Consider the following 72,089-nt stretch of genomic DNA (forward strand, 5'->3'; position numbering starts at 1 on the left):
AAAAGGACAATGAAATGACCAGGTATGGTGGAAGGACAAAGGCTGGTCATGGAGTGGGCATGGGTGGTTGCTTGTGTCATACACTAAAGCAAAGTCAACACTCCACCCAAAATATCCTACCCACTAATCTTGGCTAAGATTTACACTCATAAACGTGATTAATTATGAATTTAGGGGTCTTATATGTTAAAATATAATTTTGGGTGAAAATCCCGCGTTAAAATTATGTAAAACGGGCCTAAAATGAAGTCGCAGTCGAAAACCGGGTGAAAATGGCGAACCTGCGAGGCTTCTCGGTACTAGGCCGAGCTTCGGTCCCTGATGCTGCTGGGCCCGAAGGCGAACTGGACGAAATGGAGCGAATGCGAAAGGAGGGTTCGGTCCAAGAGGACCTTCGGGTTCGGTCCTATGCGAGGTTCGGGTTCGGCTCTTCCAGCTTCGGGTTCGGTTCAAGCACTTCGGTTCTTAGCAAGTTCGGTCCCTATAGGGGACCTTTGGTCCTAAGAGGGTTCGCTTCCTAAAGGGAGGCTTCGGTCTATTAAGGCTGTTTTACCAAATATTACCCCGTTTCAAGCGGTTTTTGACCCGTTTAAGTGTCGGGATGACCCGAAAGATTATAAAAAGTTAAAAGAGATTTTGAGAGAGATTTGGGAGAGATTTCTCATACCTGGAGAGATTTGGGAGAGATTTGAGAGATATCTCGTTTGCGACCTTTTTAAGTGTTTGGCTTCGTAACGCAAGGTTTGTACATCTTGTTAAGTCTCGTTATGAATGTTATACACTCTCGAGGGGTATGGAATAATGTTTTATCGAGTAGTTTCATCACTTGCCCTGATTAGGGTTTAGAATTTCCGAACACATGAAAACTCTAAGTGATACTTTGTATTAAGATTGTGAGTTGTTCAATAAGAAACATAATGGAAACCCTAATATACAAGGGTTAGATGAGTTGACCGGTTTGACTTGTTGACTTTAGTTGACTTTGACTTGGCCAAAATTGACGGTGGTCACAATAATGAAGAAACAAATAATCATGAAGAGACTATTCAACAAACTGAAAATGAAAATTTGTTGGATAAAGTTGTTGTCAACATTGTGGACAATGTCCTTGGAATTGGAATTTCAAGTTTAAATAGTCAAGAAGATGAAATCTGGAATCACCCTGAAATGAAAACTATTTTCGATAATATTGATATAGGTAAATTTTGTCTTACTTTTATTTTAAAAAAATATATAAAAATATTAATACACAATAACAATTTTGCTTATTAAATTTTGACCAGGGTCACCAATGAGTACAGGTAAAACTAATACTCTTGCAGAAAAGGAAAAATCAGAAGGTGTACATGAACAAGGAACAAAAGTTGAAAAAACAAAGGGAGATGATACAGGTAAATGAATGATTTAAAATATATTACAATGTTTATATTGATTTTTTTAATAACATTGTTTATTCATAAGTGAATAATACACTATATAAATGAATAAAAAATAAAAAATATTCATATATGATGTATATGTTTCAGGCAAGGAAAACTCTGAAGATAGAAATAAAGGAGGAACAGAAGCTAAGAACACGAAAGATGGAGGTGAAGATAAACATACAGAAACTGAGAAAGGAAATGCAGAAGATAAAGGTAAATAGTTGAATCACTAATAAATGAATATAATAAGTTTTATTATTCACAAATAAATAACGCAATATAAAAAAAAAAAATTAATATTTCTTATTCATAAATAATGATATGCATTACTTATTCATAAATGAATACATTACTTATTCACATATGAATTACTTAATCAAAGTTCTTTATCTTTTAGGAAAGAAAAAGTCAGAAAATGAAAACAAGAATGGAGAAAAAGCTGACAAGACAAAAGGAAATAAAGGAGGTAACAATTTGGATAAACATTTCAAAATATAAACTCAAATATTATAATTAACTTACAACTATTTATATGATAAATCTCCTGGCATGCAGATACTCATCCAAGCTTTAGTCTAGGTCTCAGTCAAGATTCAGATCAAACTTCAAGTAAAAAATCTAATGAATCTTCACCAAAAAAACCACTTACAAAGAAACAAATCAAAGACGACCATCAGAAGGTTGTTATCAGATTAGCAAAGAAAAATGTTCTTAATCCAAATCCAATCTCTATATCAATTCCTACAGAAGTAGGACCATCAAAGCATGATCTGGATCAACCAAGAGAGAAGAAGCTTGTTGATGCTTTCAAATCACCTTTCAAATGCAGAATAACAGACACAAAACCCAAACTGACACATCAGGAGAGTATTGTCTGTGAATGGTTGTTCAACTTACAAGGCAATACATCGTAAGTAACTTTATTTTATATACATTCATATATGATTATTATATAGATAATAATCTATGACATTTTGATTATATATTTGCAGAGATGTGGTTGTCCAGACAAAATATGGTCAGATAACAGAAAGAGCAGTTATGGAAAGTCTATATGCAAACACAGAGATTTTTGGAGAAGTTTTAGACACTTGGTCTGATTTACTTAACCACCAAGAACTAGAAAGGGATTTTGAAAATTCACCATACAGACTCTTCTTGAAAGTTGGAGTTTCTGTAAGTTTATGTTCCAACCTTAATTCCTTCCTTATTGATAAATGAATACACCAATATGATGTATTCATTTATGAATATTATATTTTTTACAGCTAAAATTCACATATGATTATACAAATATGATGTATTCTTTAACATAATTATATATATTCAACTGGAATTCACATATGATTATATAGGTTACAGACTGCTTATCTAACTTCAACATTGTCTGATGAAAGAAAGTATGAAAAATTCAAGGAGAACTTTCATGACAGTACCAATGGGTACAAAAAAAGCTTGAACATAAAAGATATTGACATGGTATGTTAATTAAAGTTGTTTTTTTATATATATTTTATCAACAAAATACTTACCATTATATACATAAAAGCAGGTATTCTTTCCAGTTGTTAGAAGTGCTCACATTTTTGTGATTGTCTTCAACTTAAAGAAACCATCAATTGAAATTCTAGACAATAGTGCAGTTGAGGGGGATTATGAAGGGAAATACGGAGTAATATTGAAACCTTTGGTGTGTACCCAATTCACAACAACATAAAAGAACCAAATTATTACATATATAACTTTTATTTTATTTAATGATCAGAAAAATTTGTTTGTGAGATACTTTAAAGAAATAAACCATCCAAGAGCAAATGCAATCTCAAAAGAAAGTATCAAACCCCAACGACTTCAAATGTCATGGAGAACAGTTAAAAACAAAGTTGATTGTGGGGTCTTTGCAATGAGACATATGGAGACCTATATGGGACAACCAGTCTCAAAGTGGAAACCAGGTCTTCATAAAGAAAGTGCAGTTCAACAAACTACTTTAGAGAAGCTCAGGCAAAGATATGCACACATAATGCTAACTTCTGAAATTAACATGTTGAAGGCTAAGGTGTTGGATCTTACTGAAAAATATCAAAAAGTTGAATTCAAAGTGTGTACTAATCATGCATACAAGGCTATGCAAACAATTCAAAAAAGGTTAAAAGAATATTGATGATTGCTTGTGAAGATGAAAGAATGTTGAAGTGTGATGCTATAGAACAGTTTGTGTTGAAGATGAATGGATTTGAAGTACATGTATGATGATTCTGCGAAACAAGTTTTAAATGGTTTGTTAAATGTTATTGAACATCGTTTTAATATTTTGTGAAATGCTTATGAACAGCCTTTATTATCTTGTGTTGAATGATTATGTAATAGAAACAACTTCGCTTATTCCTGTCAGTTTTTTATATTTAAATATTTTCAAAGTTTATTTATGTTTATTCATAAATGAATACGAATATGATATATTCATTTATGATTAAATTAGGAGTAATATGTCAGTATAACAAAGTTCATATATGAATATAACAAATTTCAAATATGAAAATAACTAACTTATTAGTAGAAACAAGTTTGCTTATTTATGTCATTTTTTTATATTCAAATATTTTCAAACTTTATTTTTATTTATTAATAAATGAATACGAATATGATATATTCATTTATGAATAAGTTCAAAGTAATATGTTAGTATAACAAAGTTCAGATATTAACATAAAAAAGTTCAGATATGAATATTACTTATTTATTAGTATAACAAATTTCACATATTTGTATTCATTTATAAATAATTTACAATATCAATATAACTTATTTTATAGTAATTTACAAAACAAATATCAACATATCAATTTACCATATCAATATAAATGTGTATTATTCATACATGAATATTATTGTTTATTGTTTTTATCTGCATATACTCATAAATGAATAAAACCAAAAAACATAAAAAAAAAAAAAAAAAAAAAAAAAAAAAAAAAAACTAAAAAAAACTAAAAAATCCCTAACTGTCTTTTGCTGATTTAACGGCTCCAACTCTTTCTGGACAAGTACGTAAATTGTGTGGAACTCGTTTTCCACATCCTGAACACATTCTATGTACTTTTTTAGAATTTTCATATGCTACTTCACATGCACTTGGAATTCTTTTCTTGATTCCAGAACCTTTATTGCTTTGAACTTCAGGAACATGAATATTAATCTCTTCTGGAATAGGAATAGTAACACCCAAAAGCTTGCATACGACTTCACCATCTGTCTTGCTTTTCAATCCAGGAGAAATATAATCACTCTCAGATTCCTTCAACAACATTTGTTGTTTCTCAGCAAACAAAGGCAATCTCTTTTTGTCATCTCTTACAATATCCAAACATGATTCAAAACTATAATATGAATCATTGACTAGCTTTACATTCTCACAATCACCTGAAACGGATTAAACAGAACTAAAACGATAATTTCTTGATATCACATCCTTTCTCCATCTCTTCAAAATGTACCTTTCAGGAATTTCTTTAACACCACATCTCATCATTATTGTAAAAGCATGTCTGCATAAAACACTCATACGCTTAAAATGTTCACAATTGCAATTTATTTCTTTCTCTTCAGCTTTTATTTCAACCTGATACAAAAACAAAATTTACACATTTACATTCATATAAGAATACTCATATCAACACTCATATATTCATATAATATTCATATATTCATATATGAATATTGATATTCATAGAGTAAATTACTGAAATCGTCCCTGTGGTTTGGTCAAAATTGTACGTTTGGTCCTTAACTTTTTTTTTGCACTCGGATCGTCCCTGTGGTTTGATTTTGTTGCATTTTTCGTCCCTGTGGTTTGATTTTGTTGCATTTTTCGTCCCTTACATACATAAAGTTAGGGACCAAACATGCAACTTTTACCAAACCATAGGGACGAAAAACACAACAAAATCAAACCACAGGGACGACCCGAGTGCAAAAAAAAAGTTAGGGACCAAACGTGCAATTTTGACCAAACCACAGGGACGATTTCAGTAATTTACTCGTATTCATATATGAATATTGATATTCATATATGAATATTCTCATATTTATATATGAATATTATTACATTTTTCATAAAAAAAAACTAGTAAAATTACCTTAAATTCATTTTTAAAATCACTTTTACTGTTGTTGTGCTGCACAATGTACACTTCCCAACCATCTTCAATACCAACATATGAGTATGTACAGAAAAAACATGCTTTATATATTTCTTTTTGCACCTCAAAAAATAATATACTTGTATAAACCTTTGATGCTTGCAGTTCTATTTCTCGAGGTGTTTGCATTTTATATGATGCTTTCTTTGATGCCTTATCAAGCTCTCGTTGAGTATTCCTTTGCTTTTGAATGACAGTGTCGTAATTCATCATGAAATTCAAAAGTAAGTTCCCACTTTCTGAGTATGTATTAAAGAATGAATTCATACTCTCTGACCTCGATGTAGTCTTCATCAAACCACACATTGGAATATCACTAAAATATCCAGGTATCCATGAATCATGTATTGTAAACATGTCTTTAAACCATCTTGTGTCTTCAAGATTGAATTCCTTCATAAGCAAACCCCACTTCACCTCAAAAACATCAGGTTTCATATTAATGTCCCAAACAAGCTTCGAAAACCTTTTTCTAAAGTATGCGTTCGTAAATAAATCATCTGATATCTGTATTAAAACAAAAATATTCATAAATGAATCAATAATAATAAGTAAAATAACAATCAATATTCATAAATGAATATACTAATAAGTAATATATTTGAAATATATTAAAATAATACCTTTTTTTCAACTTTTTCATTATATGCCACATACATAATCGGTGCTTTGAATTACGAAACACATTCTCAACAGCTTGTTTTATTGCAGCATCTTGATCGGTTAAAACAAGTGTTGGTTCTTTCCCATGAGTTTTAAGAAATGCTTTAAGCAACCAAGAGTAAGACTCAATGCTTTCATTGCTTAGCAACCCAGATCCAACACTAACCGATTTTTTATGATGGTCAATAGTAGTAAAAGGAACAAAAACCATTCGATACCTAACACACAAAAAAATTGTTCATTAAAGTCAATTTTTGATGTATTAATAAGTGAATATAAAAATATTCATATATATGAATAAGCTATAAACAAAAGTAGATAAAATAACTTACTTGTTTGTTAAAAAAAAGTCGCATCAAACGAGATAACATCACCAAATTCAGCATAATATGCCTTCTCCATTTCATCAGCCCAAAACATACAGTCCAAAACATCATCTTGACAATTAAACTCAAATGAGTAATTTAGATAGTGAGCTCGACGGTCATTCATTGTGTTTACTATCATTTGGGCATCTTTATAACCTATAACCCTGTTGATATCTCTCCTTAAATTTTTATAGTCAACTACTTTGGGCTTTACAAACTCATACCCACCTCTCAAACGTGCCCTCAACTTATGAGCCATAGTTGGACCTATTTTTGATGTGGAAGCACGCACAATAAACTCTTTTTCTGAATATGACATTTGTCTCACTTTTTTTAAATCGCTTCTCTTCTCAAGTGGATGGTTGTGAAGTTCATCAAACTGAAAAACTTTATAATCTGGAGTTCCATACACAGATTCAAATATAATCTTTGCTTGACAACCAATAGCTCTTGAATTTGAATTTCGTTTCCTCCTAACACCACTTGTACCTAATATGTCACAAGATTTCTTTTTCTGTTTACCACCACGATTACATATAACATGTTTCTTCTTTATAATCTTGTTATCAAACCTGGACTGTGTGCTCAGTCTAACATCAAAACCACCAATTTCAGCATACTTAGAATACATTTTGATAGCCAACTTTAATGATTTGAAGATTAAACCCTTAAATGGAATAAGTTGAACAGGTACATCTGGCTTATAGACATGTTCTCCAATTATATCATCACAATATTACGCATCATGTATTGAACTTGAAGATTCACCACCTAAAATAATAATGCATGAATAAAACAATAATATATATGAATACATGAAACTCATATAAATAAAACAAAAAACATTCATATATGAATACAACATTCATATATGAATACATAAAATTCATGAGGATTCAAAATATATAAAATAAAACATAACTTATTCATATATGAATAAAACGAAAAAAATAATAAATTCGAAATTACAATTATCACACGTTTATTCATATATGAATAAGACAACAATTTATTCATATTAACATATTCATATGTAAATAAATGATAATCAACAAAATTAAAAACAACAAAATAATTCAATAACTGATACGTTCAAAATATGAGTTCTCAACATCTTCTTATTCACTCTCGCTCATAGAAGAATACAAATCACCATCAATAACACTAGAATTCGACATAATACACCAAATGATCTATATAAATAAACAAAAACAATCTTAATATCGAATATATCTCACAAAAAAAGTCGTAAAGATGAAAACCTGGTTAATTTCGAATATATCTCACCTCAACGTACAGAATATCTGAAAGAAACTTAAATCATATATGATCAGATGATGTAATTAAGCAATCTCTCTCAGTACAGAGCGTAAAAACTACAACGATATATCCGATTAAAAATTAAATCAACTCCGATTGGAAATAAATATCTCAAACTACTTAACAAAAATCCGATGAAATAACTCAAATACATATTCGAAACTTGATAATCTTGATAATGAACTCCGATGAAACAACTCCAAAACGAAGATAATAAGCGTAATTCCAAACAAATTATAAAAAGCAATAATCTTGATAATGAACTCCGATCTATCCGATTCAAACGATATACATACCTGATCAAATCGGAAACTGAATACGAAGTAGAAAACTGAAACACAGATGCGAAACTTCACGATTAATGGAATGAATACGTATAATTGCTAACGAGCTATATAAAGAAAATAATCTTGATAATGAATTCCTCATATCCGATTCAAACGAGCTAAAGATATCATCAAATTGGAAACTGATAACAACGAACAGTAAGTTCTATGTAAAAAAGTTGTTAATTTACAAAGATACCCTTAATGAAAATGGACACGCGCATTTTTTTTAATTTGAACATGTTAGATAAATGATTGGCTGAGAATGTTTCCCCCATTCTCAACTTTTTTATTTTCTCAATTGAACTTACCTATATATATATATATATATATATATATATATATATATATATATATATATATATATATATATATATATATATATATATATATATATATATATATATATATATATATATATATTGGCTAACGCACCATACTGCTTTGAAGAAACAGCATTAACAAGAAGTTCGACGCCTATTTTTACTCCAGGGTTAACAAAATCATCTAAAGAAGTATTTTCTCCGGTTTCCCATTCCCCTTGGTGGCTTTCAACAAATATTCAACGGTATCGAGATGCATATTGTCAAAAGCTTTATCCAAAGGTGTTTCACATTTATTGTCTTCTGTTACCAACAACTCTCTGTTTCTTATAATCAAGAACTTTGCTGCTTCTGTGTTGCCGACTATTGCAGCAATGTGAAGGGCTGTGCTTCCATTCTTATTTTTCATTTCAAGTAAATGTTCAACTTTGATTAACCGTAACATTTCACTGACCATACGGTTCTTACCTATTCCGACAGCTATATGAAGTGGCATGTTACCATCACTGTTGATTTCTTGTGTTAGTACGTGTTTATTGCCAAATAGTATTACGTGCAGATCCCACACACTCCCGTCCATAATAACTTCGCATAACTGCTTCTTGATCTTTTCATCACCTTTGGTTTCTGTTCCTTCACCTTTTATATTTGTTATTGTTGGAATTCTCTCTTGGCCATTTCCATTTTCCTCAACTGGAACCACGTCGTCTTGAGTTTCTGTTTCTTTTGTTACTGTTTTTGTTGGAACCTCATCCTTGTCTTCAGTTTGCTTTTCTTCTGAAACCACATCTATGCCTTCTGCTTCTTTTTCTTTGGGAACTGCATCTTTGTCTTTACTTGCTTCTAGTTTCGTTCGAGCTGAATCTGCACATCCTTCTGAGATTGTGATTAAATGAGGAAATCAGTGTGTAACGATAGCAAACTTTTGTATTCATCTTCACAAAGGTTTATAAACGTATGCATTTATCTGGAGCAGACAAATTTTATTAGTGTCTAGATATTAGAAAAAAAAATTTGAAATTTTTCGCACTGCGTCTGAAAAAATAGGTGTTGCCGGTGCTACGGGCACCATAGTAAATCCTGTATGATCCTTAAATCTGATAACTAGCTTGGAATATGTTGTCTAAGCTTTAGCTGGACAGTATGGTTATAATCTTATAGAACTGATCCAACAAAAGTCCATTGAGATATTAATATAGACACAAACATTTGAATCTACTTATACAAATGCATACAATTACAATCACACAGATGACGATTGTTGCTCCCAAAATGGCCTATAAAAATCCAAAATTTATGGACATGTATGTACTTCATCCAACTATGTCAAAAATGGTTATAAATAGGGTTAAACTCCATGCATGGACTCAAAGTTGTTAAATTCATCAGATCTGGAGCATCAAACCACCTTGGGATCCCAATGATCAATAAATTTGCAAACATTATTGAATCCATCCACTCCAAACACTAAAGAATAAACATCTGTCCTGACGACATCTATTCCAACGACAGTTGTCGTCGGTAAAAATTTTGTTGGGCCGACGACATCTCGTCGGTATAGTGTTATGTTTACTTTGACCAAATAGCATTGACCTGGGACTATATTCCAACGACTTGTCGTCTCCATAGGTGCAGCGGGAATGAAAAACATTTTGGCGGTAGACTGAAAACCTATGCCGACGACATGTCGTCGGTGTAGGTTATGAATTTTTAAATTTTGATTTATTTATTTTCCTTGGTGCAAGAATTACTAACGATGTCATTTGGTGGAGAGCTATCCCGACGACATGTCGTCGGTATATGTTACGAATTTTTTGATTTTGATTTATTTATTTTCCTTGGTGCAAGAACTAATAATGATATCGTTTGGTGGAGAGCTATCCCGACGACATGTCGTTGCGATAAAAAATGGTGATCCGTGTGACAGCTCTATACCGACGACATTTCGTCGGTATAGGTTGTCCCGAAGACATGTCGTCGGCATAGCTGAAACATCCCAAAAATACGGTCCGAAATTTCGTTTTAAATCATTAATAAAAACCATAATTATCAAACATTTCATTCATAAACAAAATCGTTATATCAAATCAGAGTATCATCTCAAAACATAATCTTTTAATCAGAGTAAACATCCCAGGCTAAAACTTCTTGGTGTGTGCCATGTAGTCATCCCGAGCTCCTCCCTCCGCTACCAGAAGTACCTGAAACCAAAACTGAAAACTGTAAGCACGAAGCTTAGTGAGTTCCCCATACTACCACATACCATACACATAATCACGTACTGCAAACATTGGGCCTAGCCCGCCACATCGGCCCATCGGGCCCCGCCCGACATTGGACGAATCTGGCATCAGGCCCCGCCTGGCATCGAGCCCCGCTCCGTATACATATCTGTTTCTACTAGGTCCCTCCTGTCTCCGGGCCCCGCCCGCTTCAGACATAAGATAATAACATATAATCAAACTAATACATAACGAACAATCGATATACTATAACTGCTAGTCTCAAGGGCCTGCCTATCTTGGGCCGCGCCCCTACTCTGCTACTATTGAGATATGGAACCTCGTCCACACTCAACTAGTGATGAGATATGGTCCCCCGCCCACACTCATCTCTCTACCAGGCACATACAAGTATCAAAAAGACAGCAAGTATTACTAAACATACACTACTGCCTCGGGTACCACCCGGCATCGGACCGAAATCCAAAACATATAAACTACATCGGGCTAACCCCGACATTAGATCTAAATCCGGTATACACTAACATACATAAACGGGCTGGCATTGGTGCCTTAGACCCGTTCCTACTGGAGAAAACTCGCCTCGCAAGCTGACTATAGAATCCTGCGAATAACCCCTCGCTGCTAGCTGGCAGATCCCCGAACTGCTAATCCCTCGACTCCCCGAGCTATCAATACCAAAATATCACTTAGTCCAAATCAATAATCATCGTTAGGACAAAATGATCATTTTACCCCTAGTCCAACTTGGTCCATATCTAAGGCTCAAACCAAGTTCTAAAAATGGCCCAACACTAGGTAGGCTTCCCAAGCCCACTAGTGGCCCACTAATGGCCCAATTTGCTAAATTGGGCCCAAACCATTTAATGGGCCTTACCCAAAGCCCAAACATCTTTTTGGCCCACATTATCTGACTTATGATGGCCCACTAAGGCCCAAAGAACCAAAATCCTTTGCATAGCCCAAACTGAGGCCCAAAACAAGCCAAACCCATGTCTACTGAGTACGTTGGGCGTACTCCTATGTACGCTAAGCGTACTAGCCAAATGGTGCGTACGCTGGGCTTACCTGCATGTACGCTCAGCGTACTCCCCTGTTAAGTCATTTTCCCATAAAGTGTTTAATACTCAAATCCAGAAGCTACAATCATAGATCCAAGTCCTTTTCAACGAGTTAATCCATAAAGTCACTGACTTTGTGACTTTGTGACTTTGCATAACCCAAACAAGTCCAAAATCCAAAAAATGATATTCTACTTCCATGAAAGTGGTCTCAACTCTTGCATGAACCCATTAAGACCACCAAGATGACAACTTTCTGTCCTAGGGAGACATTTAGCACCAAGGGTGGCAACCCTTAGCCTACAAATCAGATTTGGACTATAAAGCTTCAAACTTTGGACCAAAATGACTTCAAAACTAAACCACACTATATCTAAGCACTCTTAGGTAACGTTATAAACTTTATACCTCCAAGTGATCTGAAATAGAACCCCAAATTCGGATCTACCACTTCCCCTTTGATCTACCACCTTGCTATACTCTTCACTTGCTTGAAAATGGCTTCATAATCACCAAAATGTTCTCTAATGACCTTCAAAGCTCCAAGAACACTCAAGGGAGGGTTAGGGTTTCGAGGAGGCTGTCTAAAGATGAGAAGGAGGCTGGTCCTTGAGAGTATAATGTTCTTTATATAGTGGCATACCCTAAAAATTAGAGTTTGGGGACTCTGAGCGTACGCTGTGCGTACTTCTCGTACGCCGGGCGTACGCCCCTCCGCACCCGCGATCACTTAACCCTTCTATGCTGGTCGTACCCCAACTTACGTTGGACGTACTCTTGCGCTGACCACCTTGCATGCATGGTCCATTCTTGCCATCTTTCTCCATTAAGGACCAATATTGCCAATAACTTCAAAGTGCTATAATTCCTTTATTCTAAGCTTGTTTCCGACGAACTTTATACCCACGAAAAGGTGGCGAGCAGCCCTACGCTCCTAACTACACACCCAAGCCTTAAAACATTTAGAATAAAACCTGAGACCCATAAAAGACCGAATCAGTTATACCCTGAGCCTTCGAAACCACAACCGAAGTACTTTTCAAAACGGGGTGTTACAACAGGGGTTGAAAATGTCATCTGTATAGACATCGTTCCTTGTTGTTAAACATCAAGAACATGAAGGGTAAGCCAGTAAAACTAGATCTCGAAGAAACCAACCAACAAGATCTGAAAAAGGGAACTTACAAAGGTTCGGATGGTGATCCCAATGGTAATATGGAGTTTCTTGCTTGACCCTTACACTAAAAACTTATTCTTCTTCTTCTTCCCTCAAAGAACACCAAAATCATGAAAATGAGCTCAAACTTGCAAGGAGGAGGTTAGGATATCACATGGATTCTTTGGAGGCGATGGAGGTTGAGGGTGAGGGAAACCTTACACATCACTTCTCTTAGATATGACCTTAAGTCCGAAAATTAGGGATTAGCTCATTTGTCTTTGGCACGTCGTGGCACATATGTTGTCACGTCGTGGTAACCTTAGTGGAATATGCGCCAACATATATACATATACGTACATATATATATATATATATATATATATATATATATCCTTATAAAGCCAAAAAAATTTACATATATACCGAAATATATAATTTAATCATAATTAATCTATTTTTAAAATCAAATATATATATTTTTTAAATTAGGTTATAACTAAATTACCCAAATACTCATTTGCAATCCTTCCGACAATCGAACTCTTTACTTGTGGTTATTCACTAACTAAATTACTAAAATACTCATTTGCATTCCTTCCGACATGGTTATTCACGACTTGATATCTTGTCGTTTTATATTCTACATAATCTATTAGCAAAACCTGATTATTGTATTCTTAATCGATTCCTAAACAATATAGTTCATCTCCTACATTCAACTAAGGAGACATGTAGTTATTCTCCTATAAACAATTTTGTTACCAAATGAATCCATAATTGGTGATTATGAATTTGGGATGGAGCTTCAAACATTCAATCGATCTTAACTATGTTATCGATCTTCATATTTAAAGTAGCCATCAATGTCGACAATGGAAATACTGTATGATAATTAATCTGTATAAGGATGGTGTAAAGAAATATGGTCTAATCAATTATGGATTTAATTTCAGTTTGATGGAGGTTTTCATGCAGCTAGGTAAGTAGGCTGAATTTTTTATAGCTGGTTAGAACCAATAACACCTGGCAGAAATCGAACATGAAACGTCATGTCTAATTGCAACGAATATGGAGCATCGAAAACTCGATGAATCCAACTTTTCTAAGTATTCTTACACTATAAATCTCCTGCAAATAAGACATGCATTATGCTCCATATTACAACTTCAACACTTAGCCAATTATCTGATTCCCAACAATTGTTTTTACCTTTCATTGACAATCCTTAAAGATTTTCACAGGGGTTACTATAACTATCAATACCACTAATTGAAAGGACATGCAATGTGTGAAAGATTTCTATTAGACTAGAATCCTATTCATAAATCTCGCCATACACAACAACATAGTCAAGTTATGATTGTTTTACCCTTTGGGAAGTAAAAGAGAATGCTTAATTCCAAGATGCATGCTCAGTTTCACTTGCCAAAATACAACCGGATATCATTCGGATTAAATCCTATGCTGCTATTGTTGCTTGGCTTGCCAAAGATGCGTGCATATGTCGACCGAAATAGATCAACTATAATGGGGATCTGAAGAGTACTAAACGCTGCAATTGGGAGGAAAGCTAATACACAAATTGGAGCAACCATCCATGGTCTTTTATAACAAAAGACAAGGTACAATGTTGTGCCGAAGGCCACCATCATTGCAGTTGTAGATAGGAGCAAGGTAACAAGACCAATAATCATTCTTCTTGGCAAACGGTGTAGGAAATCTTGCTCAGAAAAACGTCCGGTGAGGATCGACAAGTACATTAGTAATGCTGTACTGGATGCAAATAGTGACATGGCATCTGCTACAGCAAAGATGGTGAAGACAGTGTTATCTATAAATAAAGGGATGCCTGATTCTTGATTGATTCCACCTGGCACCGTAATGGCTGCTGCAAACACTATTGTGGTAATTAGTCCTGCGGTGATGCTACATGATTCTGCTACAGCTTTCATCCACTTCTCTCCTTCCTTCACCAAATTCTCATGTTCCCGTGTGAACACCATATCTGGTGTCTCCTTAAAAATGTTCTCTTTGGTAATGTATGCTGGAAATACGAGTTTCTTGACTTCCTATTCAGAATTAATTTAACTCGATTATGCTACTATGTATACAATGAAAATATTAATTCTTTACAATTTATTTACGATGTAGTACCTTTCGCCATTGAAGCTCTCTTTGTAGTTGAAATGCTGCACCTATACTGCGTTTGAGCTTCTGGGAAGGAGCTAATCTTCCAGCCAAGTGCAACATATTGTTCTTTGATGAATCTTCGAGTGTTCCATAAATGCTCTTACGCTCCTCCATGAGATAAATAAGGTTGTAAATCTTTTCTGAACGATGTATTACTGCTAACTGTATAATGTCATACCCTTGTTCATCTTTATACCGAATTGCTTCAGGGGATCTCGATAAAATCTCATCAACAACCTCATAAGCATTTTGACGAGCAGCCTCAAGAATGGGTCCGGTGTAATAGTGAGAATGAGCATTAGCGATCTTCGAGTTTTCTATTGCTTCACATACCAGTTTTAGAACTTCTTTTGCTCTTTCCCATTCCTTCTTTTTCTTCTCGATATGCTTAATTGGTGCAACTGATGCAAGTTACAAGAATAATCAGTTGGAGTAGAATCATTAAATTTATACTATTAGAAATTATATCTCTCGACCTTAATTAGTAATGGGTTGATTAACTTTGTATGCTCTTACCGAATATTGCTGCAACTTTCCACAAGCTGAAATAAAACATAGAGAACGGGAAATAAACAATCAATATGAGGAGGCGCATCAACACATAGATCCATATAAGCATGAGCAGTGGAACTGCAGAAACACAAAATGTTTATTTAAAAAAATGCAGTATACTTTGTGAGTTCAAATATATGCTTAATTCTGGAGTTGTATGGACTTGTTAGTAGCAGCTCACCACCTAAAATGATGAATAGTACCAGTAGAAAAAAAAAATATATCACTTTTTCGTCCTCCAGGATTTGCTTGCAAACGAAATATGGGCTTACTAATATTAATAGCAGGCACTTAGCTCTTTCCACAATCTCTGTACAAATATTGTCCAAAACTGAAAGAGAAAAAGCGATAGTCAAGAAAAGGGAAAAAAGAATACAAAAGAAACTATATCTGGTACATTAGAATGAAACTTACCGGGATATATAAGTGTTTCTCCATAGTCTAGCCCGCTGGGAAAGGTTCTAGCTATTGCCATCAGTACATTATCATTCTTTACAACAAATTCAGGATAAGCTTCGACCAACTTTATTGCTAAATCTGCAAGCAAATTCAAAAGAATATGAAATATTGAAAGAAGTAAGCCTTTTGAGCACATATTTAGGTGATATATATATATATATATATATATATATATATATATATATATATATATATATATATATATATATATATATAGAGAGAGAGAGAGAGGGTTCAATTGAGAAAAAAAAAGGTTGAGAATGGGGGAACCATTCTCAGCCAATCATTTAATGAGTTTAAAAAACGCACGGTGGCAAACTTGTAAATAATCCAAATACATTAATGAGCGTTGGCAAATGTGTAAATAATCCAAAAACATTAAACCGTCAGGGCACTTGAGTAATTTGATAACACGTCAAATCTCGACAGAAAAGCACCATTTCCCTCTTCGATACACCATAACACGAAAACCATTTGCAGAAGAATCGATAAGAAGAAAACCATTTGCAGAAGCATCAAATAACATAAACGAAGAAAAATGTCTTCCGATGAAAACAAGAACGAGACCATTTCCTTACTCTTGACAATGAAAGGTAACCATCGGCGTTTTTTCTCGAGTTTTTAACGATTTCGAATCATTTCTAAAATTATCACTTGATTACTTGAAATTTCTCGTAATCTTCGATAATTATTAGTTGATTTAGAACTAAAAACATTTTTTTCACAATGTTCATTCTTCAAAAAAGGTTGTTTACTTCAATTTTTTATGATACTCGTTCATTCTCGTAACCCTCCTTCGTTATTACTTTATTTACTTGAAATTTTTGTAAGAATCATCCATTATTAGTTGATATATAAATGATTTTACATCATCTCTTCATTTTTCATCTTTATTCAAAACTATTCTGTCAAAATACAAACGTTACTTTACATTTCGCTTATGTTTTCCTAATATTAACTACTTAACCTTACAGAAACAACACCAACAGTGAAGAAAACATATAAACGAAAAACAAGAGCAAATCAAAAAGGTAAATAAAATATGTTTTGTTTACTTCTGAACACAAGCGAAACTAATATTCATTCGTGAATATGTATGTTATATTCACATATGAATAGAACATAACTTGTTGTCATACATACATTATTTAAATATGACTACAACAATAATGACTTATATATGTTCTATTCACATATGAATATAACAAAGCATATTCATATGAGAATAAAAAAATATGAATACATATGTTTTATTCAAATATTCATTCCTGAATATGTATGTTATATTCACATGTGAATATAACATAACTTGCTGCCATACATACATTATTCAAATATGAATACAACAAGAATGACTTATATATGTTCTATTCATATATGAATATAACAAAACATATTCATATGAGAATAAAAAAATATGAATACATATGTTTTATTCAAATATTCATTCGTGAATATGTATGTTATATTCACATATGAATATAACATAACTTGCTGCCATACATACATTATTCAAATGTGAATACAACAAAAATGACTTATATATGTTCTATTCATATATGAATATAACAAAACATATTCATATGAGAATAAAAAAATATGAATACATATGTTTTAGTCAAATATTCATTCGTGAATATGTATGTTATATTCATATATGAATAGAACATGACTTGCTGCCATACATACATTATTCAAATGTTAATATAACAAAACATATTCATATGAGAATAAAAAAAATATGAATACATATGTTTTATTCAAATATTCATTCGTGAATATGTATGTTATATTCACATATGAATAGAACATAACTTGCTGCCATACATACATTATTTAAATGTGAATACAACAAGAATGACTTATATATGTTCTACTCACATATGAATATAACAAAACATATTCATATGATAATAAAAAAATATGAATACATATGTTTTATTCAAATATTCATTCGTGAATATGTATGTTATATTCATATATGAATAGAACATAACTTGCTGCCATACATACATTATTCAAATGTGAATACAACAAGAATGACTGATATATGTTCTATTCACATATGAATATAACAAAACATATTCATATAAGAATAAAAAAATATGAATACATATGTTTTATTCAAATATTCATTCGTGAATATATATGTTATATTCACATATGAATAGAACATAACTTGCTGCTATATACATTATTCAAATGTCAATATAACAAAACATATTCATATGAGAATAAAAAAATATGAATACATATGTTTTATTCAAATATTCATTCGTGAATATGTATGTTATATTCACATATGAATAGAACATAACTTGCTGCCATACATACATTATTCAAATGTGAATACAACAAGAATGACTTATATATGTTCTATTCACATATGAATATAACAAAACATATTCATATGAGAATAAAAAAATATGAATACATATGTTTTATTCAAATATTCATTCGTGAATATCAAACTCATTTATCTTCTACTTACTATTGAATGAAGGTAAGAACACTAACATTTCCGATAAAGATTCACCAACAATGAGAGAAACAAGATCAATGCAGAAAAATCAAAAAGGTATACCATAACACGAAAACCATTTGCAGAAGAATCGATAAGAAGAAAACCATTTGCAGAAGCATCAAATAACATAAACGAAGAAAAATGTATTCCGATGAAAACAAGAACGAGACCATTTCCTTACTCTTGACAATGAAAGGTAACCATCGGCGTTTTTTCTCGAGTTTTTAACGATTTCGAATCATTTCTAAAATTATCACTTGATTACTTGAAATTTCTCGTAATCTTCGATAATTATTAGTTGATTTAGAACTAAAAACATTGTTTTCACACTGTTCATTCTTCAAAAAAGGTAGTTTACTTCAATTTTTTATGATACTCGTTCATTCTCGTAACCCTCCTTCGTTATTACTTTATTTACTTGAAATTTTTGTAAGAATCATCCATTATTAGTTGATATATAAATGATTTTACATCATCTCTTCATTTTTCATCTTTATTCAAAACTATTATGTCAAAATACAAACGTTACTTCACATTTCGCTTATGTTTTCCTAATATTAACTACTTACCCTTACAGAAACAACACCAACAGTGAAGAAAACATATAAACGAAAAACAAGAGCAAATCAAAAAGGTAAATAAAATATGTTTTGTTTACTTCTGAACACAAGCGAAACTAATATTCATTCGTGAATATCTATGTTATATTCACATATGAATAGAACATAACTTGTTGTCATACATACATTATTTAAATATGAATACAACAATAATGACTTATATATGTTCTATTCACATATGAATATAACAAAACATATTCATATGAGAATAAAAAAATATGAATACATATGTTTTATTCAAATATTCATTCGTGAATATGTATGTTATATTCACATGTGAATATAACATAACTTGCTGCCATACATACATTATTCAAATATGAATACAACAAGAATGACTTATATATGTTCTATTCATATATGAATATAACAAAACATATTCATATGAGAATAAAAAAATATGAATACATATGTTTTATTCAAATATTCATTCGTGAATATGTATGTTATATTCACATATGAATATAACATAACTTGCTGCCATACATACATTATTCAAATGTGAATACAACAAAAATGACTTATATATGTTCTATTCACATATGAATATAACAAAACATATTCATATGAGAATAAAAAAATATGAATACATATGTTTTAGTCAAATATTCATTCGTGAATATGTATGTTATATTCATATATGAATAGAACATGACTTGATGCCATACATACATTATTCAAATGTGAATATAACAAAACATATTCATATGAGAATAAAAAAAATATGAATACATATGTTTTATTCAAATATTCATTTGTGAATATGTATGTTATATTCACATATGAATAGAACATAACTTGCTGCCATACATACATTATTCAAATGTGAATACAACAAGAATGACTTATATATGTTCTACTCACATATGAATATAACAAAACATATTAATATGATAATAAAAAAATATGAATACATATGTGTTATTCAAATATTCATTCGTGAATATGTATGTTATATTCATATATGAATAGAACATAACTTGCTGCCATACATACATTATTCAAATGTGAATACAACAAGAATGACTGATATATGTTCTATTCACATATGAATATAACAAAACATATTCATATGAGAATAAAAAATATGAATACATATGTTTTATTCAAATATTCATTCGTGAATATGTATGTTATATTCACATATGAGTAGAACATAACTTGCTACCATATACATTATTCAAATGTCAATATAACAAAACATATTCATATGAGAATAAAAAAATATGAATACATATGTTTTATTCAAATATTCATTCGTGAATATGTATGTTATATTCACATATGAATAGAACATAACTTGCTGCCATACATACATTATTCAAATGTGAATACAACAAGAATGACTTATATATGTTCTATTCACATATGAATATAACAAAACATATTCATATGAGAATAAAAAAATATGAATACATATGTTTTATTCAAATATTCATTCGTGAATATCAAACTCATTTATCTTCTACTTACTATTGAATGAAGGTAAGAACACTAACATTTCCGATAAAGATTCACCAACAATGAGAGAAACAAGATCAATGCAGAAAAATCAAAAAGGTATAAAATACATATCATATCTTATAAATGAATATTCTATATTTATTTATGAATATAATATATTTTCTTTGTAAAATGTATTTCAAAATTATTTATCTTCTACTCACTCTTTCATGAAGGTAAGAAGATTTGTATTTTTGATAAAGACTCCACAACTATGATAGAAACAGATTTGAAGAGGAAAAATGTGAAAGGTACAAAATTCCTATCATATCTAATATATTCATATATGAATAAAATTGTATATATTAGTTATATTTTTGTAATAAATAAATAGTATTAAATCAACGAGCATATATCATATTCATATATCAGTAACTTATTCAAATATTATATGTTTTCATTTCCCAGATAAAAAGAAACAAAAGTACCAAAGAAAATAAAGCATCAAAGCAGAAAAAGTCCATCAAATAGGAAAACTCCTGAAAAACAACAACTACAAGATTCAGACTCTGATTTTGAAAGTAGTCATCCATCGAAGAAGGCAAAAAAAAGGAGTCACCAATCAAAAAAGACAAAAAAAAAACCAATGGTAAAAGAATTTTACTCAATGAAAAACAGATGTTCACCAGAGGCATTACTATCTATAATCATTGGGATGAGCAAAGAACAAAAGGAATTTGTAAGATCTGTGGGTTTTGGAGCTTTGTTAAAAATGAAAATCACAGATATACCACTAAAGCTGGGATTTTATGTTCTTCAAAAATTTAATTCTGAGAGAATGGTGATAGATATTGAAGGAAAGGAACTGAAAGTAACAGCAGAGTCTGTTCATGACATGTTGGGCATACCAATTGATGTTTCAAAATCAATTACATTATGATGACAAAATGAACTGTTTGACGATTTATCGTCCCATCCTCAAAATGCTGTTGGTTTTCCTGTTTCACTGATTTCCTAAATATACAAGTAGTTTTGAAAAAGTGTTAACAATTAAGTTGGTGAGTTCATAAGAGTTTTGTTTGAGAAAGAAACCGTTTTCCTTGTAAAAGCGACAAAGTATGTTTCCAGAAAACCCAATATTTTCTTTATTAAGTGTGGAATGAATACTTCTATGTTATGCGATAATGAACCCTAGAAGGACCCATAGATTCCTTCTATAATCGCCCAGCATATATAAGTTATATAAAATTTAAGTTAAATAAACCGTTGAATATAATGGGTCTGCCCTAGGTCCACAACCAAACAAGGAACAGGAGATGAGGCGGGCCCACCAATTCTAAGTCGATTGTGACTAGATTCTTATATAACCCTAGCATATACACTTAGCGATTATAGCTGAAGTCTAACAATTCTAGATGAAATGAAGTTTAACAGAAATATGTTTCCAAAGAAAATCCAATATTTTCCTTATAAAAGTTGTGTAGTCCTAAATCCCAGGACCGAAAATAAACAAGTATTTTTTCATACTTAAAGATATAAAAGTCATTTTAAATCGGCATAAATCCCTTTTTAATTTGAGAAAAATCCCGTAAACTTCATGTGTTATGTGTTGTCTTTAATACTAAGACCGAAAGTATACAAGTATTTTTCCATACTTAAAGTAATTCATGTTAGTTAAATTGACATAACTCGTTAATTTAAAAGTAAAACCCGTAAATCTTATGATTTGTTAATACCACATGTGAGCTATTATAACCATGCTAAGACTCAGACGGCCTCGTAATACGACGTTCTTCAGGCGTCGCAAGTTAAATGACACTTGTCACCTCAGACCTGTCGGTCTAGCTGTTGCATGCAGCTCAGGTGCGGGCTTGTCAGACCCAATATAGATCTATACACAACTATCACGCTCTCCATACAAGAGACTCTGGTTACAATTTATAGGACTTTTGACTTTGTTACTACGAAGGTAACACGAAGCGAATATCTCACAAATTTATTCATTAACAGATTTACGTGAACTGAACTGAAAACCTTTGGTAAATGAGTTTGAAATGTAAATGATACATAAACTATACCTATTATAGTTTATCCAAAACGTTTGTAATGTAAAAGAACCCCTTTTATGAAAATACATTAGTGTTATGAATCCATAAACTATTACTATTATGTAGTATATGAAAAACCCATTTGTTTTGAGAGTAAAACCTTTCTCATGTAATAAAAATCCATAAACTATGCTTATTATAGCTTATTATATGTGTTCGAAATGAATGAAGAATCTTATCATGAATGACTAAATTTCAGTTTATGATGATAAAATAACAAGAAAATACATTCAATATTTAGAACTTATTGTTATACACTTTGCTCAACATAATACAAAGTGTTATGAAAGTTATAAGCTGTTAACTAGTTTTTAACCTTTCTGCACTGTTTTAGAAAAATCATAGAAAAATCATACGAAGTCGAAAACTGAATCCGTAAATTATGAGAGTTTTTAAAATGTGTCTAGTTTATTCATAATTTTTATTATGATTTTTAGAAGTCTTTAACTTGTGTTAAAATGTTCATATTCACAGACTGGTCCGAATTCGTTTCTGAAATGATAGGCAGTTTTGTAAAAATCACCATAAATCGTAGAAAAATCGTATGGTGATGTGCAAATAGTAGTTTTAAAGGTATGAACCTGAGCTATTTTCACCTAATATAGTTTTGAAAACTAAAATGTTTAAGTTGACCAAAACAGTCCGTGAATGGAGTTAAACTTTTCTTATGAAAGCTGTTAAATGAGTTTAGTTGTGTTCTTGGTGTTTTAACTTGTATTCCCCCCTTAAAACTTAAGAAAAACATGAAAATATAGGGGTATGAACTCACCTTGAGTGATTTCAGTAGATGGATGATGGAGAAAAGAAGTGTTCAACTCAAGAACACTTAGATGATGCTTGAAGATTCGAAGATCTAACAACAAATATGACGATATTTGTGTAAGGAACTCATGATTTGAGTGAAGAAGTGTAAGGAAATCAAGTGTGGGAAGAGATTTACTTACCAATGTAGATGAAGAACTTGAAAATCAGCCTTGAAATCTCGAAATTTAGAGAGAGAAGTGAGAGAGAATGAGTTTTTGCTTCTTGGTGAAGTGTGAGTGAATAGGAGGAGAGCTAAGGGTTTTTCTACCCTTGAGTCAAAGAACTTGGCTGGAAAGAGGGGGAAAAGGACAATGAAATGACCAGGTATGGTGAAAGGACAAAGGCTGGTCATGGAGTGGGCATGGGTGGTTGCTTGTGTCATACACTAAAGCAAAGTCAACACTCCACCCAAAATATCCTACCCACTAATCTTGGATAAGATTTACACTCATAAACGTGATTAATTATGAATTTCGGGGTCTTATATGTTAAAATATAATTTTGGGTGAAAATCACGCGTTAAAATTATGTAAAACGGGCCTAAAATGAAGTTGTAGTCGAAAACCGGGCGAAAATGGTGAACCTGCGAGGCTTCTCGGTACTAGGCCGAGGTTCGGTCCCTGATGTTGCTGGGCCCGAAGGCGAACTGGGCGAAATGGAGCGAATGCGAAAGGAGGGTTCGGTCCGAGAGGACCTTCGGGTTCGGTCCTATGCGAGGTTCGGGTTCGGCTCTTCCAGCTTCGGGTTCGGTTCAAGCACTTCGGTTCTTAGCAAGTTCGGTCCCTATAGGGGACCTTCGTTCCTAAGAGGGTTCGCTTCCTAAAGGGAGGCTTCAGTCTATTAAGGCTGTTTTACCAAATATTACCCCGTTTCAAGCGGTTTTTGACCCGTTTAAGTGTCGGGATGACCCGAAAGATTATAAAAAGTTAAAAGAGATTTTGAGAGAGATTTGGGAAAGATTTCTCATACCTGGAGAGATTTGGGAGAGATTTGAGAGAGATCTCGTTTGCGACCTTTTTAAGTGTTTGGCTTCGTAACGCAAGGTTTGTACATCTTGTTAAGTCTCGTTATGAATGTTATACACTCTCGAGGGGTATGGAATAATGTTTTATCGAGTAGTTTCATCACTTGCCCTGATTAGGGTTTAGAATTTCCGAACACGTGAAAACTCTAAGTGATACTTTGTATTAAGATTGCGAGTTGTTCAATAAGAAACATAATGGAAACCCTAATATACAAGGGTTAGATGAGTTGACCGGTTTGACTTGTTGACTGTAATTGACTTTGACTTGGCCAAAATTGACGGTTGTCACATCATCCCCCCGTTAGAAAGAATTTCGTCCCGAAATTAGTGTTTCGACTGGGACTTCAAGAATTTGGAGGAAAGATGGGGGAAACTTTTCGTAGTACAAGAAATTGATATGGCGGGGACCAATCCACCTGATGTTAAATGACGACCTTGGAATTTCTTATTGTAACATGAGCTGAGTCGATTTAAAAGGAGTTTATTTTTTTGGAATGATAAAGTATTATATGTGTGCCTTTATGCTCCCTGCTTCATCCCTTATTATTATCATTGCGAATACTTCAACAATTTGTGATGAAATTTACATTATAAGTCCTACCAGATCTTTTATAATCGCTTGGTGTAAACTAGTCATATATCATTAAAATTGCAAGGGCATCCGAATGAGTGACTTCGCCTTAAGCCCACAACCAAACAAGGAACAGGAAATAAGGCGGAATTACACATTCTACGTCCATAGAATCTTAATGATATATGGCCATAATGTTTACACTAGCCATCATAGATTCACTAGTAAAAACTCTGTGTTTTTATATAGAAGATAAGACTTATTCGGGTTTTGCTATGTTCTCGAGATGCTTCCAGCCTTTCTCGAACTTGTACTAAGTCATAAGTGATAACTTCTCCTCGGAGCGCTGCATAGGGTCTGCTTTAGTGTTTCTCGTTTGATTAGATCGGTAGGGAACATATGGGTTCGGTTTACACGGCTAAACTTATTCGGATGATGGAACGTTCACTCGCTCTCCTGGGTAGCCTTGACCCGAAGTTCATGGTAGGACTCGTACCTGGTCCATCTATCATTAACTTGCGCATATAGGTCGTATGTCCTTAAGGTTGGCAAGACAGTTGGATGGGTGACTCTGCCCTAAGTCCACAACCAGACAAGAAACAGGAAGTAGCGCGAAAACACACATCCAATGTCCGTAGAATCTTAATTATACATTATCCTCGCGTATATACTTAGTAGTGATAGACTAACCGTATTCGTCCCCAGCTTCTGTGCTTGAACTTTATCTGATGCGTGAAGGGTCTCCTGGAAATACTTGTGGTAAGGTTTCAGAAGGTATAATACTCCTCTGGTGAGTGTTTTGGGGTTTCACAGCGAGAGATGACCCGGAAGTCCGTGCTGGATGTGTTTATGGGAGACGAAGGTTTCGATATTCGGTGGGTTAGGTGAAGGGTCCTTTCGTAGCCGTTAAATCGGGAAGGTAAGGACTATACCAATCGAAATTGAATGATGACAACAGTATCTTTTCAGGTGAAACATGTGTTAAGCTGTGTTCGTAAGAAGTGCTTATTAGGGTGATAGAGTATCTTGTGTTTCCTTTCAGTGTGTTCCGTTTTGTTCGATGTTATTATTACTGCAGATGATTCATACCATAGCGTCTAGCACTGGTAGTGAGTGTGTTCTGATAGCTAGCAATGATACTTGATATCATGATCCCTGACAGGTCACTCTATGATCGAGCGGTATATGTAAGTCGCATGTAATTTGATATTGGTGGAATCGTCGAGTGGGTGGCTCTACCCTAATCCCACTGCTAGACATGGAACAGAAGTCAAGACAGAATTATTCGCTTTAAGTCTTTAGTATTTTGATTATAATTAACCCCGATGTATGCACAAAGTCATCACAGCTTACAGGTAATGATTCTAAGGTCATATATGAGTGTCTTTGATTTGATTTGTACGAGAGAGTATTTTAACTACTTTTTGAAAGACGGTAATTTTAGCAAGCATACCAAATTCATTACAAACATATGGTACTTAAACGTTTTTGTCGTTGGAAACATTACAAAAGTCCTAATAGGGTTTCCTTGTTGCTCCTGCTGGTTTGTTCGTCACACTCCTCCTGCTCCCCCGTCATTCTTCTTAGTTGGACATTCTCTCTTGAAGTGTCCCATTTCACCGCATAGGTAGCATCCTGGGCCTACGCTGGTGTTGGTGGTTGAAGCGAGGTGTTGGGTCTGGTTTCTGCAGAAGCGGACAGTATGTCCGTTCTCGTTGCAGTTTTTACAGTGCATCACCCGGCAAGCCCCATTGTGATGGAAGTTACACTTGTTACATTTTGGGAGTGCTCCCTTATATGGTCTGGCCGGTGCCTGGGTGACAGACCTCGTGGCTAGTGCCGAGGCATGTGTCGTGACTGGTGTTGTAATGGCAGGGGCAGCCACAGACTGTTGTCTTCTAGCAAATTTTTGAGGTAGGTTACACTCCTTTTCGTTCCAAAACTCTCGTTTCTTGTTCGTAGGTTTGTGGCCTGAGGCGCCTTCATTGGCAGACACCCGCCGGTGTTCCTAATTGTTACAACAATGTGTATTGTCGGTACCGCTTCCATCTATGCTTGCGTTGTTAGCATTGAGTTGCGCCATGACGGCTGTCACGGCTGCCGTGGCTGCAGCTTGAAAGGTAACAGGATCTATCTGTAGGATTGCTGACTTGCTTGTCGGCTGGTTACCTTCTTGTGAAGACATAATCCTGTTGCATGAGGAGAAACGATGTCGTGAGTGGGGATGATTATCTCTAGTTATATCCTTACCATTTATATACACATATATAAATTTCTCACTCTACTGAACTATTCTAGGTGTTTCTGCTAACGTCCCTAAGACGGAGTTATGGTAGTGGGTAGAAGTAGGTTTCATACGGGCGTTAAGCTTTACTCATCTTGGGATCATGTTTGTCCAAACACACCTGGCTGAGAAGTTTTGATGGGATCCGGTGCATTAGTGCTGGTATGTTCGCACTCTCATAGGTCTACGAAAAAGGCACCTTTCAACTATGAGGCTTAAAAAGGTGAGATGATAGTGAGTCTTGAATAAGGGTTTATACGTCGGGAGTTATTTATCTTAGTTCTGAGTGTATCGTGTTCCGGTTGTGTTATGGTGTTCTGAAAACGGTTCATAACGAGAGTCTATATATGATAAACTTAGGAATTTTAGTAGTATTGTTCACAATGAAATAATACGCATGTCCCTTTTATTTGTATGATTTTAGCATATTTAGTTTTTAGAGGAAGGTTTTGAGCCTGATGCAGGTCCACACCACATCATAGCAAGAAAAGTTTGGACCGCAAATAAATCTCTCGACTAGTGTAATCACTAACTCGTGGGGTCAAAACTACACATGGAGGGGAGTAACACCAACGCATACTCATAGACCTAATCTACAAGGTCTTGTGAGTAAAATGAACTCTGCATACGATAATACGTCCCCAAATGGTGATTTGTTGTTGCTGATGGCGACTCCATTCCTCGGTCAATGCTGCCCAACGAGGCACAGGCTCGATGGAGTCGAGATGGTTCGCGAGAGCCCAGGCTATGTGAGGAGAGTTGTCGACCTATGGCTCCACCTCCGACTCTTTTCCTCATCACTCACTAACTCTCCGGGTTCGGAAAGTAGGGGTCTCCTGATATGTAAGATCTTGTCGTGATGTCCGTGCGAGAATAGGGGTGGAAGAGATAATTAATAGACGTCTAATCCAATAATTACTTATAGGGGGTGATCCTTATCAGTCATGTCTATAATCACATAGTGCATACCAGTTATACATAATCTGAGATAGAATAGACCTTCGAATAAATGACTCTACTCTAAGTCCACAACCAAACAAGGAACATGAAGTAGAGCAATAGTCATAGATTCTGAGTCTATAATATATTTAATTATATATAACCTTAGCGTATGCACTTAGTCATTATAGACCTACAAATAGGGGTCTTTAGTTTTCACATAAGTTGGTTATAGTATCACAAAATACTCCTATAGTATTTTAATGTTTGACTTATGCTTTTCAATGTTTGTTTGTAGATAGAATTGGTAAGTTTTTAGACTTGTTGCAACACCACAACCATTCCCGGGCATATGCTAATCACTTCTGGGTTAGACATAGTTGATCAGGCTATGTCATTCCCAGACCTGACTATGCATCCCCAAGCCTACTTGTGTCATTCAACAATCATTACTTTTGTTTTGTTCTAGTATGATGCTGTCCTTAGTATGTATGCATGCATGTATACTTTTAACATGAAACTTATTTATTTCTAAAAGTATAGTTATTTGAAAATGATAAATCAGAGACCTTAGTCCCAATGCATTTATAGTTTGTATATCTTATGTGGTTCGATATACTTAGTTCACTATAAACAAGGCTCTGATACCAATCTGTCACACCCCCAAACAAAGGATGGCGGAAACGTCCCGGGGTGGAGGACTTCATGTAAAGTATCACAACAACGAGTATAATAGTGCTCAAAGTAAATACAACCATCATAAATATAATTGAAAAGGTTATACCATAGAATAAGTTTACATGTTTCAAAATCAATTACATTATGATGACAAAATGAACTGTTTGACGATTTATCGTCCCATCCTCAAAATGCTGTTGGTTTTCCTGTTTCACTGATTTCCTAAATATACAAGTAGTTTTGAAAAAGTGTTAACAATTAAGTTGGTGAGTTCATAAGAGTTTTGTTTGAGAAAGAAACCGTTTTCCTTGTAAAAGCGACAAAGTATGTTTCCAGAAAACCCAATATTTTCTTTATTAAGTGTGGAATGAATACTTCTATGTTATGCGATAATGAACCCTAGAAGGACCCATAGATTCCTTCTATAATCGCCCAGCATATATAAGTTATATAAAATTTAAGTTAAATAAACCGTTGAATATAATGGGTCTGTCCTAGCTCCATAACCAAACAAGGAACAGGAGATGAGGCGGGCCCACCAATTCTAAGTCGATTGTGACTAGATTCTTATATAACCCTAGCATATACACTTAGCGATTATAGCTGAAGTCTAACAATTCTAGATGAAATGAAGTTTAACAGAAATATGTTTCCAAAGAAAATCCAATATTTTCCTTATAAAAGTTGTGTAGTCCTAAATCCCAGGACCGAAAATAAACAAGTATTTTTTCATACTTAAAGATATAAAAGTCATTTTAAATCGGCATAAAACCCTTTTTGATTTGAGAAAAATCTCGTAAACTTTATGTGTTATGTGTTGTCTTTAATCCTAAGACCGAAAGTATACAAGTATTTTTCCATACTTAAAGTAATTCATGTGAGTTAAATTGACATAACTCGTTAATTTAAAAGTAAAACCCGTAAATCTTATGATTTGTTAATACCATATGTGAGCTATTATAACCATGCTAAGACTCAGACGGCCTCGTAATACGACGTTCTTCAGGCGTCGCAAGTTAAATGACACTTGTCACCTCAGACCTGTCGGTCTAGCTATTGCATGCAGCTCAGGTGCGGGCTTGCCAGACCCAATATAGATCTATACACAACTATCACGCTCTCCCTACAAGAGACTCTGGTTACAATTTACAGGACTTCTGACTTTGTTACTACGAAGGTAACACGAAGCGAATATCTCACAAATTTATTCATTAACAGATTTACGTGAACTGAACTGAAAACCTTTGGTAAATGAGTTTGAAATGTAAATGATACATAAACTATACCTATTATAGTTTATCCAAAACGTTTGTAATGTAAAAGAACCCCTTTTATGAAAATACATTAGTGCTATGAATCCATAAACTATTACTATTATGTAGTATATGAAAAACCCATTTGTTTTGAGAGTAAAACCTTTCTCATGTAATAAAAATCCATAAACTATGCTTATTATAGCTTATTATATGTGTTCGAAATAAATGAAGAATCTTATCATGAATGACTAAATTTCAGTTTATTATGATAAACTAACAAGAAAATAAATTCAATATTTAGAACTTATTGTTATACACTTTGCTCAACATAATACAAAGTGTTATGAAAGTTATAAGCTGTTAACTAGTTTTTAACCTTTCTGCACTGTTTTAGAAAAATCATAGAAAAATCACACGAAGTCTACAACTGAATCCATAAATTCTGAGAGTTCTTAAAATGTGTCTAGTTTATTCATAATTTTTATTATGATTTTTAGAAGTCTTTAACTTGTGTTAAAATGTTCATATTCAAAGACTGGTCCGAATTCATTTCTGAAATGATAGTCAGTTTTGTAAAAATCACCATAAATCGTAGAAAAATCATATGGTGATGTGCAAATAGTAATTTTAAAGGTATGAACCTAAACTATTTGCAACTAATACAGTTTTGAAAACTAAAATGTTTAAGTTGACCAAAACAGTCCGTGAATGGAGTTAAACTTTTCTGATGAAAGCTGTTAAATGAGTTTATTTGTGTTCTTGGTGTTTTAACTTGTATTCCCCCCCCCCCCCTTAAAACTTAAGAAAAACATGAAAAGATAGGGGTATGAACTCACCTTGAGTGATTTCAGTAGATGGATGATGGAGAAAAGAAGTGTTCAACTCAAGAACACTGAGATGATGCTTGAAGATTCGAAGATCTAACAACAAATATGACGATATTTGTGTAAGGAACTCATGATTTGAGTGAAGAAGTGTAAGGAAATCAAGTGTGGGAAGAGATTTACTTACCAAGGTAGATGAAGAACTTGAAAATCAGCCATGAAATCTCAAAATTTAGAGAGAGAAGTGAGAGAGAATGAGTTTTTGCTTCTTGGTGAAGTGTGAGTGAATGGGAGGAGAGATAAGGGTTTTTCTACCCTTGAGTCAAAGTACATGGCTGGAAAGAGGGGGAAAAGGACAATGAAATGACCAGGTATGGTGGAAGGACAAAGGCTGGTCATGGAGTGGGCATGGGTGGTTGCTTGTGTCATACACTAAAGCAAAGTCAACACTCCACCCAAAATATCCTACCCACTAATCTTGGCTAAGATTTACACTCATAAACGTGATTAATTATGAATTTAGGGGTCTTATATGTTAAAATATAATTTTGGGTGAAAATCCCGCGTTAAAATTATGTAAAACGGGCCTAAAATGAAGTTGTAGTCGAAAACCGGGTGAAAATGGCGAACCTGCGAGGCTTCTCGGTACTAGGCCGAGCTTCGGTCCCTGATGCTGCTGGGCCCGAAGGCGAACTGGACGAAATGGAGCGAATGCGAAAGGAGGGTTCGGTCCAAGAGGACCTTCGGGTTCGGTCCTATGCGAGGTTCGGGTTCGGCTCTTCCAGCTTCGGGTTCGGTTCAAGCACTTCGGTTCTTAGCAAGTTCGGTCCCTATAGGGGACCTTTGGTCCTAAGAGGGTTCGCTTCCTAAAGGGAGGCTTCGGTCTATTAAGGCTGTTTTACCAAATATTACCCCGTTTCAAGCGGTTTTTGACCCGTTTAAGTGTCGGGATGACCCGAAAGATTATAAAAAGTTAAAAGAGATTTTGAGAGAGATTTGGGAGAGATTTCTCATACCTGGAGAGATTTGGGAGAGATTTGAGAGATATCTCGTTTGCGACCTTTTTAAGTGTTTGGCTTCGTAACGCAAGGTTTGTACATCTTGTTAAGTCTCGTTATGAATGTTATACACTCTCGAGGGGTATGGAATAATGTTTTATCGAGTAGTTTCATCACTTGCCCTGATTAGGGTTTAGAATTTCCGAACACATGAAAACTCTAAGTGATACTTTGTATTAAGATTGTGAGTTGTTCAATAAGAAACATAATGGAAACCCTAATATACAAGGGTTAGATGAGTTGACCGGTTTGACTTGTTGACTTTAGTTGACTTTGACTTGGCCAAAATTGACGGTGGTCACAATAATGAAGAAACAAATAATCATGAAGAGACTATTCAACAAACTGAAAATGAAAATTTGTTGGATAAAGTTGTTGTCAACATTGTGGACAATGTCCTTGGAATTGGAATTTCAAGTTTAAATAGTCAAGAAGATGAAATCTGGAATCACCCTGAAATGAAAACTATTTTCGATAATATTGATATAGGTAAATTTTGTCTTACTTTTATTTTAAAAAAATATATAAAAATATTAATACACAATAACAATTTTGCTTATTAAATTTTGACCAGGGTCACCAATGAGTACAGGTAAAACTAATACTCTTGCAGAAAAGGAAAAATCAGAAGGTGTACATGAACAAGGAACAAAAGTTGAAAAAACAAAGGGAGATGATACAGGTAAATGAATGATTTAAAATATATTACAATGTTTATATTGATTTTTTTAATAACATTGTTTATTCATAAGTGAATAATACACTATATAAATGAATAAAAAATAAAAAATATTCATATATGATGTATATGTTTCAGGCAAGGAAAACTCTGAAGATAGAAATAAAGGAGGAACAGAAGCTAAGAACACGAAAGATGGAGGTGAAGATAAACATACAGAAACTGAGAAAGGAAATGCAGAAGATAAAGGTAAATAGTTGAATCACTAATAAATGAATATAATAAGTTTTATTATTCACAAATAAATAACGCAATATAAAAAAAAAATTAATATTTCTTATTCATAAATAATGATATGCATTACTTATTCATAAATGAATACATTACTTATTCACATATGAATTACTTAATCAAAGTTCTTTATCTTTTAGGAAAGAAAAAGTCAGAAAATGAAAACAAGAATGGAGAAAAAGCTGACAAGACAAAAGGAAATAAAGGAGGTAACAATTTGGATAAACATTTCAAAATATAAACTCAAATATTATAATTAACTTACAACTATTTATATGATAAATCTCCTGGCATGCAGATACTCATCCAAGCTTTAGTCTAGGTCTCAGTCAAGATTCAGATCAAACTTCAAGTAAAAAATCTAATGAATCTTCACCAAAAAAACCACTTACAAAGAAACAAATCAAAGACGACCATCAGAAGGTTGTTATCAGATTAGCAAAGAAAAATGTTCTTAATCCAAATCCAATCTCTATATCAATTCCTACAGAAGTAGGACCATCAAAGCATGATCTGGATCAACCAAGAGAGAAGAAGCTTGTTGATGCTTTCAAATCACCTTTCAAATGCAGAATAACAGACACAAAACCCAAACTGACACATCAGGAGAGTATTGTCTGTGAATGGTTGTTCAACTTACAAGGCAATACATCGTAAGTAACTTTATTTTATATACATTCATATATGATTATTATATAGATAATAATCTATGACATTTTGATTATATATTTGCAGAGATGTGGTTGTCCAGACAAAATATGGTCAGATAACAGAAAGAGCAGTTATGGAAAGTCTATATGCAAACACAGAGATTTTTGGAGAAGTTTTAGACACTTGGTCTGATTTACTTAACCACCAAGAACTAGAAAGGGATTTTGAAAATTCACCATACAGACTCTTCTTGAAAGTTGGAGTTTCTGTAAGTTTATGTTCCAACCTTAATTCCTTCCTTATTGATAAATGAATACACCAATATGATGTATTCATTTATGAATATTATATTTTTTACAGCTAAAATTCACATATGATTATACAAATATGATGTATTCTTTAACATAATTATATATATTCAACTGGAATTCACATATGATTATATAGGTTACAGACTGCTTATCTAACTTCAACATTGTCTGATGAAAGAAAGTATGAAAAATTCAAGGAGAACTTTCATGACAGTACCAATGGGTACAAAAAAAGCTTGAACATAAAAGATATTGACATGGTATGTTAATTAAAGTTGTTTTTTTATATATATTTTATCAACAAAATACTTACCATTATATACATAAAAGCAGGTATTCTTTCCAGTTGTTAGAAGTGCTCACATTTTTGTGATTGTCTTCAACTTAAAGAAACCATCAATTGAAATTCTAGACAATAGTGCAGTTGAGGGGGATTATGAAGGGAAATACGGAGTAATATTGAAACCTTTGGTGTGTACCCAATTCACAACAACATAAAAGAACCAAATTATTACATATATAACTTTTATTTTATTTAATGATCAGAAAAATTTGTTTGTGAGATACTTTAAAGAAATAAACCATCCAAGAGCAAATGCAATCTCAAAAGAAAGTATCAAACCCCAACGACTTCAAATGTCATGGAGAACAGTTAAAAACAAAGTTGATTGTGGGGTCTTTGCAATGAGACATATGGAGACCTATATGGGACAACCAGTCTCAAAGTGGAAACCAGGTCTTCATAAAGAAAGTGCAGTTCAACAAACTACTTTAGAGAAGCTCAGGCAAAGATATGCACACATAATGCTAACTTCTGAAATTAACATGTTGAAGGCTAAGGTGTTGGATCTTACTGAAAAATATCAAAAAGTTGAATTCAAAGTGTGTACTAATCATGCATACAAGGCTATGCAAACAATTCAAAAAAGGTTAAAAGAATATTGATGATTGCTTGTGAAGATGAAAGAATGTTGAAGTGTGATGCTATAGAACAGTTTGTGTTGAAGATGAATGGATTTGAAGTACATGTATGATGATTCTGCGAAACAAGTTTTAAATGGTTTGTTAAATGTTATTGAACATCGTTTTAATATTTTGTGAAATGCTTATGAACAGCCTTTATTATCTTGTGTTGAATGATTATGTAATAGAAACAACTTCGCTTATTCCTGTCAGTTTTTTATATTTAAATATTTTCAAAGTTTATTTATGTTTATTCATAAATGAATACGAATATGATATATTCATTTATGATTAAATTAGGAGTAATATGTCAGTATAACAAAGTTCATATATGAATATAACAAATTTCAAATATGAAAATAACTAACTTATTAGTAGAAACAAGTTTGCTTATTTATGTCATTTTTTTATATTCAAATATTTTCAAACTTTATTTTTATTTATTAATAAATGAATACGAATATGATATATTCATTTATGAATAAGTTCAAAGTAATATGTTAGTATAACAAAGTTCAGATATTAACATAAAAAAGTTCAGATATGAATATTACTTATTTATTAGTATAACAAATTTCACATATTTGTATTCATTTATAAATAATTTACAATATCAATATAACTTATTTTATAGTAATTTACAAAACAAATATCAACATATCAATTTACCATATCAATATAAATGTGTATTATTCATACATGAATATTATTGTTTATTGTTTTTATCTGCATATATTCATAAATGAATAAAACCAAAAAACATAAAAAAAAAAAAAAAAAAAAAAAAAAAAAAAAAAAAACTAAAAAAAACTAAAAAATCCCTAACTGTCTTTTGCTGATTTAACGGCTCCAACTCTTTCTGGACAAGTACGTAAATTGTGTGGAACTCGTTTTCCACATCCTGAACACATTCTATGTACTTTTTTAGAATTTTCATATGCTACTTCACATGCACTTGGAATTCTTTTCTTGATTCCAGAACCTTTATTGCTTTGAACTTCAGGAACATGAATATTAATCTCTTCTGGAATAGGAATAGTAACACCCAAAAGCTTGCATACGACTTCACCATCTGTCTTGCTTTTCAATCCAGGAGAAATATAATCACTCTCAGATTCCTTCAACAACATTTGTTGTTTCTCAGCAAACAAAGGCAATCTCTTTTTGTCATCTCTTACAATATCCAAACATGATTCAAAACTATAATATGAATCATTGACTAGCTTTACATTCTCACAATCACCTGAATCGGATTAAACAGAACTAAAACGATAATTTCTTGATATCACATCCTTTCTCCATCTCTTCAAAATGTACCTTTCAGGAATTTCTTTAACACCACATCTCATCATTATTGTAAAAGCATGTCTGCATAAAACACTCATACGCTTAAAATGTTCACAATTGCAATTTATTTCTTTCTCTTCAGCTTTTATTTCAACCTGATACAAAAACAAAATTTACACATTTACATTCATATAAGAATACTCATATCAACACTCATATATTCATATATTCATATAATATTCATATATTCATATATGAATATTGATATTCATAGAGTAAATTACTGAAATCGTCCCTGTGGTTTGGTCAAAATTGTACGTTTGGTCCTTAACTTTTTTTTTGCACTCGGATCGTCCCTGTGGTTTGATTTTGTTGCATTTTTCGTCCCTGTGGTTTGATTTTGTTGCATTTTTCGTCCCTTACATACATAAAGTTAGGGACCAAACATGCAACTTTTACCAAACCATAGGGACGAAAAACACAACAAAATCAAACCACAGGGACGACCCGAGTGCAAAAAAAAAGTTAGGGACCAAACGTGCAATTTTGACCAAACCACAGGGACGATTTCAGTAATTTACTCGTATTCATATATGAATATTGATATTCATATATGAATATTCTCATATTTATATATGAATATTATTACATTTTTCATAAAAAAAAACTAGTAAAATTACCTTAAATTCATTTTTAAAATCACTTTTACTGTTGTTGTGCTGCACAATGTACACTTCCCAACCATCTTCAATACCGACATATGAGTATGTACAGAAAAAACATGCTTTATATATTTCTTTTTGCACCTCAAAAAATAATATACTTGTATAAACCTTTGATGCTTGCAGTTCTATTTCTCGAGGTGTTTGCATTTTATATGATGCTTTCTTTGATGCCTTATCAAGCTCTCGTTGAGTATTCCTTTGCTTTTGAATGACAGTGTCGTAATTCATCATGAAATTCAAAAGTAAGTTCCCACTTTCTGAGTATGTATTAAAGAATGAATTCATACTCTCTGACCTCGATGTAGTCTTCATCAAACCACACATTGGAATATCACTAAAATATCCAGGTATCCATGAATCATGTATTGTAAACATGTCTTTAAACCATCTTGTGTCTTCAAGATTGAATTCCTTCATAAGCAAACCCCACTTCACCTCAAAAACATCAGGTTTCATATTAATGTCCCAAACAAGCTTCGAAAACCTTTTTCTAAAGTATGCGTTCGTAAATAAATCATCTGATATCTGTATTAAAACAAAAATATTCATAAATGAATCAATAATAATAAGTAAAATAACAATCAATATTCATAAATGAATATACTAATAAGTAATATATTTGAAATATATTAAAATAATACCTTTTTTTCAACTTTTTCATTATATGCCACATACATAATCGGTGCTTTGAATTACGAAACACATTCTCAACAGCTTGTTTTATTGCAGCATCTTGATCGGTTAAAACAAGTGTTGGTTCTTTCCCATGAGTTTTAAGAAATGCTTTAAGCAACCAAGAGTAAGACTCAATGCTTTCATTGCTTAGCAACCCAGATCCAACACTAACCGATTTTTTATGATGGTCAATAGTAGTAAAAGGAACAAAAACCATTCGATACCTAACACACAAAAAAATTGTTCATTAAAGTCAATTTTTGATGTATTAATAAGTGAATATAAAAATATTCATATATATGAATAAGCTATAAACAAAAGTAGATAAAATAACTTACTTGTTTGTTAAAAAAAAGTCGCATCAAACGAGATAACATCACCAAATTCAGCATAATATGCCTTCTCCATTTCATCAGCCCAAAACATACAGTCCAAAACATCATCTTGACAATTAAACTCAAATGAGTAATTTAGATAGTGAGCTCGACGGTCATTCATTGTGTTTACTATCATTTGGGCATCTTTATAACCTATAACCCTGTTGATATCTCTCCTTAAATTTTTATAGTCAACTACTTTGGGCTTTACAAACTCATACCCACCTCTCAAACGTGCCCTCAACTTATGAGCCATAGTTGGACCTATTTTTGATGTGGAAGCACGCACAATAAACTCTTTTTCTGAATATGACATTTGTCTCACTTTTTTTAAATCGCTTCTCTTCTCAAGTGGATGGTTGTGAAGTTCATCAAACTGAAAAACTTTATAATCTGGAGTTCCATACACAGATTCAAATATAATCTTTGCTTGACAACCAATAGCTCTTGAATTTGAATTTCGTTTCCTCCTAACACCACTTGTACCTAATATGTCACAAGATTTCTTTTTCTGTTTACCACCACGATTACATATAACATGTTTCTTCTTTATAATCTTGTTATCAAACCTGGACTGTGTGCTCAGTCTAACATCAAAACCACCAATTTCAGCATACTTAGAATACATTTTGATAGCCAACTTTAATGATTTGAAGATTAAACCCTTAAATGGAATAAGTTGAACAGGTACATCTGGCTTATAGACATGTTCTCCAATTATATCATCACAATATTACGCATCATGTATTGAACTTGAAGATTCACCACCTAAAATAATAATGCATGAATAAAACAATAATATATATGAATACATGAAACTCATATAAATAAAACAAAAAACATTCATATATGAATACAACATTCATATATGAATACATAAAATTCATGAGGATTCAAAATATATAAAATAAAACATAACTTATTCATATATGAATAAAACGAAAAAAATAATAAATTCGAAATTACAATTATCACACGTTTATTCATATATGAATAAGACAACAATTTATTCATATTAACATATTCATATGTAAATAAATGATAATCAACAAAATTAAAAACAACAAAATAATTCAATAACTGATACGTTCAAAATATGAGTTCTCAACATCTTCTTATTCACTCTCGCTCATAGAAGAATACAAATCACCATCAATAACACTAGAATTCGACATAATACACCAAATGATCTATATAAATAAACAAAAACAATCTTAATATCGAATATATCTCACAAAAAAAGTCGTAAAGATGAAAACCTGGTTAATTTCGAATATATCTCACCTCAACGTACAGAATATCTGAAAGAAACTTAAATCATATATGATCAGATGATGTAATTAAGCAATCTCTCTCAGTACAGAGCGTAAAAACTACAACGATATATCCGATTAAAAATTAAATCAACTCCGATTGGAAATAAATATCTCAAACTACTTAACAAAAATCCGATGAAATAACTCAAATACATATTCGAAACTTGATAATCTTGATAATGAACTCCGATGAAACAACTCCAAAACGAAGATAATAAGCGTAATTCCAAACAAATTATAAAAAGCAATAATCTTGATAATGAACTCCGATCTATCCGATTCAAACGATATACATACCTGATCAAATCGGAAACTGAATACGAAGTAGAAAACTGAAACACAGATGCGAAACTTCACGATTAATGGAATGAATACGTATAATTGCTAACGAGCTATATAAAGAAAATAATCTTGATAATGAATTCCTCATATCCGATTCAAACGAGCTAAAGATATCATCAAATTGGAAACTGATAACAACGAACAGTAAGTTCTATGTAAAAAAGTTGTTAATTTACAAAGATACCCTTAATGAAAATGGACACGCGCATTTTTTTTAATTTGAACATGTTAGATAAATGATTGGCTGAGAATGTTTCCCCCATTCTCAACTTTTTTATTTTCTCAATTGAACTTACCTATATATATATATATATATATATATATATATATATATATATATATATATATATATATATATATATATATATATATATATATATATATTGGCTAACGCACCATACTGCTTTGAAGAAACAGCATTAACAAGAAGTTCGACGCCTATTTTTACTCCAGGGTTAACAAAATCATCTAAAGAAGTATTTTCTCCGGTTTCCCATTCCCCTTGGTGGCTTTCAACAAATATTCAACGGTATCGAGATGCATATTGTCAAAAGCTTTATCCAAAGGTGTTTCACATTTATTGTCTTCTGTTACCAACAACTCTCTGTTTCTTATAATCAAGAACTTTGCTGCTTCTGTGTTGCCGACTATTGCAGCAATGTGAAGGGCTGTGCTTCCATTCTTATTTTTCATTTCAAGTAAATGTTCAACTTTGATTAACCGTAACATTTCACTGACCATACGGTTCTTACCTATTCCGACAGCTATATGAAGTGGCATGTTACCATCACTGTTGATTTCTTGTGTTAGTACGTGTTTATTGCCAAATAGTATTACGTGCAGATCCCACACACTCCCGTCCATAATAACTTCGCATAACTGCTTCTTGATCTTTTCATCACCTTTGGTTTCTGTTCCTTCACCTTTTATATTTGTTATTGTTGGAATTCTCTCTTGGCCATTTCCATTTTCCTCAACTGGAACCACGTCGTCTTGAGTTTCTGTTTCTTTTGTTACTGTTTTTGTTGGAACCTCATCCTTGTCTTCAGTTTGCTTTTCTTCTGAAACCACATCTATGCCTTCTGCTTCTTTTTCTTTGGGAACTGCATCTTTGTCTTTACTTGCTTCTAGTTTCGTTCGAGCTGAATCTGCACATCCTTCTGAGATTGTGATTAAATGAGGAAATCAGTGTGTAACGATAGCAAACTTTTGTATTCATCTTCACAAAGGTTTATAAACGTATGCATTTATCTGGAGCAGACAAATTTTATTAGTGTCTAGATATTAGAAAAAAAAATTTGAAATTTTTCGCACTGCGTCTGAAAAAATAGGTGTTGCCGGTGCTACGGGCACCATAGTAAATCCTGTATGATCCTTAAATCTGATAACTAGCTTGGAATATGTTGTCTAAGCTTTAGCTGGACAGTATGGTTATAATCTTATAGAACTGATCCAACAAAAGTCCATTGAGATATTAATATAGACACAAACATTTGAATCTACTTATACAAATGCATACAATTACAATCACACAGATGACGATTGTTGCTCCCAAAATGGCCTATAAAAATCCAAAATTTATGGACATGTATGTACTTCATCCAACTATGTCAAAAATGGTTATAAATAGGGTTAAACTCCATGCATGGACTCAAAGTTGTTAAATTCATCAGATCTGGAGCATCAAACCACCTTGGGATCCCAATGATCAATAAATTTGCAAACATTATTGAATCCATCCACTCCAAACACTAAAGAATAAACATCTGTCCTGACGACATCTATTCCAACGACAGTTGTCGTCGGTAAAAATTTTGTTGGGCCGACGACATCTCGTCGGTATAGTGTTATGTTTACTTTGACCAAATAGCATTGACCTGGGACTATATTCCAACGACTTGTCGTCTCCATAGGTGCAGCGGGAATGAAAAACATTTTGGCGGTAGACTGAAAACCTATGCCGACGACATGTCGTCGGTGTAGGTTATGAATTTTTAAATTTTGATTTATTTATTTTCCTTGGTGCAAGAATTACTAACGATGTCATTTGGTGGAGAGCTATCCCGACGACATGTCGTCGGTATATGTTACGAATTTTTTGATTTTGATTTATTTATTTTCCTTGGTGCAAGAACTAATAATGATATCGTTTGGTGGAGAGCTATCCCGACGACATGTCGTTGCGATAAAAAATGGTGATCCGTGTGACAGCTCTATACCGACGACATTTCGTCGGTATAGGTTGTCCCGAAGACATGTCGTCGGCATAGCTGAAACATCCCAAAAATACGGTCCGAAATTTCGTTTTAAATCATTAATAAAAACCATAATTATCAAACATTTCATTCATAAACAAAATCGTTATATCAAATCAGAGTATCATCTCAAAACATAATCTTTTAATCAGAGTAAACATCCCAGGCTAAAACTTCTTGGTGTGTGCCATGTAGTCATCCCGAGCTCCTCCCTCCGCTACCAGAAGTACCTGAAACCAAAACTGAAAACTGTAAGCACGAAGCTTAGTGAGTTCCCCATACTACCACATACCATACACATAATCACGTACTGCAAACATTGGGCCTAGCCCGCCACATCGGCCCATCGGGCCCCGCCCGACATTGGACGAATCTGGCATCAGGCCCCGCCTGGCATCGAGCCCCGCTCCGTATACATATCTGTTTCTACTAGGTCCCTCCTGTCTCCGGGCCCCGCCCGCTTCAGACATAAGATAATAACATATAATCAAACTAATACATAACGAACAATCGATATACTATAACTGCTAGTCTCAAGGGCCTGCCTATCTTGGGCCGCGCCCCTACTCTGCTACTATTGAGATATGGAACCTCGTCCACACTCAACTAGTGATGAGATATGGTCCCCCGCCCACACTCATCTCTCTACCAGGCACATACAAGTATCAAAAAGACAGCAAGTATCACTAAACATACACTACTGCCTCGGGTACCACCCGGCATCGGACCGAAATCCAAAACATATAAACTACATCGGGCTAACCCCGACATTAGATCTAAATCCGGTATACACTAACATACATAAACGGGCTGGCATTGGTGCCTTAGACCCGTTCCTACTGGAGAAAACTCGCCTCGCAAGCTGACTATAGAATCCTGCGAATAACCCCTCGCTGCTAGCTGGCAGATCCCCGAACTGCTAATCCCTCGACTCCCCGAGCTATCAATACCAAAATATCACTTAGTCCAAATCAATAATCATCGTTAGGACAAAATGATCATTTTACCCCTAGTCCAACTTGGTCCATATCTAAGGCTCAAACCAAGTTCTAAAAATGGCCCAACACTAGGTAGGCTTCCCAAGCCCACTAGTGGCCCACTAATGGCCCAATTTGCTAAATTGGGCCCAAACCATTTAATGGGCCTTACCCAAAGCCCAAACATCTTTTTGGCCCACATTATCTGACTTATGATGGCCCACTAAGGCCCAAAGAACCAAAATCCTTTGCATAGCCCAAACTGAGGCCCAAAACAAGCCAAACCCATGTCTACTGAGTACGTTGGGCGTACTCCTATGTACGCTAAGCGTACTAGCCAAATGGTGCGTACGCTGGGCTTACCTGCATGTACGCTCAGCGTACTCCCCTGTTAAGTCATTTTCCCATAAAGTGTTTAATACTCAAATCCAGAAGCTACAATCATAGATCCAAGTCCTTTTCAACGAGTTAATCCATAAAGTCACTGACTTTGTGACTTTGTGACTTTGCATAACCCAAACAAGTCCAAAATCCAAAAAATGATATTCTACTTCCATGAAAGTGGTCTCAACTCTTGCATGAACCCATTAAGACCACCAAGATGACAACTTTCTGTCCTAGGGAGACATTTAGCACCAAGGGTGGCAACCCTTAGCCTACAAATCAGATTTGGACTATAAAGCTTCAAACTTTGGACCAAAATGACTTCAAAACTAAACCACACTATATCTAAGCACTCTTAGGTAACGTTATAAACTTTATACCTCCAAGTGATCTGAAATAGAACCCCAAATTCGGATCTACCACTTCCCCTTTGATCTACCACCTTGCTATACTCTTCACTTGCTTGAAAATGGCTTCATAATCACCAAAATGTTCTCTAATGACCTTCAAAGCTCCAAGAACACTCAAGGGAGGGTTAGGGTTTCGAGGAGGCTGTCTAAAGATGAGAAGGAGGCTGGTCCTTGAGAGTATAATGTTCTTTATATAGTGGCATACCCTAAAAATTAGAGTTTGGGGACTCTGAGCGTACGCTGTGCGTACTTCTCGTACGCCGGGCGTACGCCCCTCCGCACCCGCGATCACTTAACCCTTCTATGCTGGTCGTACCCCAACTTACGTTGGACGTACTCTTGCGCTGACCACCTTGCATGCATGGTCCATTCTTGCCATCTTTCTCCATTAAGGACCAATATTGCCAATAACTTCAAAGTGCTATAATTCCTTTATTCTAAGCTTGTTTCCGACGAACTTTATACCCACGAAAAGGTGGCGAGCAGCCCTACGCTCCTAACTACACACCCAAGCCTTAAAACATTTAGAATAAAACCTGAGACCCATAAAAGACCGAATCAGTTATACCCTGAGCCTTCGAAACCACAACCGAAGTACTTTTCAAAACGGGGTGTTACAACAGGGGTTGAAAATGTCATCTGTATAGACATCGTTCCTTGTTGTTAAACATCAAGAACATGAAGGGTAAGCCAGTAAAACTAGATCTCGAAGAAACCAACCAACAAGATCTGAAAAAGGGAACTTACAAAGGTTCGGATGGTGATCCCAATGGTAATATGGAGTTTCTTGCTTGACCCTTACACTAAAAACTTATTCTTCTTCTTCTTCCCTCAAAGAACACCAAAATCATGAAAATGAGCTCAAACTTGCAAGGAGGAGGTTAGGATATCACATGGATTCTTTGGAGGCGATGGAGGTTGAGGGTGAGGGAAACCTTACACATCACTTCTCTTAGATATGACCTTAAGTCCGAAAATTAGGGATTAGCTCATTTGTCTTTGGCACGTCGTGGCACATATGTTGTCACGTCGTGGTAACCTTAGTGGAATATGCGCCAACATATATACATATACGTACATATATATATATATATATATATATATATATATATATATATATATATCCTTATAAAGCCAAAAAAATTTACATATATACCGAAATATATAATTTAATCATAATTAATCTATTTTTAAAATCAAATATATATATTTTTTAAATTAGGTTATAACTAAATTACCCAAATACTCATTTGCAATCCTTCCGACAATCGAACTCTTTACTTGTGGTTATTCACTAACTAAATTACTAAAATACTCATTTGCATTCCTTCCGACATGGTTATTCACGACTTGATATCTTGTCGTTTTATATTCTACATAATCTATTAGCAAAACCTGATTATTGTATTCTTAATCGATTCCTAAACAATATAGTTCATCTCCTACATTCAACTAAGGAGACATGTAGTTATTCTCCTATAAACAATTTTGTTACCAAATGAATCCATAATTGGTGATTATGAATTTGGGATGGAGCTTCAAACATTCAATCGATCTTAACTATGTTATCGATCTTCATATTTAAAGTAGCCATCAATGTCGACAATGGAAATACTGTATGATAATTAATCTGTATAAGGATGGTGTAAAGAAATATGGTCTAATCAATTATGGATTTAATTTCAGTTTGATGGAGGTTTTCATGCAGCTAGGTAAGTAGGCTGAATTTTTTATAGCTGGTTAGAACCAATAACACCTGGCAGAAATCGAACATGAAACGTCATGTCTAATTGCAACGAATATGGAGCATCGAAAACTCGATGAATCCAACTTTTCTAAGTATTCTTACACTATAAATCTCCTGCAAATAAGACATGCATTATGCTCCATATTACAACTTCAACACTTAGCCAATTATCTGATTCCCAACAATTGTTTTTACCTTTCATTGACAATCCTTAAAGATTTTCACAGGGGTTACTATAACTATCAATACCACTAATTGAAAGGACATGCAATGTGTGAAAGATTTCTATTAGACTAGAATCCTATTCATAAATCTCGCCATACACAACAACATAGTCAAGTTATGATTGTTTTACCCTTTGGGAAGTAAAAGAGAATGCTTAATTCCAAGATGCATGCTCAGTTTCACTTGCCAAAATACAACCGGATATCATTCGGATTAAATCCTATGCTGCTATTGTTGCTTGGCTTGCCAAAGATGCGTGCATATGTCGACCGAAATAGATCAACTATAATGGGGATCTGAAGAGTACTAAACGCTGCAATTGGGAGGAAAGCTAATACACAAATTGGAGCAACCATCCATGGTCTTTTATAACAAAAGACAAGGTACAATGTTGTGCCGAAGGCCACCATCATTGCAGTTGTAGATAGGAGCAAGGTGACAAGACCAATAATCATTCTTCTTGGCAAACGGTGTAGGAAATCTTGCTCAGAAAAACGTCCGGTGAGGATCGACAAGAACATTAGTAATGCTGTACTGGATGCAAATAGTGACATGGCATCTGCTACAGCAAAGATGGTGAAGGCAGTGTTATCTATAAATAAAGGGATGCCTGATTCTTGATTGATTCCACCTGGCACCGTAATGGCTGCTGCAAACACTATTGTGGTAATTAGTCCTGCGGTGATGCTGCATGATTCTGCTACAGCTTTCATCCACTTCTCTCCTTCCTTCACCAAATTCTCATGTTCCCGTGTGAACACCATATCTGGTGTCTCCTTAAAAATGTTCTCTTTGGTAATGTATGCTGGAAATACGAGTTTCTTGACTTCCTATTCAGAATTAATTTAACTCGATTATGCTACTATGTATACAATGAAAATATTAATTCTTTACAATTTATTTACGATGTAGTACCTTTCGCCATTGAAGCTCTCTTTGTAGTTGAAATGCTGCACCTATACTGCGTTTGAGCTTCTGGGAAGGAGCTAATCTTCCAGCCAAGTGCAACATATTGTTCTTTGATGAATCTTCGAGTGTTCCATAAATGCTCTTACGCTCCTCCATGAGATAAATAAGGTTGTAAATCTTTTCTGAACGATGTATTACTGCTAACTGTATAATGTCATACCCTTGTTCATCTTTATACCGAATTGCTTCAGGGGATCTCGATAAAATCTCATCAACAACCTCATAAGCATTTTGACGAGCAGCCTCTAGAATGGGTCCGGTGTAATAGTGAGAATGAGCATTAGCGATCTTCGAGTTTTCTATTGCTTCACATACCAGTTTTAGAACTTCTTTTGCTCTTTCCCATTCCTTCTTTTTCTTCTCGATATGCTTAATTGGTGCAACTGATGCAAGTTACAAGAATAATCAGTTGGAGTAGAATCATTAAATTTATACTATTAGAAATTATATCTCTCGAGCTTAATTAGTAATGGGTTGATTAAGTTTGTATGCTCTTACCGAATATTGCTGCAACCTTCCACAAGCTGAAATAAAACATAAAGAATGGGAAATAAACAATCAATATGAGGAGGCGCATCAACACATAGATCCATATAAGCATGAGCAGTGGAACTGCAGAAACACAAAATGTTTATTTAAAAAAATGCAGTATACTTTGTGAGTTCAAATATATGCTTAATTCTGGAGTTGTATGGACTTGTTAGTAGCAGCTCACCACCTAAAATGATGAATAGTACCAGTAGTAAAATAAAATATATCACTTTTTCGTCCTCCAGGATTTGCTTGCAAACGAAATATGGGCTTACTAATATTAATAGCAGGCACTTAGCTCTTTCCACAATCTTTGTACAAATATTGTCCAAAACTGAAAGAGAAAAAGCGATAGTCAAGAAAAGGGAAAAAAGAATACAAAAGAAACTATATCTGGTACATTAGAAAGAAACTTACCTGGATATATAAGTGTTTCTCCATAGTCTAGCCCGCTGGGAAAGGTTCTAGCTATTGCCATCAGTACATTATCATTCTCTACAACAAATTCAGGATAATCTTCGACCAACTTTATTGCTAAATCTGCAAGCAAATTCAAAAGAATATGAAATATTGAAAGAAGTAAGCCTTTTGAGCGCGTGTGTATATATATATATATATATATATATATATATATATATATATATATATATATATATATATATATATATATATATATATATATATATATTGGCTACGCACCATACTGCTTTGAAGAAACAGCATTAACAAGAAGTTCGACGCCTATTCTAGAAGTATTTTTCTCCGGTTTCTCATCCCCCTTGGCGGCTTTCAACAAATATTCAACGGTATCGAGATGCATATTGTCAAAAGCTTTATCCAAAGGTGTTTCGCCTTTAAGGTCTTTTGTTACCAACAACTTTATGTTTCTTTTAATCAAGAGCTTTGCTGCTTCTGTATTGCCGACTATTGCAGCAATGTGAAGGGCTGTGCTTCCATTCTTATTTTTCATTTCAAGTAATTGTTCAACTTTGATTAACCGTAACATTTCACTGACCATACGGTTCTTACCTATTCCGACAGCTATATGAAGTGGCATGTTACCATCACTGTTGATTTCCTGTGTTAGTACGTGTTTATTGCCAAATAGTATTACGTGCAGATCCCACACACTCCCGTCCATAATAACTTCGCATAACTGCTTCTTGATCTTTTCATCAACTTTAGTTTCTGTTCCTTCACCTTTTATATTTGTTTTTGTTGGAATTCTCTCTTGGCCGTTTCCATTTTTCTCAACTGGAACCGCGTCGACGTCTTGAGTTTCTGTTTCTTTTGTTACTGTTTTTGTTGGAACCTCATCCTTGTCTTCAGTTTGCTTTTCTTCTGAAACCACATCTATGCCTTCTGCTTCTTTTTCTTTGGAAACTGCATCTTTGTCTTTACTTGCTTCTAGTTTCGTTCGAGCTGAATCTGCACACCCTTCGGACATTGTGATTAAATGAAGAAATGACTGTGTAACCATAACAAACTTTTGTATTCATCGTCACAAAGGTTTATAAACATATGCATTTATCTGGAGCCGACAAATTTTATTAGTGTCTATATAGTAGAAAAAAAATTGAAATTTTTTGCAACCAAGAGTTGACCAAAGTAAATCATGTATGATCCTTGAATCTGATAACTAGCTTGGAATATGTTGTCTAAGGTTTAGCACGTCAGTATGGTTATAGTCTTATAGAACTGATCCAACAAAGGTCCATTGATATATTAATATAGACACAAACATTTGAATTTACGTATACAAATGCATACTATTACAGTCACACAGATGGCGATTGTTGCTCCTAAAATGGCCTATAAAAACATGGATAATAGAAGGTTGGGGTGTGTCTGCTTTAAAGAAAATGTTGAGGGACTGTTTTGTAAATAGTCAAAAGTCAACAGATTGTAGGATACCGTGTATGCTTGTGCTCCTAGTTTTGACTACCATGTAATTTATTTTTTCCTCTCAAACAAACATATGGTCCCAGTTTTGAGTACCATGTAATTTCTTCTCCGTATCTTGTTATTGGTTCCGTGACTTACAACAACCTATTAAAATAGAATGTACACGGCAAGAAATGTTTAATTGAACTGTGATTTTACGGAGGTTATTAGGCTGTGATTTTTTAAGGTGGCGAATATAAAATTCAAACTATCTAAGGGATCAAAGTAGTTGAAATGACAAAATTAGTGGATAATTTTTTGTTTTGTTATCGAATCGGATTAATAAATATACCATATTAGCATCTAAGATTAAACTTCCCAAACTCATAATCATCAATCTAACATATGAATAAAATTAACCAAATTATAGACATAGTACACCATATACAAAAGTTAGACACAATGAATATATGTTTAAACAATATGCAAATAAACAATTAACATCAACAAAGTTTATATTGGTTTAAATTTTTAGTAGAAATTATAAGCTTTAAATATACAAAAGATATATAAATTAACAATTATCTAAAGTAGAAAATTTGATAATTTGATAATTAAAAAAAATGTCAGAAAGTTTTATGACAAAACTACTTTTCTACTTTTTGTCAAAACTTTGAGATATCTCCGATAAAGTCCTAATATTTTGGACCAGTTTACGTTTTAATCTCAATATTTATTTTTTTAAAAAAAGAAAAGTTCTCGTTATTTTATATTTTTCCCAAATTAACGAAACATTCTTTATTTTTTTCAACATAAAATGTCAAATTATCATATAAAATTAGATACTCGGGATTTTCTATTTCAAAAAATAAATATTAGGATTAAACCATAAACAAAAACAAAATATTAGGACTTTATTAGAGATTTCCTTAAAAATGTTCAATCACTTTTTTCTTTATACCTCACTCTCCTACTATACTTTTTCTTTTTTATCTTTCTTTCTTTTTCATATCTTCTTTAAGGGTTTCAGGGAGTAGGGTCACCAATGACCTTGCTAGCGCATGTAACCCTCGCCAAACACTGTCTGGATTGCGCTAAGGGCTCATCAAGGGGCTCGTCAGCGGTGCCTCCGTCGGTGCCTCCGCCAGGGCAGTAGCGAGAGGAGAGATGAGAGAGAAAGTGGGGTGAAAAGGGATATGTTTGACTTTTTAATGCTTTTATTCATTTTTTTTAGATGTATACTTTTTATAAAAATATAGTCGTTTATCAAAAAATCCAGTTTTAACTTTTATCAACCACTATAAATAAAAATAAAAAAAATAAAAAAATAAACCTTCACATTTCAACACACAAAAATCTCAATACATGACGGTAATCTCGGTTTCATTAATAACTTTAATATTCTCAATAATTCACCATTATTAAGAAAAATATATGACGGTACAGCTTGAGATTAGTCATTTGTTCTCCGAGAAATGAAATACAAATTTTGCTACTATCTTGTCGATTCGTCATCGTGTAAGGATGACCCTCAAATATCATGATTCAATAGAGTCCAAGAAAAAGCGAGGAAATTTATCGAATAAGCGTTTGGAGCACTAAAAAAGTGTTGGAAAATACATGCCAAAGTATCATTGTTTCGTGATGTAAAAACTATGACAGAGGTGATGTATACATGTACCATATTACATAATATGATAATATAACATGAAGGATACACGACATGAGCCTCCAAAGAGAATCAAGTCATCCCCAAGACACAACCACTAGAATATGGTGGTCAAGAATGGATAAGGAGAATGAGGATAGTCAATAATGCAGTAATCAATCCTAGTTATCGCACCATTTAACCGATTATCTTTGGACGATTAAAAATCATGATTTTAATATGCCACCGGAAGATGAATTGGAAGGCCAGTTTTGTAACATCCTGTTGGGATTAAAACCCTAATTGTGATTTGATGAACAAGATGCAGAAAATAAGAACAAACACAATAAAGAAGATATGTCGAATGATCACTCAATTTATTCAAAGCATGAGGAATAAATTACACTTTCAAAATAGACTAAAGAATCTAACTCTACATAAGAAACCTCACAATGTTTGGCGGCTACATTTTGCCTCACTCTTAACCCTAATTATGAATAATACATGACTATTTATAGGGAAAAGACAAGTCTTGGGCTTTTAACCTACACTTCATCAAGGGGGCCCATTGCCATAATCCATGGAGTACTTTGAACCCGACAATCTCCCCCTCAAAGTACGGAATGGATGACAATGCTTTAACTTCCAAAACAAGCATCTAGCAAATAAGAAAAGATCTCGCAACGAGGAATATTTGAAGCAATCTACGAATCTTGATTCTTCAATAGTCTTCAAAAACAGGTTCTAGGATATATATGAACCAAGCACTGAAGTAATGTTTTTAAACTTCATTTTCTGATGTAATCCCAAAGATCTTCAAGAAAGTCAAACCCGCCATAAAACCCCATTTCAAAATTAAGAAACCAAATCACTTCTTGTCTTTGAAGAACTCCCCCTCCAAGTCACAATGATCTTCAAATAAGCTAATGATATAAGCCACCAAAAAATATCATGTAACAACCCAAAATTTAAGATTCGTAACGCCACTTGATCGAGAAAATACTAGAAGTCGGAGATATAACAAGGCCTTAGAAGAGCTTGACGAAGAACTGCTACTATAAAGGATATTTCTCTGTAAAAGCTTTAGAAGAGCTCGATGAAGAACTGCTACTGTAAAAGCTACCTTCATAATTCTACCACAAGCTTAATCAAAAATCTTCAAATTTGAGAAGTCATAAATCCAATTTCGAATGACCATACCAAATTCTCCCCCAATTTATAATCAAAAACTTGATTATAAAACATTCAAATGGTCATGAGAATGATCATGAATGGATAAATAATTACTGTGCTCCCCCGCGACAAAATAATATAAACAATGAAGTTTAAAATCCGAAAAAGTAGAAAAAATTGATGTTATTGCGAAAAACGACTTTCCGAACTCCAAGACTTGATGGAATCCTTAATTTTCTGTTCACGAAAAAATATGTGCATTAAAAAATCCAAAATTGTTCACCAGCCCTCAAATTTGCAAACTTTTCGAAAAATAGGCTGAAACTGTCACATTGCTGAAAGTCAGGGGACTAAATTAATAATTTTGCATCATACTACCCTTCATTTGTAACAATTTCTAGAAATGGTCCAAAACAGCCAAGTCACAAAAAATACAGGGACCAAAACTTTCAAATCGCTGAAGTTACAGGGACCAGAAATGTAACTTGAGTCATCTTCCCCATTTAATCAGTAAAATGAAAGAACACAGCGACAACAACACGCGATTAAACTCTAAATCCAAGAAATCGACACCCACGAATTACACATTCGTTCCGAGCACAAAGATGTGAATCCGAGTCCAGTCCCAACTGCGAGCACAATCAATTTTGACATCCGTATGGGAAGTGAGTGCGAACCCAGAATCACAATCCCCGATTCCTTGACCTTTCGCTCCGAATCAATCGACCACAGACCCGATGCGAATCACCAGTAACACCGAATCCAACCCCCGACTCGTTTTTATGACACTGAGAGCTTTCGCAGGCGAATCCATTTTCAAAGTCTTAATTTTGACGTTTATCAGTGACCAGCAAACTGCGAATGGAAACAAAAAACCATTGCGATTCCGAGACCTGTTTATGAAGAACGAATCTAGTTCTAGTTCCGAATGCTTCCAAAAGGAATACTGATTACGATTCACTTAACATTTGTATCGATTGTATTCGCGGGTAAAATCATACATTCCAATTTTGACTTTTAATATTTTGACCATCAAAACCGATAATTGACAAATACCAAAATCGACATCCTCAGATCAATGTAATTACGATATAAAATCGGTAATCAACGAAAGAACGGATTGATAAGATTAAACCCAAAATCAAATAAAATCAAATTTTGATTTTGACAATAAATCCGTTTACAGATTACAACTCAAGAATGAAAGAACAAAGATGGAGTCGAAGATGAAGGCATTAAAGAAACAATCGATATTCAAATTTAACACTGAAGATGCAATCGGAAACATAGATATAATATAAGGGCCAATAAAAAAAACTGGGTCGTCAACAAACATGTGGACCATGAACAGTGAATCGGCCAAAAGTTTGGGCCAGATCAAAATAAGATACAAATAGATCCAATTGGATCAAAGCAAAGGACTAAAATCAATTGATTTTTGGATTAAGCTAATGAACAAATCCAATATGAACAGAAAAATACTACGATGAACAGTAGAATACACCATAAATCTTCATGAACAATAACTTTAACGGAATTTTGATTCCAAAACGCCAAAACATCAATAATCTTCAATAACTTGTGCAGAAAATCATCAAATCAAGAACCGATACTTCAAAAATCAATAGATCTTCAAAGACCCGCTCTTATACCACTTGTTGGGATTAAAACCCTAATTGTGATTTGATGAACAAGATGCGGAAAATAAGAACAAACACAATAAATAAGATATGTCGAATGATCACTCGATTTATTCAAAGCATGAGGAATAAATTACACTTTCAAAATAGACTAAAGAATCTAACTCTACATAAGAAACCTCACAATGTTTGGCGGCTACATTTTGCCTCATTCTTAACCCTAATTATGAATAATACATGACTATTTATAGGGAAAAGACAAGTCTTAGGCTTTTAACCTACACTTCATCAAGGAGGCCCATTGCCATAATCCATGGAGTACTTTGAACCCTACACATCCCATTTGAAATATAATAATTAAATAATAAACCCGGAACCCCGAGCAGCAATTTTTATTATTATTATATGTTATTATAGTCCAAAATCAGATAATAATTAGTGGGGTGTTGATTTCGGGAAGCCAAATGACAATATTTGAATCTCCAGGGGTTAAAGTGTAATTTTGGGACTTAATTTGTAAAGATTTTCGTAAGTCAAGGGGTGATGGTAATTTTTGAACTAATTGTGAAAGGGTTTTTAAAACGCATGGACTAAAGGAGTAAATTTCGGACTTAAGTTGAAAAGACTCTATGGGGAAGGACCAGACTTGTAAAGTGAGCAAAAGTTTTAAAACGGACGGGGTATATACACGTCACCACCTTACCATTCAACCCTAAACCTAATGCGATACAGCAACCGCCAACTTCATCTTCACCCTCATTCAACTCTGGCGCCGCACCACCCTATTGCCTCCCTTCACCACCGGCGATGCCACCACGATGTTCCCGATCAGCGGATGACGACAGCGACCTCCGGAAGCTGCCATCCTCCCCTTTCTCTTTATCCAGCCGCCATCTCAAGCCTCACCCGCCGCCGCCATGTCACCTGCCGATTCTGCTATCGAAACACCGCCATCACGACGTCGCTGGACGTCGTGTGTGGCCGGAAAACCACCGGGATGTGTCGTTGTTGCCATTTCCTACCGTGGCTGCTTGTCCGGGAATAAAAAAAATCACCACTGCTGTTGTTCCGATGACGATGAGGACCATCTCGTGTCCATCTTGCTGCCAGACGTCGGGGACAATCGAGAGAGATGACCGGAGCCGCCACCCCGCTGTAGAGGTTGTAATCTCCAACCAGTGTCGCCGCAGGTACTGCTGATGAAGACGAGGACCACCGACGGGTCCGTTCCTCTTTCGTTGTGGTTGTCGTTCGAAGCAGCCATCGACGTGGCGGAGTTCTGCCGCCAAGGGCCGCCGCTGCTGCCGCTTTCTGGTGCTACTGTCGTCGCCACCCACTTCAGTGGGTGTTGGGTTTATTTTTCCGGGCAAGTATGTGCGTGTACTGCTGCCGTATGGTGTCAATTTTGTGTCGTGTGTGTGGGTGGCTAACTTAGCCGGAATCACAAGAGGGCCACCGCCACCACCGTGGGAGGGGTGTATTTTAGTGGGTATGTGTGTGTACATTTGATATTTTCATTGTAATTTGTAACAAAAAAATGAAATAATGGAAAGAAAGTCAAAACCACCACCGTGAGGTGGTGGCTGCCGCCATCGGCCGCCGTGTCGGGTAGCGGTGTGCCTTGTTTGGTTTGTGACTTGTTTGGATGTTTGGAAAAAGGGACTACTAAACCCTAATGGGCCCAAAGAAACCCTAGCGGGCCCAATGAGACCTTAATGGGCCCAATGAAGCCCTAATTGACCTAAAAGCCCAAACATGTGTCTAATGGGCCTAATGAACTTTAATTGATCAAAAGACCTAGCTATTGGGCCTATTGGGCTAAGATGGGGTTGGAAACCCTAATATTGGATCTATGAGCTTGGATTTGATCGGGACCGCACTTGAATTATTCACTAAACTCAATATATTAATTAATGATCATTTGCAGTCAAACTAAGTCAATATTGGACTTAATGGATTAAGTCCTTAATGGGTTAAATAGGAAAACTTAACCCTAATCATCATTTTATGTGAAAACCCTAATTTCACTTGGGCCTTGAGTTGGGCCTTTACATTGGGCTTTGGTAATTAGATTATTAATGGGCAATCCAAGAATAATCATATGGACTAGAATATGTTGATGGGCTTAGGCTAAGGCCCATATAAGGGTGTGGGCCCAATTTGGAAAATTGGGCCGTAGATGGGCCATAGTTTGGGCCTTGATGATTATATGATATCGGGGCATGGGAAATGCAAAATCTTTGGACTGGACTAAGTGGTTGGGCCTTTAATTATGACCATGTAAAGGTTTGGGCCCAATTTGGAAAATTGAGCCATATGTTGGGCTTTGGCCCATTACTTGACTTTTGGGCCTTTGGTGTGTGAGTTGGACTTTGGGCTTGGAACCAATTATTAATTGGGTATTGCTTGATGTTGACAGTTCGGGAAGCTATCAACCAACAACTGGAGTTTTACCTGCAGGACTTCAGCAGTGCCAAGTGAGTTCTCCTCACTCTATCAACAGGGTCTAAGGCACCAATGTCGGCCCTTATCAGATTTGTATCCGGGTTTATTGCATGATATGTTTATTGATTTACATCCTGGTAATTAGGATGGTGATATGCTTAGTGACCTGGTAGGTCGGAATCTTGGTTTATAGGATTATGCTATATTAGTGATCTGTTAGATCGGTATCCTGATTATAGGATGGTTGCTATGTTATTGATTAGTTAGATTTGTATCTTTGGTATAGGATGTTGTTATGATCATTAATCTGTTAGATCGGTATCCTGATTATAGGATGGTTGTTATGTTATTGATCGCTTAGATCTGTATCCTGGTTATAGGATGTTGTTATGGTTATTGAACTGTTAGATCAGTTGACTGTTATATATGCTAGCATATGATATTTATGTGCACATGTTTGTTGATTTTGGGGTTGAGTTGAGGCGGTTATGCTTTGTGCTGAAGGCCAACATACCCAGGGAGGTCCGGATAAACTGAAGGCTCTGCAAAGGGATTCAGTCAGACTGAAGGCCCGACGAGCGGTCCGGATAGGCTGTAGGTCATGCGAGGCGGTCCAGTCATGCCGAAGGCTCGGGAGCGGTCCAGATAGGCTGTAGGCCCTACGAGTCAGTCCAGTCATGCTGAAGGCTCATTGTGCATGTTGTTCTGTATTTGTTATATGATATGGTTATATTTGTATGGCGTTGGTATTTTGGGGAAACTCACTAAGCTTCGGGCTTACAGTTGTTGATTTTGTTTCAGGTACTTCTGATGATTGCGGGAAGACGAATGCGTGATCATGCACCTCCTCATATTTTCATGATTGATTATGGGGATACTCTGATGTTTAAACTATTTTGAAAACAAATTGTAATAACTTAATGGTTTTAAATGTTTTAAAAAGTTTTAAATTTACTTGATTTTTATGGGTGTTACAAGTTTTCGGACGAAGATCTATTGCTTTAATTATAATGTGTTGTTTTGTAATGTATTAAAGTTTTGTTGTAGGTATTAGTAATGTTCCTAGGTATTAACTCATGTTTTAACTTATTATATCGTATTTGAAGTTTTAAATTATTGTAATTTTTTATTTAATATGGAATTTTTGCGTTTTATAAAAAATATAATTTATGTAAGCTTCAAAAAAAGTCAAAAATACATCCAGTGTGGTAGAGGTGCTACCACTCCCTATGAAATCCTAAGAAAAAATATTTTTTTAAGGTGAGAACACAAAAAATGATGTGGCATTGTTATGCTTACGTGACAGTGTGCTAAGGGTGCTACCACTCCCTCCAGCCTAATATATTAAAAATTTCAAGATACAGATACAAGAAAAATAGAATTACCTCAAGATTCAAGAACATAAGAGAATTATCTATTTAGAAATGGAGATGAGAGGGCTAAGAGGAAGAGTTGTAGAGGGTGCGGTCGGAGATGATCTGACGGCGGCTAAAGATGGGCAAAGAGAACAGTCAGATGGTCTCTAAAGAACAAAAAACCGATGTAATTTTTGATTTTTTGGGTTTTAATTTTCATTTACCTTCCATGTTTTTAATTTAATTAATTACAAACATAAATATCAAAAATCCAAAATTTATTATGATACATGATATCTTATATAATTTATAGTATTATTTATAGAAGAAAGATTTATTTCTTTTTGTTAACCAGCGTTAATTATTTTAGTGTGACTTTTTATGTGCCTTCACAGTCTGAGGTGTCTATCTAAAAACCATAGTATAAAATGAAAGAAAAGCTTCAAACCAAGGGGTATCCATGGACACACCTTGCTAAAGTGTAGAATGGCCCTTGATTTGTGAAATTGGATATATGATGTTCTTAAAATAAGGTAATAAGAGTTCATTTCTATTTGTTTTTCTAAATAATTAATGGTTTTGATTTTATTGGACAAATGAAACATCTATAGTTGAATTGTCCACCAACGTGTGTTCACTCCAAAATTTCGCACTCTAGATAGTCGATTAAAACGTCCAAAAAATTACACATAGTTCTTGGAACAAGAACGAGGTTGTTTGTCCTGTTTTTTTTTACACGGGCACATAAGCCATAAGTTACCCAAATATAGTCACAAAGCCTCTACCTCCAAGACTCACGGTTGTCGGCTCAAGTTTAGCAAGTCATGTGGTAATATACAATTTTACCATCGGCTAACACAAATACATCAAGAGTGAAAAATAAACCTTTAATGACAGTTTAAATGAATGAGCGAAAAGTTATTTCTATAAATCTAAGGTCACTCGTCATAGTTACTCTTCACAGTTGAGGATAAGCTCCTTAACTGATAGTTTAGTAGATTATCACTACTTAACTGTCATTCAAGATTTACATTTCACTCTCGATCGATGGATATGTGTTAGCTGATGATTTTTATCATGTAATGTATTAAGGTTAGGTGGTAGGTAGGTGAACGAACATAAGAGGAATGCCAAGATCATATGAACACGTACATAGTTCGTCGCATTACGACACCCGCAACGATACATAAGAGGAACATAGAGAGTTTGAAATTGTCAACAAACAATTTAAGAATACTTAGTCCGTATTTTATTCCTATAATTAGCCATGACTGTATTTTCTTTGTTTGTAATAAAAAGAAAAGTTTTGTTATATTTTTAAATGATTTGTTAATGATAGTATACATTAATTCACAAGTAGTGTTCAAAAAATTCCAATATTTTGGTTATTAGGATAATATTCAGAAAAGTCGTAATATTTTGACCAAATTAATGGAAAAAGACAAGATACTCCTACATCTATCGAGCCAGCCAAAAAGGTTTTTTTTCAACATATTAGCTTGTATCATGTATTTTTCTGTAAATAAAAAAAATAGGACTTTTCGGTTAATTATGCAAAAATATTGGGACTATTCAAAGAATAACCCTTGAAAAAATATTGAATTAGTAAAAGTTATGCTTTTTTTTTGTTACACTTGGTGTTTTGGTTACTTCCGTTCCGCATCTATATACATTTACATGTATTAAATAATTCTTAGAATTAAGGTTCATAGGAGGTAATCAATGTCAAGAAATAAGGGAGGGCCAAAGAGTCGAGATATCTGTTTAATTAAGTTTGCATTAATAGTGGATATTCTCGCTTATGTTGTACGAACGTTATATAATATTCTTTAGCAATGAGGGAACTAAAATAATACGAAATTTTATGTACACATGAACACCAAATGCTGATATGATTACGGATGTGAAACAAGCGATCAATAGTTGGCACACACCTTGTTGAGAACTTATCATAGTTTGACAGTAGATTGATTTGAGTTTCTCCCAAACCTCTTTGGCTGAGCCAAGATCAACGACAGTGCCAAGAATTAAACGCATCCTTTAACAAGACTGTCAAATTGTTTCCTCATGGAACCATTAAACGCAGCATCTAAGACATCCTGCATATTGTAACTGTCGAGGAGGCAAAGCATTTGCATCTCCCAAAGATGGTAGTTGCGGTCACTGGAAAGCTTCACAGAAACAAAGTTAGAAACAGTGCAATTTAATGCAGAAGAGTACTCCAGGTCTTCTTGTGTTCGTGCTGTAGCATCGGTGTTTGATGAGCTTGCCATTTGAATGGAGAATAGATGGATATGGTATGTTTGATGTAGATGCTGTTAACTTCTTCACGGTTAGTATATATAGGAAATTATTTGATCATACGTATATGATGATGTGTTTTTGCATATGTATGCAATATGTCATCTATCTAAAGATTATTCAGAAATAATTCAATTTATTTGTATAACAAGAATATTGTTTTATAGATAAAGTATTAATTTCTCGGTAACAGTTTTATTATTATAAGTTATTTACTACATGTCGTACTATTGCGAAAAGAAGAAGGCAGCGTTGATTTATAAGTTCTACACAAACAAATAGAAATCTTTTTTTTTTTAATATTATAAGTTATTAACTACATGTCGTACTATTGCGAAAAGAAATAGGTTTGTGCTATAAATACCCCCTTAACCAATTTTACCACCATAACATCAATCAAATCAACTTTTTACTTTTAATTTGACATTATTTTTTTCTGAATTGGAAAACGAAGGGATACTTATAGAACACCCCTTATAAGTAGTATCCACACAAATAAATATAAATCTTTTTTATTAATATCATATTTTTATTCATTTTGTTATATATATATATATATATATATATATATATATATATATATATAGGGAACGGTTATTTGGAAAACAAAAAAACCCTAAAAAACTCCTAAAAATGCATAAAAACGCATAAAAAAATACCTAGACATTACAAAACTTTTTTTTGAATTTTTTTATCAAAAAATCGCAGCCTTTTTGACAATTTCGCTGAAAAAAAAATAAAAAATCAATTTTTTTTTTTGTAAAAACATTTTTTTTTTCAAAAAAAATTTCAGCGATTTTATGTTAAAAGCTGCGATTTTTTGATAAAAAAATTCAAAAAGAAGTTTTGTGATCTCTAAGTAATTAATTTATGTATTTTTATGATTTTTAAGGTTTTTTTAGGGTTTTTTTGTTTTCCATAGAACCTATATATATATATATATATATATATATATATATATATATATATATATATATATATATATATATATATATATATATATATATAAGGAAGGGTTATTTGGAAAACAAAAAAACCTTAAAAAAACCATAAAAATCATAAAAATGCATAAAAAAATTCCTAGAGATCACAAAACTTTTTTTTAAATTTTTTTATGAAAGAATCGCAGGTTTTTAAAGAAATTCGCTGAAAAAAATTTTGAAAATTTTTTTTCTTTTATAAAAAAAAAACTTGATTTTTTATTTTTTTTTCCAGCAAATTTTAATTAAAAGCTGCGATTTTTTATAAAAAAAAGTTTTGTGATCTCTTAATATTTTTTTTATACATTTTTTTTTATTTTTAGGGTTTTTTTAGAGTTTTTTGCTTTCCCGATAACCCGAGAACTAAAAGTGGAGCAATAGATCAAAACTAATTCAATAAGGGCATGATCGTAATCATACCGATCTCATTTAATGTTTAATTTTTTGTGTTATTGGAAACATTAATAAAAAGTTTTAAAAAATAACATAATTTTTTAATATATATATATATATATATATATATATATATATATATATATATATTAAAAAAAACTATAATTTTTTCAAAAAACAACTGCATTTTTTTTCTCACAAAAAACTGCAATTTTTTCAAAAAAAAATCTTCATTTTCCTTCAAAAAAAACCTGCAATTTTTTCAAAAAAAAACAGCTTTTCTTTTAAAAAAAACAGCATTTTTTTTAAAAAAATCTGCAAACTTTTCAAAAAAAAAGCTACAATTTTTTTTAAAAAACCTATAATTTTTTTTTAAAAAATGCATTTTTTTTAAACTACAGTTTTTTCAAAAACCACATTTTAAAAAAAAAAGAAACTGCAATTTTTTCAAAAAGACCCTATTTAAAAAAAATGCATTTTTTAGATGCATATATGCATATTTATGGTACATTTATGCATATTTTTAGAAGTGCATATATGCATATTTCATATATTATAATATTTGTAAATGAATCATAAGAAACTCATTTTATTTACTAATCTATAAACACAATACAATAAGTATTTTATTCGATACAATATAAAATATCAAAAACAAACAAATACTATAAAATTTCAAAGCGTTTTCATGTCTTCTTGTCAATATTTCCATATTTTCTTCAATTTATCATTTTCACCTCTTCAATATTCACCACAATTTCTTCCAAATCTACAAATAAAAAAAATATTGATGCAAAAACAATCACAAAAATACATATATGATTTACATGTGAATCACATGTAATTCATATGTGATTTACATGTGAATCACATGTAATTCATATCTGAATTACATATGATTTACATGTGAATCACATGTAATTCATATATGAATTACATGTGAATCACATGTAATTCATATGTGAATCACATGTAATTCATATGTGAATTACATATGATTTACATGTGATTCACATATAATTCATATGTGAATTACTGTGAATTACATGTGAATCACATTTAATTTATATATGAATTATATGTGCTTCATATGTGAATAACATGTGATTTACATGTGATTTATATGTGAATAACATGTGATTTACATGTGAATTACATGTAATTCATATGTGAATTACATGTGATTTAAATGTGAATCACATGTAATTCATATGTGATTCACTTGTGACATGTGATTCACATATAATTTATATAATTAACTTGTGATTTAAATGTGAATTATATGTGATTCATATGTGAATTACATGTGATTTTCATCTGAATCACATGTAAATTCATATGTTATTCACTTGTGACATGTAATGTTTTTTTTATAAAAAACCATTTTTATAAAGTACACCATACTGCATTAACAAAAGCAAACCACACCAAACCAAACCTTTGTTTACGAGGGAGGAGCCGCCATTTGTTGCTTCTTTATCATGTTTTACCATGCTGTAAATAAATAAATAAATAAATAAATATATATATATATATATATATATATATATATATATATATATATATCAAGTAATTAAATAAAATGTTACAACACTATTCTTTTTTTTTTCTTTACTACAGAACTTGTTATAAAATGTTATAAATATCTCTCTTGTAAGTAAGTAAATAACGAAAAAGAAACAAACTTGAACTTAGTGGTTTACCTTATATCATGAGGTGTAATAAATGTCCACTATGATCCTTGTGCCAAAGCAAAATCCACAAACCATGTCCAAGCTTATTTTCCTGCTCACAACATCCTGCAATATAAAGATCATTAAAAGTTAAAACCAAGCCACTGATTGTGTTTTATTAAAAGAAATTTAATGTGGTTAAAAAGACCAAAATATGATAACAGGGAGTAAATAAAAGTAAACATGTACCTCAGGAGCATGACCTTTTACAGCAACAAACAAGCCACCAGCACCATCAACATCTTAAATAATCAACTAAAATCTATCACTTTGGAAATTTATAAAATATTGAGTAAATGTCTTTGATGGAAGCAGTCATGACCATGAAATCTTGTTCCACATTAGATGAGATGAATATTCTCAAGACTATTGTACAACTAATAACTAATAACTAACAACTAATTTCCATCTTATAGAGTTTAGTTAGTTATAGTATAATTGGATCTCCATTTATTTATCAGAAATGGACATTGTCCAGAAAAGCCAACTGGAAATAACCATAAAGCAAAGGATAGCAAAAATGAAAGTTGTTAATCATGAAGAGTTTTGCACAGACATTAATAGTAGAAATCAGTATCACCTCCAAGCAAAAACAAAGCTACAACAAGATCTAGCTGATGTCTTCCCAGTAACACATAAGCATTTTTCAAAGCAGCAGCCTTCATGGTTTGGGATAAGAAACAGGTCAAATTTTAAGCATAATGAAATTCAATTTCTCTGCTTTTGAACAAATAAAGTTAAATCTGAAACAATAAACACAAATAATGAACACAGACAAAACAAGAACTATTGGATGAAATAGTACCTGATCATATAAACACAAATAATGAACACAGACAAAACAAGAACTATTAGATGAAATAGTACCTGATCATAGAGTAAGAGATGTATAAAATTATAAAAAATGACAAAAGTTGGCATACAGCTGGATGGAATATTACCTGGTTAATTCCTTTGATCCTCCATATAGCATGACTACACAACAGAGTAAGGATTTTAAACATATCAGTAAATTAGGAAGGAAGTTTTGTAGGCCTCATAATAATACTGTAAATTAAAACATAAAAATCATCAAATTAGAAGTAGATGCATTCATACAAATTAAAAAGAAATGGGCGGATGAAATGAGAGTATGTTAGAGCTCAAACGGATCTTACCAGAGGACTGAATTTCAAATTTAGAAGCAAAAGCATAGCTTATATCGAACAAATTCAGAAACAAACAACAAAATATCGTATCAAGTACAAATTCTCTTATATTCGGTGGTGATCTATATATGAAAGCAGCCAACAGAAAAGAATCAAAATCAGAATAAGATGATAACTATTTATTTGTCATGCTTTTCAACAAAGCCTTAAGAGTGAAGAGCTCATTCGGTTTCGTTAACATTGGGGTAAATGTGAACCGGTAATTGTGACGAAAGTGTAAACAGACACCTGGTATAAGCTTAGATCCATTGGTGATGTGGCGTGCATTATGTAAACATGTTGATCTGTGCTAATAACTTCATATGATCTCACAATGCTGTGAAGACTAGCCAAAATCCATGGTCTCTTGTTGTGGAAAGTCAGCCCTTTCACTCTTTCTTTTGGATTCGAAATTCGCCAACATCTTCGCTCTGCTTTGTTAATCAATCAATCGCACAAACATCTTCAATTAGATTCATTTGATTCCGTGCATTGAAGACAACCCAATAAACCCAGGTTTGAGGGTGCATGATAATTACCTTGGATATGATTGATTGGGATATAGCTTTGTAGGAGGTAATTGTTGGATTAGATGTCTAAGCCCATAACTATAATTGGTATGTACTTGAATTGATAGCAGCACAGTCCTTTTGGGTTGCCCTCAAACCTAACAACTGGACAAGGAAATTATGAAAGGAGAGATATTAATTTATAAGATTAATAAATTAATATAAATGATTTAGTAATATTTTAAAAGATTAATATATTAATTAGAAATCATTATGTTTAATTAATAGTTAGCCAGAAATTAATCAGAATTAATTTTGGGGTTAAAAGTATTAATTGTAAAGTGTAGGGACTAGTTTGCAATTATCAGATAGTTGAGTGGAAGGCTCCAGAACCTCCTTGGAAGGAGGTGGACGAAATCTATAGGGGAAACCCTAAGGATTTCGTCCAAGGGGGCTTGGATAAGGCCTTGGGTTTGCTTAGGCCCTAAGCAAAGGAGCATTAGGGTTTTCCCTAAACCCTAGATCCCTCAGCTATATAAGGAGCCTCCCAGCTCTCAAAATCGGTCACTCCTTCTTTGTGGAAACCCTAGGGCCGAAAATTGCATACTCTCTCTACCCTCTCTCCTTCAAGTTTCCTTCTTGCTAGTTCTTGGGTGTGATTCCATTAGAGGCATTACATTTATGGTGCTAAGCTTCCAAGAAGATCAAGATCAAGATCAAGAGGATTATCAATTGTTTGCTATAACAATTGAAAGGTATGTAACTCTTAAACCCTAGTTTGTTAATTTCGAAATTAGCCTCTCTCCTCTAGGGTTCTTGTTTGCAATTCAAAGTTATATGTTCAATAGTTAAAACATAGATCCAAAGTAGGTTGCATGTGAACTTAGGAATTGTTTTTCTAGTTTATTTGTTTTACCCAAAACCCATCAGTGGTATCAGAGCCATTGTTTGTTTTAAATTGAATTGCTATAATAGTTGAATTGCAAATTAGGGTTTATAGCCATTAAACCCTAAAGGCCAAAATTTTCGATTTTAGGGTTTTGGTGCAAAGATTTTTCGAAAAACCCTAGCCTCCATGAACCCTAATCGAAATTAGGGTTAGGGTTTTGGAAACCCTTGCCTCCTCCCTTAAAATTTGAAATTATGCTTATCCCTTTTAGGGTTTCTTTGTTTTGGATAATAGTTGCCTTATTGGATAATTAAGAAAAATAAGGAAATTATCCTATCCCCATATTTTCGAAATCAAGAAGGGATATGGATTAGGATTAAATTAATTGTTTAATTTAATTAGATAATCCTTACAAGATTTAATAAATTAGTTAAAAGTTAATTAATAGATAAATATTAAATCTAGTTATTTGGTTTATTTTAAATTTAAATTAATAGTTTTAATTTTTCGAAATTTATATATAAACCTTAAAGTTTTAAAAAGTTTAAAACACACCTTATATATGTATTATAATTAAAAGTTAAATATTATATATGTATAAGAATATGGTCAGTCAAATCGCTAGTATGCCTCATTCACGAAGCTAGTCTATAAGGGGGGTATAAGGAAACTGCCTATAAAATGGTAGTTGAATGGGTGTCCACTCTCACCCACCGCTTCCTTGATTAGTGGAGGGTCGTTAGCAGAACGGGTTTGATAGGACAACTACATCTCATTAAAAGTATAATGTTATTAAAGAAAGTACTAGAACATTATTTTACAAAATCCCAACTCTAGTTACTTTAGAAAAAATGTGAAAAGTGTGCTAATCCATGAAATTGCACATTATGCTTTATTGGTCGTTAGTGGAGCGTGTGTGGTTAACCAGCACACTAAAAGGCACTAATAAAGAGTAGTAATGGGTATCTAATAATTGTCATTTTGATGGAGCGTGTGTGGTTTACCAGCACATCAATAGTTAATGATAAAGGGCAATGAGGTTACCAAGCACATTTGCATGGTTATTCACATCTTGTTTGTGATCCTCGGCATCCCAGTCACAAATAGAAGAGCATAATCCGAGATTTAAACATGCCATTGAAAAGTTCAATGAATCTCAAAAGATCTAGGAGTTTCCAATACATTTAAAACTTAACCTTCTTTTTCGTTTTTATGGTGGAAATTGGTAAATCGTCATTTACCTACCTTCAAATATTCTGCAACTAGATTACGACATCCCTCTTCTAGGTTGTAGAGTATTGTGTTGGATCCTAGCCTTGATGTTTCATTTGGGTGTTACATCAAGGATTCTAATCAAATTGACTTGAATTTCTCCCATTTTGTAGATGTCTGAATCTAACAATGGTCTTCCCAAATCCATTGGAACAAGCTTTCCAAATGAAGATGGCGTTCCAAGATATGATCAAGGAAATGAGAGTCATGCTTCACTTCCTCCACCTCCTCCAATTGTTCTCCCTGACCCACAAGTTCAAAGGCTTGAAAAGTTCAAGCTCACTCAATCCCTATTGGCAAGTAAGCACGAAGATGGGAAACATGTGTGTGCACACGTCTTAGAGATGAAGTCACACATTGATAGGGGATGTTGGGTGTCGATATCTCAGAGATGTTGGCTGTTGACTGGGTTATTCAGTCACTTCCTGATTCGTATAGTGAGTTCGTAAGAGAGTACTATACGATGGTTCACGACGTGACCCTCATTGATTTGACCTATTTGCTGATAGCAGCTGAATCAGCAATGATCTGGCGTACTGATCAAGCAAATTTGTCTTGTGAATCAAACTCCCAAACTTCAATGGACATTGAAAATGGTGACATTGGAAATCCAGAAAAGGTAAATTCTGAGATAGTTCCTTGTGTTATTCCAAAAGATTCCATTTGTTTCTATTGCCAAGAGAAGGGGCATAGGAGACGAAGCTGCCCTATTTACCTGAGAGATCTAAGAGATGGGAGAGTCAAGACGTATGGCTCTGCTTTAGGTAAAATCCACTATCTAACTCCATTAAGTTCCTATTCATTGATTCTTAATACATAATGTGATAAGAATACATTTGAATGTTTTGCAGGATCAGAGAAAAGAGAGGAAGCTTGATGGAAAAGCAAGATGAGTCTGATCACGAAGAAATGGATCACGATCGCATGGATTCGAAGATCAGATTTTGAGCTTAGAAAATTATGATAGATTTGTTAGGAATATTTTATTACATAGTTTTTCAGTTGATTTTGCATTGTAAGGACATGTTTTCCGCTGCTTTTATGAATAAAATAAAATTTTTGGTTTGAATAATTTTATATATCCTTGCAATGAAATCGTTATGAAAAATTGATGTTTGTGTATTGTTATCAATAATGGATTTGATTCTTAATTATGTTATTTGTGGAAATGTCGAGAATTTGCCAAATAAAGGAAGATTCTCATCGCCCAAGTTTCAGTTGGACAGAAACTTGGAGTCATGCAACTGGGTTGCGTGATGAATGAGAAACTTCATAGTTGGAAATTAGACTAATTCTTTGACAAAGTGTCAAGAGAAAGACTAGGAGATCGAGTACACTAGGTTGTGCATTGATCAAGTCCACCACAAGAGTGATAAAGATATTCGTCATGATTTACTAAAGTTTAGTGAATATGGTTATACTTATAAGATTAAGTATAATTCTGAGTTGATTGAAAGAGTTTCAATAAATAGCAGAACGAATAAGAAGAATCAAGTAGGCAGAAAGAAAAAAAGTTCCTCTATTCTAAGAAGAAGGGAGAGTACCTTTTATTGTGTTTTATGATAAGTCTTAATGATTAAAAAAAACCATATCTCAATTGATCCTCCAAGTGAGTCTTAGTGCATTTGTATGTCCAAGAAGAGGAATCGAGAATTGTAGAAATGGTTAAAATCAAGAAGTCAATCATACTTCGTTCCAATATCAAGTCTTAGAATTATATTCCAAGATTGTGAATTGAGTGACAAGTCTTAAGTAGGTTTATAACACTCATCAAATGTGGAGTTTGGAAAAATGCTTTCTTATTCTTGCACATTTGAAATTGGTAAGCTGTGCTGTCTTGGATAAGACAAAGACCAACTAGGACCAATTATGTGAAGTGTTTTGTCTTGATAAGAACTACACTAACTCTTGAATATTTGTTTTGTCTAGGAAAGGTTCCTGACAAGAGAATCATATATGTCAAGATGTCAGTGGGAGTCTCAATTGTCTTGAAAAGTTTCAAGAACAAATCAAGAATAAACCGATAGTTAATCACTAGCACACGACTTGAGGTTTCTAACCTATCGTGTTCACATATTATTGTTTTTGTGCCATTCCAGGTTGGTCAACTATGCATGTGAGTTCTATGAGATCTCAATGGGTTGCATAGGGACAAGGCACTTTGATCGATGGAAAGTACATTGAAAGCTAGGGGTGAGTTGCTAAATAACTTGGAAGCAAAGGTGGGACCCTTGATGGCAAGAAATTAAGAATGGACAAGTTCGGTCCATAAGAGTTTGGATTTGAATCGGATATGATGATAGTTGCTGCTTATATGTAAATCTCGGATGAAGATCGATTGATGAGGGAGGAGGTGTCGACTGTTGTGGTGATGGAGGTGTAAATCCGACGGTAGCAATTAAAGGGCAACAAAATGGGGAATATCTACTGGTACAGGGAAAGAAAATAAATGGGGAAGACAGTGGCGTTTAAAACCGATGGGGAAGAAGAGGGGATAGGTTTATTAGGGTTTTTTATTTATTTTTATTTTTTTTCTTTTTATATGATAAGATTAGTTTAAAAAAAATTAGAATTAGTTATTGAAATCATCTCTATAGTTTGACAAAATTATGTGTTTGGTCCCTAACTTTTGTTTTGCAATCGAATCGTTCTTACAATTATATTTTGTTGCGTTCTTCGTCCATGACCAACATGAAAAGACATTTTCCCCTGATTTAGGTTTTTTATTATTGGCTTTATGTTTATTAATAATAAATAAAATGAAATGGACCCATTTCACAACCCATCCCTCTCCCATTTCTCATAATATACCAGATCTCTCCTCTAAACTACCTCCCTTGTCGGAACTAATGTGTTGTTTGTTTTTTTGAAGCAAAAATTCATGAAGACTGCGGACCACCTTTGTAACCCTCTGCAACCCTCTGCAGTAGAAGAAATGGACCAAACAGTTGTAGACTGTAATAAGAAGTGTGTTTGTTTTTTTTAACATGTGCATGCTGTTGCAGATATTAAAAAATTAAAATAAACTGATTTTATAAACCAAAATAGTTTTTTAATACTGAAAAATTAATAATGTATGACATTTCAGCAAAAAATTTATGATATTTTAACAAAAATAATGATATTTCAACAAAAAAATAAATATATGTTAGCAAAAAATAATGATATTTCATCAAGAAATTATCATTATTCAATATAAAAAATCGAAACCACAAAAGAATTCCACAATAATAAACAAAAAAAAAAAAAAAAAAAAAAACGTAAAATAAGATTTCAGCAACATATAATCAAGAATTCAACAAGTAAAAAGAAGAAGAAGATGTTGGAAGAGGAAATACAAGTGTTGCGCCAAACAGAACACACACATAAGTTTTTTATTCTGAAGACTTCTAAAAAACAAACAACTGCGAGATCAAAAGTGTTGCGCGTGTGCTGCACCGCGCAACAATAAGAATTCTGAAAAAGTTTTTTTTTTACAAAATTCAAGAAGCACCTAAATCTCTCTACCACAATCGCTTTGGTGGTTGTTTCTTTCCACCTCCGCATATGCAGCACAGTGCTAGAGCATCTCACACTCTTGTGCCTGCTTCTTTTTGTACACATGAGTTTCATCCCCACTATTCCATAAATCTAATACTACCCTACCCCGGCACCTTTAAACTTCAGTGTTTCTTTCTTCTCATGCCTTTCTTCTTACCTAGACACCTCTTAGCTCTGGCGAACACAACTCAACGAAAACCAGGACTCCACCGCTGCTATTGAAATCATTGCATCTCTCATTCTTCTTCTTTCTCCTTTATTTCCTTTCATGTTCCACTTATCTTTCCATTCCCCTTCCCTGTAATCAAGAAACAAAATTCAAATCAATTCGAAGTAGAAATAAATAAATAAATAACTAAACTCAAGCTAAAATAAAAAACCAAAAAAAAAGTGAAATAAGAATTCCCAAAAAAAAAAAAATGAATTCCCGAGTGATTCTTGGTGTTTTGTAATTAATAATGAAATCAAAACCAAAATTCTGAAATCTTGAAAATTAAACATGAACTCAAATTGAATGATAAAGAACACACCCTCTCTGATTCTCGAACCCGAAAAAAAAAAACAAAAACCCTAAATCTAATTTCATCCCCTGTAAAGCAGAATCAGAATAGGAGAAAAATACCTTGTTTTCTGCAAACCCTAGAAGGAAATTGATGATGAAGTGGGTGTGAGGTGAACGTAACGATAATGTGAGGCAATCAACACTCCAAAACCCCTATGACACTGAAAACTATATCAGAACTGAGGATTCGAGATGATGGGATAAGGGAAGAAAGACAAGAGCAAATGGAAATGATCATAAATTTGTCCGCTATTGAAGTCATAACTTGGGCATGCACTACTCACCGATCTCCGGTCACTCTTTGGTCTCCTTCGCCATGATCCAACGATACAACGATTGGTGGGTAAAAGGGTGAGGTGACAAAATGGTAATCCCGTCGCTTCACCATTAAAGTTTAGAAATAACAAACAAAAAAAATTGAAAAAGAAAATATAAAGGGCAAAGTAGTCATTTCATATTGGTAAGGGACTAAAAACACAATAAAAAAAACTATAGGGACGCTCGTAGTGCAAAACAAAATATGGGACCAAACATGAAAATTTTGCAAACTATAGGCACGATTTCAGTATTTGTTCAAGAAGTTATAAAATAAAATAAAAACAGGTATAAAAGTCATTTTAGGTGGAACTGGGACCAACTACAATAGTAATTGAAACCACATGGACCATTTATGAGACCGTAAAAAGTTACAGATTAAACTTGATATTTTGCGAAACCACATGAATTATTTTTGAAGATTTGTATTTTTTTTCATACACAAGCACGACTTGAAACCTTAATATTTGGTTGAGGGACACATATCCGTCAACTCCAGATACTGCTACACCAAATGCCAATTGGTAAAAAAAATATTCTTAAGACAAAAGTCCAAAAATGGTCCCTATTGTTTGCATTTTTTCTGAGGTTTGGTTCAAACCTCGATTTTTTTTATTAAGCTCCTTTTGAGCTACTTTTTTTTATGTTTTGGTCTCCCAGAAACTTAAAAGAATAAAATGCCCTTTTATTTTTATTTTTATATTTTTTAATACTTATTTTATCTT

The 72,089-nt window shown here is 33.5% G+C and overlaps 3 protein-coding genes and 1 long non-coding RNA gene across 4 annotated transcripts; all 4 read right to left on the reverse strand.

Annotated features, from left to right (window-relative positions):
- Positions 1–4,425: 4,425 nt before the first annotated feature.
- Positions 4,426–7,288, reverse strand: LOC145126990 (protein FAR-RED IMPAIRED RESPONSE 1-like). Its single transcript, XM_079062247.1, has 5 exons — positions 6,651–7,288; positions 6,312–6,507; positions 5,717–6,133; positions 4,922–5,046; positions 4,426–4,804 (listed from the first exon to the last, which is right to left on the reverse strand). The coding sequence occupies exons 1-5, from the start codon at positions 7,286–7,288 to the stop codon at positions 4,426–4,428; spliced, it is 1,755 nt and encodes a 584-aa protein (XP_078918373.1).
- Positions 7,289–36,139: 28,851 nt separating this feature from the next.
- Positions 36,140–39,010, reverse strand: LOC145126991 (protein FAR-RED IMPAIRED RESPONSE 1-like). The gene is made up of 5 exons (XM_079062249.1): positions 38,373–39,010; positions 38,034–38,229; positions 37,439–37,855; positions 36,636–36,760; positions 36,140–36,518 (listed from the first exon to the last, which is right to left on the reverse strand). The coding sequence occupies exons 1-5, from the start codon at positions 39,008–39,010 to the stop codon at positions 36,140–36,142; spliced, it is 1,755 nt and encodes a 584-aa protein (XP_078918375.1).
- Positions 39,011–46,045: 7,035 nt separating this feature from the next.
- LOC145126992 (uncharacterized) lies at positions 46,046–48,985 on the reverse strand. The gene is made up of 6 exons (XM_079062250.1): positions 48,238–48,985; positions 47,956–48,078; positions 47,723–47,872; positions 47,506–47,619; positions 46,954–47,390; positions 46,046–46,868 (listed from the first exon to the last, which is right to left on the reverse strand). The coding sequence occupies exons 1-6, from the start codon at positions 48,983–48,985 to the stop codon at positions 46,218–46,220; spliced, it is 2,223 nt and encodes a 740-aa protein (XP_078918376.1). The 3' UTR covers positions 46,046–46,217.
- Positions 48,986–70,277: 21,292 nt separating this feature from the next.
- Positions 70,278–71,417, reverse strand: LOC145125534 (uncharacterized). Its single transcript, XR_013716032.1, has 2 exons — positions 71,110–71,417; positions 70,278–70,785 (listed from the first exon to the last, which is right to left on the reverse strand). It is a non-coding gene; the product is annotated as an uncharacterized LOC145125534 (long non-coding RNA).
- Between the last annotated feature and the right edge of the window lie 672 nt (positions 71,418–72,089).

Source organism: Lactuca virosa, chromosome 7, assembly GCF_052849685.1.
Source record: "Lactuca virosa cultivar CGN04683 chromosome 7, Lactuca_virosa_CGN04683_v6, whole genome shotgun sequence".
NCBI lineage: Eukaryota > Viridiplantae > Streptophyta > Magnoliopsida > Asterales > Asteraceae > Lactuca > Lactuca virosa.

Excerpts from the sequence above, each read along its gene's own strand:
- LOC145126991 (XM_079062249.1), bottom strand. The coding sequence starts at position 39,010 with ATGTATTCTAAGTATGCTGAAATTGGTGGTTTTGATGTTAGACTGAGC. Across the intron at positions 38,230-38,372 it reads GAATTTGGTGATGTTATCTC|GTATCGAATGGTTTTTGTTC; the intron begins GTTTGATGCGAC and ends TTTGTGTGTTAG. Across the intron at positions 37,856-38,033 it reads TAAAACAAGCTGTTGAGAAT|ATATCAGATGATTTATTTAC; the intron begins GTGTTTCGTAAT and ends GTTTTAATACAG.
- LOC145126992 (XM_079062250.1), bottom strand. The coding sequence starts at position 48,985 with ATGTCCGAAGGGTGTGCAGATTCAGCTCGAACGAAACTAGAAGCAAGT. Across the intron at positions 47,873-47,955 it reads AGAAACACTTATATATCCAG|TTTTGGACAATATTTGTACA; the intron begins GTAAGTTTCTTT and ends TTTCTCTTTCAG. Across the intron at positions 46,869-46,953 it reads GAGAGCTTCAATGGCGAAAG|GAAGTCAAGAAACTCGTATT; the intron begins GTACTACATCGT and ends AATTCTGAATAG.
- LOC145126990 (XM_079062247.1), bottom strand. The coding sequence starts at position 7,288 with ATGTATTCTAAGTATGCTGAAATTGGTGGTTTTGATGTTAGACTGAGC. Across the intron at positions 5,047-5,716 it reads TAGAACTGCAAGCATCAAAG|GTTGAAATAAAAGCTGAAGA; the intron begins GTTTATACAAGT and ends TTTTTGTATCAG. Across the intron at positions 4,805-4,921 it reads GTTAAAGAAATTCCTGAAAG|TTTTGAATCATGTTTGGATA; the intron begins GTACATTTTGAA and ends TTCATATTATAG.